Here is a 62899-nt window from a genome sequence, read left to right as displayed (position 1 = left end):
TTCAAACGTCGCATACTCGCATTCGGCAAATCCAACATGGCCACCTGAGCTAACGTAGAGAAAAGGAAAGACCCTCCCACCAGTACGTGATGACGTCATGACGCTACTTCAGGGATCTTAAAATTTTTGAGTGCTAGATACAAATAAGCTTTAAAATATTTAGCACTGTTAAGTTAAATTTGAAAAAATCTTGATAGAGCTTAATACTTTATAGTTGAATCAACTACAAAATGACATTTAAGTTGTGTAACCTTAATAGTTATGAGTCAGTACAAGTGATAGGGTTTAGAGTGTGTTCAAAATGGGAGGTGGCGGCCTCTCGTCCAATCAGAGCACGAGAAATCATCTGCCTTCCGTTTCATGCAAAGTGCCTTCCTTTTCATTCAAAGTGCCTTCCTTTTCATGCAAAGTCACTTCCGTTTCATGCATACTCCTCTCTCACACACACATATAAACTCTTCCTCACACGTTCATATATACTTGTCTTTCACATACATACATTCTTTTTTAAGAGTGACAATGAGAGTGAGAATGTATGTATGTGTAAAGTAATATATATGCATGCGAGAGAGAGAATATATGAATGTGCAAGTGAGAATATATGTATGCGAAAGAGAGTATATATGACTGTGAGAGCAAGAATGTATGAATGTGAGAGAGAGAATATATGGATGCGTAAGAGAATATATGTATGCGAAAGAGAGTATATATGACTGTGAGAGCAAGAATGTATGAATGTGAATGGTTCAGAATAAATAATGTCTTATACGGCCCCTCATACATACTGGGTGATTTGTATGTAAATATGTGTATGCTAGCCTAACCCAGTGTAATGTACATTTTCGTTGAACTCTAGGTATTATATACATTTAAATTGTCTTTAAAAAAGGCCCCAAAAGTCTAATGTTCAATCCTGTAGACACCCTGATGACGGGTAACGAACAAGCCACACAAATCAAATGCGTTCCAAACCAAACAGCACTGCTCTGAATAAGTCTAACTTTACCAGTGTAGTTGTGGAACAAAAAGACATTTTAGTGCAAACCACAAAGCACAACTTAATTCCAACTGATAACAACAGGGCAGAACATAATGCTGTTGTTCAGGGACTGTAGCTTTTGAAAAATGAGTTTTCAAAGCCTCCACTTCCTCTTTTGCATTATTTGTTGGTTAAAATATCCTCAGTGCACTGGTAGTAGTTACTTTTGAATATTTAGTCAATTACATTTTGTCATGATTTACACAAGTGGCCATCTTGGTTTCTATTAACATAAAGTGTAGATGGAGATTGAGAGCAGGAGAGGCCGCAGCAATTCAACAAACCAATCTCTGGTAGTGTATTCATGTTTGTGGCAGATTTGCACGTTGTGGCTTGTGGTTGGCAAATGAGTTTGATCTCAGCTGACAGCTCCGGAGAATTCCTCATGCTTGGGTCTCACGCATTTAACTCTGGGCAATCCCTGGCAGACACAGGAAGTATTTGTGATTCATGCTCTAATCTCTCCCATCACAGATGTCACATAGAAAACAGAATTGGAGTCAAGCATTTATTTGGGCAGCCACGGACGCTGCTATTTTGGAAGCTCCCACCCAGCTCTGCTTTTATCACATGGAAATATTTTCAAATGAGATATTCAGCATCCAAGCAAAACAAATGATGCAGATGGCCATCTGTGCTCCATTGACTATCTTTGCAGTTTCCACATGCTTTTAAACTAGTTTCTCAAAAAAATCAAAAATATTTATTTTGTGTACTCATAATTACCTAACAATTAATCAGAACGTTAATTATCCTTCTTAAGAGTAAAGGTTTATGGGAAATAATTTGTCAGAGTAGGCCTTGGTTTTGAAAAGGGAAATTTGTCAGTGTAGGCCTAGGTTTTGAAAAGGGAAGTATGCAAGTCATAAATTCATGTAAGGTTCTTTCTGTTCCATGAGATTCAATCGTAAAACAGAGATCCCTGAATTTTGACCTACTGACAGCAAAGGGCAAAACTTGGGAAACCCATCCATGCCTCTGAAAACACTTTTCCGATGTGCTTCTCTTATATTCAGTCAGATCTGCTGTCACACATTATTGCTGATTAATTGATGTTTTGCCTATTGACTGTGTATGAGAACTGGACTGAGCTCCCCCTCCCCCCTTGCGTTCCAAACAGGAAGTACCTGCTGGTTCCAGGGAGCCAAAATCCCATTGACGTCTTTTGAAAAATAAACAGCTATTACTCTGTCTTTATCTTTGTCAGAATAGCCATTCACGCTCTGATACCTTTTTTATCATGTTCTTGATAATCCTACTTTTTTTTCTTGATACTTTGTTGGAATTGCAAGTTATTCAAATTACATTTAGCTTGCTCTGCTAACCTGTTTAACATGTTCTTGATCATCCCTTTCTTAATGATATTATTTCTTCATTGCAAGGTTTTCAAGCAGTAACCCTTGTGCTATCCTAGGTACTTTAACATTGGGAGTTGGGTTATCTAGACCCACTAGAAAGTGTGCTGAACCTTTTTTTCTTCGATGATTTGTGATTTTCACTGGTGTCCATGGATTACATGAAATCTTTCCACCTTTGTCCACCTTTGTCATGGTAGGGAGAACACGTAAGGGTGGGGTCATCTAAGACAGCACAAGGGATAAACAGACCAATCAGAGGATGTGATCTGATTGTTTGAAGCATTTTCTCCCGTAGGGGTGTGGACTTCCAACAAGCTCACTCCCGATTGGTGAGAGTGATTGGTATAGAAATGCTTTAACTTGTCCTCTCCAGCAGCTGAGCAAACAGACAAGAGCTAAAGGCCTCCTGCATTGGACATGCTTTGCTGTTACAACATATCCTCAGAAACACGAGGGGTATCTTTGTAGAAACCCCTTTTGGATTTGAAGCTGAAATACATTTATATAATTTATATTTGCATAAATTTCTTGTCTGACCGGATATTGAAAAGAATGTGGATGTCAGAGATGAGGAATAAGGATTCAAACGAAAGGGGAGAAAAAAGGGGTTGAGGAAGATGAAGGATAAATTAGAAGTAGGAAGGGGTAGAATGACTAGATGAGGCAACAAGTTGCTGGAGATTTATCATTATTATTGTTAGGCCTGCACAATAAATCGTACATTTTTCGTCATCACGATATCAAGCTGTGCAATATGCATATCACAAAAGACTGCAAAAATCGCAATAAATGGTTACTTTAAATGTGCTAAAACAATGTTATGGCAGATGTCTATGAAGACTCTCGTTCATCCAGGTAGATTCCATCATAGTTGCAGGTTTAAAGGTCTTCATCTGGACTTGGATTTTAAAGTTAAAATTAAAGGCTTTGTTAAAACTAAAGGCTTTGTCAATTTTGAAATAGCTGGTAAAAGAGGTGGTTTATATGTGCTCATGGGGGAGAAGTCAGACCTGAAACTGGATAGTATTGTCTACATTAGACTACATGGTTTCGGGTCGTTAGGAGATGTTATGGCAGCTTGAAGTTTTTAACGCATCAAATAAATCCATTTATGCATTTTACCAACCGGATGTAGCCCTTTCATGTTAGATGCTCGCCTTCCACGTAGACTAGTTTCATTTGGACTATAATTTAAGAAATGTTGGCTCTTATTTAAATTAAACTGCAGTGAAATGGAAATTATGTTTTTGGTTGTTTTGCTATTCGTTCACACTGCAAAAATGAAGTTTCTAACATAGAATTATAATCTTAAATTTAGTCCAATAATCATTTAAAACTTGTTTTAAGAATAATTTACTATGCAAGAGAAGAATTCATTAGATTATTAATCTTGTTACAAGATTATTAGTCTTTTATTTCTTACTTAGTTTTATAAAGGCTAAAATTAGTCATTTTACATGTACAACAAGATAAATTACTCGCAGAGGCTTGAATTTTTATTTTGTGACCATTTTTAGCTGTAAAGACTTGTTTCAAGACCTAGTAACATGTGGACTTGAACACTGCAACAGCAACAAAGCTGTTAAGAAAAGTAATATTGCTATACCTGTTCTGTAACCCTTGTGCTATCCTATGCACTTTAACATTAGGAGTTGGGTCATCTAGACCCACTAGACAGTGCTCTGAACCTTTTTTCTTCAATGATTTTTGATCTTCACTGGTGTCCATGGATTACATGAAATCTTTCCACCTTTGTCATGGTAGGGAGAACATGTCAATGGAAGGGGGGGGGGGGGGGTCATCTAAGATAGATAGAAAAAGGGATAACCCTTGTGCATATCAGTAACAGAACACAACTGTCACAAAACCTTCCAATCTTTCCTGTAATGTGTTCCAAATTAATTATTTCTGAGACAAGGCCCAACTCCTTCTCATGTAAAAATATATGGGATGCTCTGTGCTGATATCATTTTGACAGCATTCAAAAAGCTGATTATGGTTGACAAGTGATTAACAGACATTTCTGAAGTTTAGTTTAGATGACCATTGTTTAAAAAATGTGCTTTGACTCAAACATAATACACATATGTCTAAACAACCAAGATAAATAATTTTAACAGGGAGATGCAAAGGCAGTGTTGCTTAGGAATTACAGTTTTCTAAGGAAACAATGGCTTAAATCGTTTCAGATGCTGTTCAATCAGATTTGTAAGTCTTAATACGCTCTGCATTGGTAAAACGGGTGCAAAAACAATCTGGACTATCTCAAAGTCTGAAATAACATGAACATACGGTACTCCTTTTCCTCCTGCGGTCAATACCAGCTAAGAAGGGAATGGGGGGACGGGAGGGTTTCATAAATAACACAAAATTTATTTTCCCTAGTATTACCATACAACAATAATAGAGGTGAGTTTTAAAGTAGTGTGTATAATATCTTCTAATTACATCATACAACTTTGTGGACAAAGGTACATGTTTTGCGGTAACCCTCTCACCCCCACCCCCCTCATGTCATTTGGTTGCGCCTGTCCTGACGGTTGGAAAGAGAGGGAAAAGCAGCAGCCACTTTGAACCAGACCCTTCTGATAGCCTGTTCGGTAAGTTTTTCTGAGACTATTTTTATTTTATTAAATATTATTACTTCACTCAATGTGAACAAATATTGTTCCCCGAAGCCTAATGACAGCTAGGTATCCAAGCTAGTCGACAAGTGTGACGAGGCAGCCAGTAGCAGAGCGGCATTCCGTCTCTTCTAGGCATGTTCGTATGACCTAGCTTAGCCACCAGAATTTCTTCCATTTAGAGGAACGCGAGGCTGCAGTGTTTTCTCCGTTTTATGAATGAGCGTCACTAGATCGGTGCGTACTATACATGCAGGCTAATATTTTTTGTTGTAGTTATCTTCACCTCCCGGAAATTTAATCAGTAATCAAAAGCGAGCAGGTGCTGTTCCCCCCGTTTGCAAGGCTCCGTCCAAGAAGTGAATGCTGGGACATGAGGTCATGTGACAGGTTTTGAGTAAACTGATAGGCTGCAACCAATGTCTACAAACATAAAGGAGCAAACGTAGCTTAATGAAATACTATTGGATTGTGGTATAAAATAATAAATAAATAAAACAGCAGTTTTATTATTGTTTTATTTATTTATAAAAATCAATAATGACTTTTGAAAGTACTTCAAAGTATTTTTACACATAGAGCCATATGATAGTTCAAACCCAGGAAACGAGTCTGGAATCTCTCTTATTTATTAACTTGAAAAGTTAAAATGTAAAAGGAAAATAGTGTAAATAGGATATCTGTTTCCAAAGGTTTTTTTGGTCAGCTAAAAATGGATCATTTTATAAACATTATATATGCCATGAAGAAGATTTCAGTGTTTACTCTGCCTCACAGCATCTGTTTAGCTTAATTGAACTGTACAATCTTTTCGGTTATATTCGTAATTACTTATTATTTGTTGATAATGAAGTAAAAATGGATTTGATATCAACCTTAATTCATGTAGTTCTCTGACTAGCTTTGCAATGATACCTCCCTTACTTGGATTAGACAAGTTATGAGAAGGTTATGACACTAAGAACTCGTATCTTTGATTCAGATCGCAAATATGTTGTTGTTTTGCTGTTTCCTTCAGGAATAAAATTATGCCCTCTATGTGATCACTTAAAATGCTTTACCTTTTCTTATTTTTTTGACCTACCTTAATTATCCTTATACCATTGGATATTGATATTGTTGATATTGAGACATTACAGCTATTGTTGTTTACATTTACATTGTAAACAAGCTTTTATATACAGCAGTGTAAGATGCTTTCTCATTTATGTTGCTCTAATAAATAATGGAAGTATAACAGTTCATGTCGGCTAAAACCCATTGTATAATTCAGAATATGTCTGATATCTTCACTGATTTTTATTTTTCATTTTGGCAGAAACGGATAGCCTCGATAGATGTATAGAGAACCAAAACCAAACCAAGATGCTGTCTGCCAGATCCTTGACCTCGGATTTCAGTCAAGAAAAGCCTTCATTGAAAGTGATGTCCTAAAAGAAGATGATAGACCTACAAAGATTCTGGAGGCATATCCATGTTTCAAGGAGCTTCATCATGTAAGCAATTTACTTGTGTTTTTGATTGGTTGTTCCCCCCACCGCCCATCTTTACTAAGGAGGCATTTTTGTATGTTACTTGTGTTTTAGGTGATGGAGGAGCTGCGGTGGATCCAGGATATGGGAAACGGCAAATTCAGATGTCAAGTACAGGACAGATGGGAAGACTTCTGCTCACTAGTGCAGTTTTACAGAGTTTGGAAAAAAGTGTTGAAGCCTCCCATGAACTTAAGTGGAGGTAACTCATTTTACTGTCTTTTTTTGCATAATGTTTTCAGAGGTGTTGGTCAGAATTGCGTTGTTATTATGCAAACTGATATTCAATTTAATGTAAACTCAACATTAAGCTGAAAATGAAGTTAATAACTGAGTTATTCTATTATATTGTTCTATTTTAGTTGAACACAACGTTGCACTCTTCAGAGCACTCCCAACGCTTTTCCCATCTCCAACTTCACCCCTTAAGAAACTGGCACATGCTAGTGAAGCATTGCTGCATGTTCTAGAGGTGAGTTTTTGTTCCCATTTGAAACTTTGATTTTGTGCTTGATTTTTGTTTGTCTCTGATGGTCTGTAATAACTGTGGGTAGAGACTGGAAGGAATAATGTGAGGATCCCAGCATTTATTTCTGTTTTTTTTTCTGCCACTAGATATGCAAAATGGTGTTAATGACACCTAAAAAGCCTAAATACAAGCATCTACAAAAATTATATTAATTTTCAAAATGGCAAATACGACCCTAGTGATGTTTCATTATTACTAACAAAACGTTTTTAGTAAAAGTTACAACATAAACTGTTTTACCCTAATTATTTTTATCTTTAGCCAACAGATGATCCTGCCAAATACCTGGAGAAGAGATCTTTCTCCAGCCCGGTGTTGCTCTTTGATGGGTCCTGCTGTCTCGTGGCAAGTGGAGAAACTCCCATCACCACCTTTGCCAAAGAAGATCTTGGCCATAGGTTGTTTTATCTGTTGGCTTACCACTACACCTTCCATCTTACCCATCCCAAGTTTGTGGCAACCCTACTTTGTCAGTCAGACAGAAATATTGAAGGACAATATTCACGAGCGGGACACCACAAGTTCATAAAAAAAGTATCGGCAGAGTGAAACGTTTTTACTGAGTGGTAGAGCTCTCACGGTGAGAAATGAATGCCTTGTTTGGTGATGTTAACCAGAGACACTCTTTTTCTTATTTCTCTTAACCTCAGATTATTTACTAGTATGGCCTGCATCAGCGTTCATTAAGATTTAGCTGTAAACCTATGTTAAATTTTATGTTGAAATGCTTCAAGCAGTTCTTTGTATTTGTAGAAGCAGAAGTATTCTATGTTAACAGTGTATTCAAAGCAATTTTGAAAAAAGCAATATAAATAAATATTGTTAAGTATACTAATCCTGTATGCTTGTATTTTTCTTGTCTTGGTTTGAGCTACAAAAGCTAGTAATTACACAATACTAGCTTTAATTCAGCTAGCAATAAGTCTTAATTCTACTATAATAACTCTTGAATTAAAAGCATATCTTCTTACGGTTATCTAGTTTTAGGGTCTTTTTACTCAAAGTGAGTAATAAACAACTGTCAAAGAAGAATTTATAAACTAGTTTTGAGACTTTTTTACCTAAAAAATAGTGCTTGAAATGAGTATTTTACTACTAATTTTGAGTTGTTTCTCTCTTTCTAAAAGCCAAGATATTTTTTCTTATTTTAAGATATCTTATCAAGTGAAATTATCTTACCCCACTGGCAGATAATTTCACTTGTTTTAAGACAATATAATCTAAAAATAAGTCTAAATTTCTTGTATTTAGACAGTCAATTTTTGCAGTGCATGTAGCGCAAGTTATATCGTCATCGCAATATTGATCACTAATATTGCATATCGCAGGTTTTTCTCATATCGTGCACCCCTAATTATTGTGAAATATAGATGTTAGTCAAAATGGCAGGGGATGTCCACAGACACATTTATCCTCACACTCAAACACTACAAACATACCTGTTGGCTACAAAAAACCTTCACACATGTGTCAACACACACACGATGCAAATGTAGGTCATACTCACGCAGATACTCATGCATAATAACAAACATGTGTCAAGCTTACATCCCTCCCGGAAGAATACAATTGGTACAAAGGTGAGCGTCTGTGTTCTGTGTTACCATAGAAACATGGGAGTGCCACAGATATGTTGACTAAAAGCGACTCAGACCAATAACTGCTTACTGATGATTTCTGGTTCCCTTATGGCAACGTCTGTATCACAAAAAAATGGCAAGTGAATTGATTTCATTTGGTTAGAACTGGAATTAAGTCATTTTCTATGATTGACATAACACTCCCAACAGTCCAGTCCTAACATACACTCAATAATTCTGACTAATGTTTGCTTCTATGTCCTCTGCTAACCTTTAGTTCTTTAAGAAGGACAAACACTTCTGACAGCTGGGGGCTTCTGTTCCTTGAGCCACAGAGAAAACGAGCACCTTCAACTCTTTGCCTGCAGTGACCAGTCAGGAAAGACTTCAAGTTGGGAATGAAACGCTAGCTTACTATCCCAGGGTTGAGCTCACATGTGGGGGTAGAACAGAGATTGACAGGCAGATTGGGCAGCGTCTGCAGGGATATGAGAGCTGAGACAAAGCTGTCGATTTACCAATCAATATTCTTTTTACTCTGCAACCATGGCCAAGAGCTGTGGCTGTGAGAAGTGATGGAAAGAATGAGCTAACCAATACATTCAGCTCCAGGGAACTTCCTTGGGGTGTAAGGGTACAACTTTGGGGTCAAGGAGATGATAAAATCTGGGGAAAGAGCTTAAGAAGTCTGGGGATCTTGGCTGGCTCAGTTTCTCTGGTTTGAACCTGGGCACAGGGATAACTATTTAAGCTTTCCATCTTAAAAATTTGTACTTTTTAGTCCTTTCTCTTTTTTCAAATCAAATTTCTTGTTCAGACTGTCATAAATAGAAACATAATCCTACTCATTCCCGAATGCTATTATCCCCCATCTTTATGAAGATTTCCCAATTAGACCTGTGGAGTTTTATGATTAAGAGGTGATATGATATCTAATACTGTGAATCTGCTAGATGAAACTTCCTTTGTTTTTCTAATAATGCGACTGCATCAAGTCTTTCCCTTTCATGTACTCCTTCCATAATAACAACATAAAAAAAGAACCATTAACTCTGAGTGCGTAGCTGTTGTTTTTTCTGTTCATATCAGGTGGCTAAACCAGACCAAAGACATCATCCATGCTCACTTCAAAGAGCTATGTGACCTTTAACTCACTCTTATTTAGGCTTTATTGCCCATCATCAATCAATTCACAACGTGGCACCATCATCATACAGCTGTTAAGCAGACATTGGAGTGTTTCTGTAACTCAACGTTTCAGTGTCTCTAATGCCTTAGTCACAAACACCCGTGGACACCAGTTGTCCAGGTCTGTAGAGGGTTGTAGAGAGGAGGGGCCACATCTTAACAGGAGTGCAGGTGTGTCTTCCTGTTCCCTAGAGGCTTGAGCAGCCACCTTAAGGGACCTCATGAAAATGGAATGTACTATTGCGCAGTGTGTGGTAGGTGTATCCTGAAGTATTTGTCAGGATAAAATTAGTTGTGCGCATCAAAGACGTGCGGGTGATGGTGTCACACGCTGCCCTTGTGCCCCACTCGAGTCATTAGTACTATCTCCTTATTTTCAACAGTTAGGGGGTAAACAGGGGATGCACAAGGGACGTGCAAGGGGGCAACACCTTTCCTTGAGTAGCACTGATGGGCTCCCTGCACAGGTGGTTGAAAATATTAACTGATGTACTGATCTGTACAACATGCCTGCCTCTCACCTACTTCATCCATATTTATCCTAACGTGTGGCTTAAGTGTTCACTACAACCTTTCACCCGCAGCATGCTTATTGAAAAAAATGTGCTTGAACATTTGCACCTCACAAGCACACAGAGTGGTCGACAATCTTAAAATTTTGTGGGGTCAACCTTCGTGGCCCAAAAAGATTTGCTCATTCTCACCCGCAGAAAGCCTGTATCCACCTCTAAAGGTAGTTGTGACTAAGGCGTGAACTTGTTGGTCTCAATAGCAGGGAGTTTTTTTAATTTTCTTTTCGTTCCATATTAAGAGAAATCAACTGGAGGTAGAACACAAGCATGACTGTCCTCAAATCTAAAAGAACATGAAAAGTTGGAGTCTAGCCACAGCAAAATCAGCTCTGGTTCTGTAAACCTTCTGTATGAGACTGAGCCTGTCATCAGCCAGAGGCTTCTTAACATACCTGTAGCAAATACTGGCCATAATTAATCTCTACATTGACTTTAATGATTCGGCTGATTGACACAGCCTACAGCAATTCAATTTTCACATCATAAAATTAATAAAGTATTTTTTAATTAGATTTTTAAATGAAATTATTTAGCATTTCCTTCCCTTCAGTCACAACCACATTCTGAATAGAGTTAAACATAGGTATAATGTCTGTGATTTGTTTTTTGAGCTAAAGTAAATCCCCAACATAAAGTTTGTTCTCTAAGAGACTAATAAGCATAATTGAGAGGGTAATAAAAATATGGGATTTCTGATTAAATCATTAATTTACAAATAAATGATCGTATTGCAAAGTGTTTTCTATTAACAAATGTACAGGACTTGTTGTTAAAAATGGCTTTTGTGAGCCTTTAATTTGTTTATCTGCTGGATAGTGTGTCAAAATCCTTTTTTTTTTTTTCATATTGCTGTCATGGTGCCTCTGTCAGCTCCTCCCCCTCCCCTCTCTGCTTGGCCACTGATTCATCCCAGCTGCGTCCACTCTACTCATCACCCTGCCAGATGTACTTAAGGAGCTCCAGGATCATCATTCATCGCCAGTTCGTTGCCCCTGATGGTACTGGTCTGGTCCTCTCAGAGTTTTTGCTATGTACCTCATGCTCTTGCCTTACATACGTTTGCCTTGTCTCCAGGAACCTCATTCTCACGAGTGGACGTCCGAATCTGTGACTACCCAAGCAGAACTTCACCCAAAGTTACCTACCTCTTCTCGGAGTTTCATCCAGCTGAAGAACGCTTCACGAGCCTTGCTGAATCTCCAGCCACGTCACGAGCCGTTGCCGAACCTCCAGTCACGCCACGAGCCATCGCCGAACCTCCAGCCTCGCCGCTCTCCTGCCGCAACATCAAACCAACGTCATTGGAGCAATAAAACATCATACTTACCTTTACTCACCTCCTGTCTTCCTTCCGGGTTTCAGCATCTGCATCTGTCTAGCCTGGCTAGCCATGACAATTGCCTTCTTTCCAATGCACCAGTCAATGCACGCATTGATGGGTAAAGGACAAACTCATCAGTAAATACATATTTGAGATAGATTTATAAAAAAAAGGAGGAACGCCTTGAAAACAAGATGTGGCATCTCAAGGAGCGAATCCACCCATTTCTTATCAAATGTTTAAATACATAAATACATATTGAGATTTAAAAGGACATATGACAATGCAATTCTGGCAAGAAAACTAGAAGACATCATTTCTAAATTTGGTTAGAGTAAAAATAATCTTATAAATTTAAAGTCTATTTCATTTTTCTTTCCCTTTAGCACTTTCAAATTTTTGTAAATGGTTTATACTTTCCCTTTTGAACAGTTTTTTTGTTTTTTGTCATAAAAATATGATCAGCTCTCTGATTGGTAGGACTTCCACTCGTGTTGTAATGTGAACAATTAAAGAGCTGTTTGCACTTGAGGAGCTGTTTTCCTTATGGCACTGTCCTTGACAAATCCGCGCTTTAATAAGTATTGCTATTCATTTATTTCAGTGGTTGCCATCATTTGTTTCAGAGTAGTTAAAATTCCTCTGCATTATCTTTAGCATCTGTGCTTAAGTGTTTGAACACTTTTTATTTTACTTTCAAATGAAAATTTGTAGGGCTGTACGGTGGCGCAGTGGTTGGCGCTCTTGCTTCACAGCAAGAAGGCCTCCGGTTCAACCTGAAACAGAACCTTGCATGTGTGAACTTTGCATGTTGTCCCCGTATGCATGGGTTTTCTCCAGGGACTCCGGCTTCTTCCCACCGTCCAAAAACATGCTTCATAGGTCAATTGGCAACTCTAAATTGTCCCCAGGTGTGAGTGTGAATGGGTGTGTGATTGTGGCCCTGTGACAGACTGGCGAAATGTCCCCTGCCTTCGCCCACAAGTGGCCGGAGACCCTTTTGGGGTCACGGGGCAGAAGATGAATGAATGACATTTTGTAAAGAAAAAAGGTAATCCTTTAAATTGGCTGTTTTATATTCCAACTACATTCATTTAGCTAACAAAGCAGCCTCAAAATATTAATACATTTTTTACTGTAATTTCTGTACTAAAATGCATGCAATCAGGTTTTGTTTTTGTTTTTTGTTTTTTCAAAACATGACAATAACTTGATGTCAGAGCAATTTTGAGAGGTACACAGAGCTCTGTCAAAATCTAGTAAATCTCGCTGCAGGATTTTTCTTCTTTACGAGTGCCATTCCCATGCATGAAAGACTTTGGCTACGTTCACACCACAGGCTAAAACGACCCAATTCCGATTTTTTGCCCCTATGTGACCTGTATCTGATCTTCACATGAGAGTCTGAACGGCACAGATCAGATCTTTTCAAATGCGACACAGGCCACTTGGGTATGTGGTCCTGAATCCGATACGTATCCGATCTTTTCAAATGCGACCGCCGTCTGATCGGCCAGGCAACATGAATCCGACCTGTACGTCATCGATACGCTACAAACTTCATAATTCTGCGTTGAAGTAGGCGGGAACGAGAACATAAACATCAACGTCAAGCGAGGTCACTGATTTGATTAATTTTTGGGGTGACAGCTCTATTCAGGCCAAACTCCAGGGCTCTCATGACAACCGGGCTGTTTTTTGAAAATATTTCCAGCTAAATGGCCGAGCGTGGTGTTGAACAAACAATTATGGAATTACTGTGAATGCAGTTAATAAAGTTTAAATGACTGAAGGACTAATCTCTGACTATTTTGTCTTACTTAAGGTACCTTATAGTTAGACCATCTTCTTTATGGTGGTTATAACTTTGAAAATAGACTGTTCATTGATGGTGGGCATTACAATGCAGAAAATACAGTAATTTCAAACAACTAAAAATAGGCTTTCAACCTTCTCTTTGGCATTTTCTCCTATCTTGTTTTTTTTTGTTTTGTTGCCAATACATTAGTACAGTAGATCTTGTGTCATGTGTCATATGAATGACAGTCTGTACTGCAAGTGCAAGGTTGCAAAACAAATTGGCCTTTTCTCTGCTTCGGCCTGTGGCCTCACTCACAGAATGAGAACTTTCAGAAACTAATTACTGAGAAGCCATCTTCATCACATTGCCATTATGGGGGGGACAGGCTCCCTGAATTTCTGAGCTCCTGCGGAGAGCAAGGCTCAGATACACTTAGCCACAGCCCTTCTTTAATTGTGCAGAAAATGTGATTTGTGCCCCAGCTTCACTTTCCAGTGGAAAGTGGTGTTCACAGTTGGGGGTGTTCCAGTCTTATGAACAGCTCTGCTATTCAACCACCCAGGGACCTTTGCATGTGTGTGTGCACATGTGCGCTGGCATGGTAGTTTTTTTAGGTGGGGGCTGTGTTTTTGAGTGTGTTTGTCCATGTGGTGCTGTGACCGTGTAACAACTCACTGAAAGGAACACAAAAAAAGAAAGAAAAGATAAAAGTCATTCAATTACTAAAATTGCTGGCTGCCATGTTTCTTTTGTTCCTGTTGTTAATGTTTTATACGGCAGCAGAAAGTGAAATAACACTCCCCAAAATACAGTAAATACACACAGTTTGGAATAAAATGGTTTATTAAAAAAAGATGAAAAAAGGGGAGACGGATAGACTGACAGGAGCAACGTTACCTTTGAAGCTTCTTTAGGAAAGCAGAAACAGAATTGTAAAACGCGAGGAGGAGGAGAGACGAGAAGAGACGTATTGGCAGGGAAAAACTAAGAGGTGTGGGGGGGGGGGGTTGGGGTGCGAAAAAGCAGTGTTGAAGTGAAAGATACTGATAGCGGAGAGGAAAAAAATCCTTAACATACACACCTCACCTGGATACTGTGCTCCGCTAAAAAAAAACTGCTGATGTGACACGAAGAGCGGGAGCTAGCTTTTCTGTGCTGAGAAAAGTGCTTACTGGCTCCTCTTGTAAGAGAAAAAGGCTTGAGGTACACGCCTCACATATCCTCTTTGTTTGGAGACTTTGCAGTGGCCAGCACTTTCTATCTCCCCTGTATCTCTTCTCCATTTTTTTTCTTCCATTTTCTTATTCATTCCGTTTGTTCTTCTTGTTCTTCTTCTCCTCAACACTTTCCTGGGACACCGTTGCAAGCCTGGCAGGCTGCTTTTGGATTGATTTGTTCCAGAATAATGTGTGGCAGTGTAGTTTTGGCTGAAGTTTTTTACTGTTGCACTATGTGCTAACAGTGTTTCTTCGCTGGAGTGTGGATTCGTTTTTTTTCTACAATAGGATATTTCATTTGCCGCTAAAAGGCATCGCAGATGGGCTTGATTTATTAGCTACACTGATGTCCCAACTTAATTTGTTTCAGAGATGCAGAATCCAATTTTATACAAAAGATTTTGTTTTATATATAGAAAATCATTATCTCTGCACAGTTAAACCTATTAGTTTTCACAAAAAATCTAGATTTGAAAGCATGAAAATGTAATTGCATGTATAAACATCCGGTTCCGGGTTACGGGCAGGGCGCGTGGCGTGCCTCTCTGCGAATACAACTATCTTCGAATTACTTAAAAGATTGATTTTCCCCAAAAAAGAGAGCTGACCATGCCCCCGAAGAAACCCCAGGAATACGAAGACCTCAAAAAGACTCTTGACATTATTCAAGTAACGCTGAAAAGTTTTATGGAACAAGTGTCGGCTAAGCTAACGCCACTTTGGGAAATGATGGAAGAGTTCCGAAGATTTCGGGCTCAAAACGAGCAGCGAGAAAACCGGGTCGAGATTCTGGAGAAAAGACTGGACGATGTGGAACAGCAAGTAAGGATGAATACTGTCATTCTCACTGGAGTACCGATCATCAAGCCTCAAGCGAAACTGAATGCAGGAGCAAGCACTGCTGATGCTAGCGCTAGCGTAGCTAGCAGTGCTAATACGGAGATCGGTGCAGAGTCTCTTGAGCAGCAAATACATTCATTTCTCACATCTAAAGGGATTTCCCTGGATCTCAATACCATCGAGACCTGCCACCTGCTCCCCAGGAGAAAGGAGACGGATAAACCAGCGATCCTCATCAGGTTTGTGAATCACAAACACAAGCTAGCTTTGATGAATCAAAGGAAGAATCTGAAGGGATCTGCTGCTTATCTGAACGACCATCTGACCAGAAGGAATGCTGAAATTTCAAAACATGCACGGCTTCTCAGGAAGCGTAAGCAGATTGAGAACACTTGGGTTAAAGGCTGCAGGATTTACGTCAAACCGCTCGGTCCAGAGGACCGATCCAAGGTTCTGGTTGTGAACACCATGAAGGACTTTGAGAAGTGTTTGGTCACGGTCGTCTGAAACAACATGGAGTAATAAACCAAAGAGCCAAATAATTTCAAGAAATATGACACGTGGATTCCTCACTTTCTCTGTATGTCTGACGTAACCTGAATAACAGCAGAGAGTTCTGACCTGCAGACAACTTGACCTCAACTTTCACCGTCGCTGATATCAGCTGAAGAAGGATTATGGACCTGAATCTAATGTCTGCAGACATAACATCGAAGAGAACTATTAACTCTGTTTAAACCCAGAAGTACGGCTGTTATCAGTAAAAGAAGAAATACCAACCTTGGAAAATCGACAGTTATGGACCCTTTTTACTTTCCCCCTACATTATTACTTTATTATAAAAAAAAATAAAAAAAATACAAAAAAATATATATAAAAAAAAGTAAAACAAATGATTAATCACTTATTGAAAATTGTTAAATTGATTGACTTTTAATGATATTACTTCACTTTCTCCAAAAATTGATGAATTGATTCAAAAATCTTTCCTAATGTAGCATAATTTTGCACATGTTTTTAACTATTGATACTTGATGAAATTTTGCTATGAAAATTCCTGAAACAGTGTTGTGTCTACTTTACTGATATAGTATTATGTTTTATTCATATGAATGGCTTTTATAAGTAACATAATCTGCATATATTTCAGATGACTGATCTGCATTTGCCATGTTGATTTCTAAAATAGTTATTTTTGACGTAATACTTAAGTAATTCATCTTTGTCATGTGCTTTATCGATATCTTATGATTTTTAATTCTGTCTGATAAAAACTGGGAACCGGATATTGATAAATCATGTAATAAAATGGTTACAGTATAACGGGGTGGGATTATATAAATTGGCTTCCTTCCACTCCCTTTCAAGCAATATTTATTAATATGTATAATTATCCTAAGTTTGATTAGTTACTGTATGAATGTATAACTGATGATTATATTGCTGTTGTGTATTATTTGTACTTAATTGCTTGAAATAAACCATTTCAAATAAAAAAAAAAAATAAACAGGGAATTATCACTTTCAAAGAATGTTCTGAATTAATAGTAAAAAATGTTGATGGATAGAATCCAGATATTTATACTTTAACTTTAATTAATTCATAGTATTGTCATTATATAACATAGATTTTATTTAGTTAAAGGTTTGTTTATCATTACTTTTTAAAACAATGTTATAGTTTGACATTACAACCATCAAATCCTAAAGGTACAGTACCTACACACCAGCTGTGTCGACTCGAATTCAAGCGGACACTTCCAATGAAAAGTCTATGCAAACACAATGGAAGTTCCACCAGTTGAACCTTTAGGCTATAAAATTGCGACAATGTGACCAATGAGAGACTCAGATTTGGTAGTGATGTGTCTATGGTAAGATGTGGGCAGCGTCCTTTTCAAAACACAGAAGTGCTAACCATTGTAAACTTGATCATGGAGGAGAAATGAATAGTTGTAGTTTGTGCCCGACTGGAACTATATTACACCAAGTATTTCATATATTGTAACATAGCTGTGAAAGAAAAAGCCTGGAGCAAGATTTGAGGGATTAGCACCGCTTTAACTTTGGGCACCTAGCCTCTATCAACTGTAGGTGGCGGACAATCACTAGTAAAAATTAAAAAACTAAAGGATAAGAAGCTCCTTCCTGCCTGTCTGCTGTTTGAACACCACTGGCTGAATGTGCGTTCATACCATGTGTAGGGCATTCCTAAATGCACCACATGCAGCCAGTGTGTAGGTACCTTCACATGAAGAAAGTGTTTTCTTACCAGTAACAGTAAGCACTGAACATGAACTACAATATAAAACAGTTATGCGGACTGTTTTTCTTTTAGGATTTGATGTAGAGAACCATTTTTAAGTATATGAGGACTCAATTACCAACAACAAACAATTGGGCAGGACAAGCAAAAGGAAAAGTAATGTTGATTCGACCCATGGGTTCACTCTGCTGCCAATTAAAACAAACAAACACACAAATAATGCACACATTCTCTAACAAAATGTAATTAAATGATTGACGATGGCTTGAATTGGAAATGAAAAGTGGAAGATTGGTTGTGTTATGTTTTTTTAAAAGATAAAGTAACATGATTCACTTAATGATCACTTTTGGACACAGTAACACTGCAGTTTTTTTTTTTTATAGTTATCCTGTTCAACTGACAAGAGGGTCTTACCAGCCAATCACATGACACAGATGCAAATTAGGTAAAATTGTGTTGTTGTTGCAACCACAGTACACAAAATAACTGTCATGGCTACAGAACACTTTCAGACCCAGATGCTGGAACCCGGAGGAAACACAGCGGGAGACGAGCGTGGCAGGTAAGTGATTTAATGGGAGTTTCTGGAGACAGAGTGAGAGTTGGACTAATGGTAGGTCCCTGGCGAGAGGCAGATGCTGGTGGCGTCACTGGTGGGTTCCTCCACAGGAAAGAGCAGCCGTCTGAAGCGGAGGTCCAAAGAACAGAGGCAACGGCAGAGGCTCGAGGTGTGACCGCAGGAGAAGTCAGAGTGGGGGATCCGGGCTGAGGCTGATTCTGGCGACCACTCGTGGTACTGGATTCCTGGAGGTGAGTAGAGAGAGACAGTTTTTAGTCATAGACTTGACGCAACGAAACAGACAATAGCTTGACTTGAGGACCACCTATGCACCATCAGGGGCAACGGACTGGCGAAGACTGATGATCCTGGAGCTCCTTATGAAGGCGGATGAGGTGATGAGGTAAGTGGTCGCAGCTGGGGAGAATCAGCAGCCAAGTGGAGAGGAGAGGGGGAGGAGTCTGACAGAGGCACCATATCAATAACACTTCTAAACACATCCAACCCTTAACGGAAATTGGCAACAACATTTGAAAACCACGTTGATTGGATTACTATGACTGGATGGATTACGATAGATTAAGAACAGGAAACAAAAAATGGATTTTTGTGTTGTTGAAAAAGGAATTTAACAACAGAAGATTCCAACACTGACTGATCTAATGAATTATAATTTTAGTTGCAACATTGAGAATAACAATAGAATATAGCATTTTAACCTGTTACTAAAGTAGCAAGATCTTGTATGGTGTAAACTGTTCTATTGGTGGTGGTAGTATAATGGTATCGAAGATCATTTCTGGGGACACAGTTTAGGTGCTGCTACATTATTGCTAATTTTGTTCAAACTGTTTGGCCATTGACTACACATCTATGGCTGCTCCCGAAAGCTTAAATATTCTTAAGCTAATTTCCTAACAAGTTCACTGTGTTCAAATGACCTCTGAACTCTAGATCTTAGAGATTTGGGAATGGAGAAACAAGAGATTTTCAACATCTTCTTAATTGATATCTTAAAAAAACCTTAAGGCATCAATGACTAGGTATCCAATTCACAACTAGCAAGATGTTTTTAATAAAGTGGTTGTATATCAGTGTTAAGACTATTAAACAAAAAGCCCCAAATCTGTGGGCCTAAGAAAGGCTGTCTATTCAGGCGTGCTGGTGCTAATAAGGCTTCCTCGCTCTGGTGAAAATTTTCTGCGTTGTCTTGATAGGCACGCTGATAAAACAATCTTCTTCAAGTCATTTCTGTGCCTCAGTCCACCTCTTCTGACAAAGGTAGATGTGGAGATTTAATCCAATTTAAAAGCTTCTAGTGACTGTTGGTTATGGCTGGTGGCTCAATAATTGCCACAGCCTACTAAAGAAGTAAAGTACAAGGGATTTTTTTTTTTTTTATCTTACGGTTTGTCTTTCCATTTCTAAATCCCTTTGGTTTTGTAATCTGTCCTTCTAAACCATTTTAATCTCTTAATTCACTTGTATGGCTAACTCATTCTTTCCACTAGCAGCACTTTGTAACATTTAATCCTCTAAACTAAAGGAGATTTCCTGACCAGCTCCAACCTCAGCACACATTAAAAGACATAACTGAAAACCATGTGCTCACAAGAGAGTCCAATCATTCTCAATGGAGAGAACATTAAACTGGCTTTTTGTGTTCTGGTCAGCAAATATGATACTGTGATTCAGAGAGTCATCCAATTATTTATATAACTCTGACTGTCTTGGTGGAAGTAATTGGAGATAATTTGTATTTACAGCAGCATCGGTGCACTTTACAAACTAAGGAGAACCTACAGTTTTCTTCCAGTCTTTAATGCGGGAATGTGAATAAAAGAAAGAAGTGTTGATTGTTAAGCAGTCTGATCTTGCATTTTGATACAACATGGATATAAATGTTCCATTTTTTACTTTTGCATATTTTGAAATTAGGCCCAAAGAAACAGTATAAATTATCCTCCATCAGGGTTGGAGTGAAGGAAATAAATTAGCATGAGTAAAGCTGAAAAAATTGCAGCTTCACATTGTTCTAATGTGGGGAATTTCTAACTTCTTTTTAATCAATTCTCTTTGACCGGGTAAAAGGTCTAACATAGAAAAAAAAAATAATAATAACAATAATAGGTTAATGAGAATAAAGCTGTAAAATTAAAGGCAAAAAGTCGTAAAATGTAAGACAAAAAGTCGCAATTGTGCGAGAATAAAGTTGTAAAACGGAGTAAAATGTTGTAATTCTATGAGAATACAGTCATAAAATTTTGAGAAAAATGCCAAAATTGGGAATGTAGGGAGTTTTTTTACTTCCATTTAGTCAATTATCTACGACGGGGTATTAGGACCACCATATAATTAAAAAGAAATATATTTACGAGGATAAATTCATAAAATTGAAGACATAAAGTCACAATTGTGCAAGAATAAAGTCATAAAATTATGAGAAAAAGTTGTAATTTTACGAGAATACAGCTGTTAAACTTTTAAAAAAACCCTCTTAATTCTACGTAATTAAAATCGTAAAATTATGAAAAAAAAGTTGTAACTCTACTAAAATAAAGTCCAAAAATTATAAGTAAATTATATGTAATTTTACAAAATTAAAGTCATAAAATTATGAGAAAAATTGTAATTTTACGAGAATACAGCTGTAAAACTTTGGGGGAAAAAACTCTTAATCTACATAAATAAAATCGTAAAATTATTTAAAAAAAAGTTGTAATTCTACTTAAATAAAGTCCAAAAATTATAAGAAAAAAATGTATAATTTGACTAAATTAAAGTCATGAAATTCTGAGAAAAAAAGGCAAAACTTTATTAGAATAAATTTTAAAAAAATCTATTTTTTACTACACTAAAGTCATAAAAATTCTAAGTAAAAAAGTCAATACTTTACAAAAATAAAGTTGTAAGTTATAAAATAAATATTGATGAGGCAACAGTCTGTTTTGTAATAAATATATAAACAACAACAAAATAAAAGAACTAATATTATATTTCAGGATGAGCAATGTAGAGCGCTGTGGTTTCACAAATAAGAAAAGACTTCTCAACATTGACTTAATGTGATTATAAGAGCTTTGAAGAGAATTTGCAGAAAGCTGGGCCTCTTTAGACGAAGATTCTTGACCCACAAGGAGTGGCTTCCTGGCGGGAGGGGGGATTTATGCCATCGGCAGCATAGTTGCAGAGGTCCAAATGCATTAGGGTACATGGATTCCTATGATAAGTTAAATCCATTGTAGTGTGGATGGAGGCTTATACCACCAACATTTATGGCTTTCTCCTTGTAAAAATTATGATTTTTTTCTCATAATTTTAAGTTTATTTTTGTAAAATTATTGACCTTTTCTTCCACATACTTTCACGACTTTGTTCTTGATGCCCTAATACTACTAAAACTCCTACTTACCAATTCTCAGTTCTTTGAGTAAAAAATCAAATCAACAAATACCATTTAAAATATATATTCAAAATTGAAACATTTTTATTAAGTGTCCATGAAAGACAGCTTTTACGCATTATTTAAAATATCAGTCACTGTCCTCTTCTTTTTTTCTGACTGATGAGTAAACAGCTAATGATGCTTCGCTTTTGCAGGACGCCTTCCTTTTTCAAATAGCATCTTTCTTTTATCTAATGGAAAGGGGGAAAAAGAGAGAATGTTTCAATACATCTGTCTGACAGACAAAATAAATTGCACTTACAAGATCCAAATTACATTGTTTAACCTCAAAATGATTGGCCCGGGCCCCTCTCCCAAGGCCTGATCAGTTAGGTGATGTATGGCTTTGGTTTACTGCAGCTCTGCAAACCCAGCACTGCATGCCTCTTGGGCAGAGCTTGGAGGAGTGTGATGTGCTTGGTCTGAAGAAGCCAGAGGATGTTTAATGTTTAATAAGCGCTTTTTTTTGGCACTCAACTTTAATTTGGAAATATGGAGGTGCACGTGTTGAAAGAGGGGATTATTAGCTGCTGCTAATCTTTCTTTCTCTTTCTGCCCTTGTTTACCGCAGCCCTCATCCTCCAACCCAAATAGCATAAAAGAAAATGGCAGGGAGGGGGCTGAAGCAAGAAGGAGAGAAACAGAAACAAGTAAAATTGGTCTTCTTGTTTGTTGTGCCTCTTTGTGTTGTGAGCATGTAATAAGGCTCAAAATGTCACTGGTCCAAACAGTCGCCCCCAGGCACCGTGGGATTGTGGGATTTAAGTATTGGAGTGTGTGTGCATTAGATTTCCATATTTTTTGTAAACACAAAAAGTAAGCATTTAACATGGATGATATGTTTTATTTGAGGACTTTCATTAAAACTGATAAAAACCGCTTAAGTGTTGAATGTTTCCTTTTTATCAGAACTTTGACAAATAATTGACATATTGATTAAATCAACAGCTTTAACCCTTTGTATTATAAAGCCAAGCTGCAGTATAATAAAATGATATGTAAAATACATACACATAAAGAATCAATTATGATACGTTCGGTGATTTGGTCAGTAACAATGTTAGTTTAAGATGCAAAAATAGTGACACGACTTTTCAGGAAAGAAAAACCTACCAATGTCTCACAATTGATGCACAAATTTTCAGTATGGTGTAATTGTATTACAAAGAATTAAAACTTGCATTCTTTCAATACAGCATGTGCTTATTCAAAACGATGAATGAAAATAGATGCGTTTTTTTTTACCATAGTTTTCAAATTAGCTCAACTTTTCCCGCCCAAGGTGTTTTGGGGATTTTATGGAAGCCGCAATTTTGGAATTAGCAGGAAAAGTCCTTCTATTGCCTCTAGTAAAAGGATAATCCACTACAGGAAAGAAAACATGGACAAAGTTATATCTGATGGGATTTTAAGGAAAGTTTTAATCATGGGAATGACCTCTACACTCAGTGAATATGATACAATTGATTACGTAGGGATAGTCGCCCACTTTCTCACTGGTGTCAGAATGTCTTGGTTGGTTTCCTATGTGTCATATTTCACATTTTGTTAATAAAGTGTTTTACTGATCTTCCGGCTTTTGGGTCATTGGTGGTCCCATCACAAATTTTTGCTGTCGCTCAACCTATTAGCCTTACCACTAGCATACAAGCTACAGGAAGTGTTCTAAGAAAGGTTAAAAGTAAGGAGGATGTTCCCATAAAATAGGAAAAGCAATATGAAAAATCAAACATTCAACAAAAACTAAATTAGGAATGAGCATTGTGGCAGGAATGAGCAATAACTGTTGAAATTTTCCTTTAATTGTAGCTACAAAACAAAAAATATCTAGAGGCGAAATGAGAGCAGTGTTTCCAAAGCTTGACTACTATTGATATAATTCCAAACCATCTTGAAAGCTTTAAAATTATTTTGTGGTCAATAAAATCTGCTAACATTTTTGCATATTTACACTACCGTATTTTCCAGAGTAAAAGTTGCACTGGAGTATAAGTCGCAGGAGTCAATACATACATAATAAAGATGAAAAAAACGTTCAGGTTGCTCCAGAAACTAAGTCACAGATTTAGGAAAAAAGTGCAATGCTTCTGAACAAATCCGCCAAGCCCAATGTAATCACCAAAGGTAATTCAAATTTACTGTTTCAGTGCATCAGTTTTGCATCCACTGCCTCTTTTGGTCACGCGTCACATTTAACGCTTGTCCAAAAATGTGCTCATAAATGGGGCTTCTTCTACTATGTTGCTGTCAGTAGCAAATATTGATACACACACCTATAGTACCTTCTAGTGGGGAAGCAATCGCTAAAAGTGAACCAGTTGTTATTGGATACATTGATAAATATATGAGTCTATTTATGTTTTAAAATATCTCATATAAGTTGCTTCTGAATATATGCTGTACCTTTAGACGAACTATGAAAAAATACACAACCTATACTCTGAAAAGTATGGTAATGATTTTTAACATGTTCATCCTGTGTTAAGGTTAAATGGGCCTACATTTGCGTTGCCAGAGGCAGTTAGCATAAGTAAATATTTGTTAGAGTAAAATAATGTGTTTTCAAACAAAATCTGTTATATTGACATATGTATTTAAACTTTGACAATCATTACAGATTAAAGGGAATATACATTAAAAATGAGAAAACCTGTAGAGCAAAATGTTGGTCAGGTCATTTTTATTCCGGACTAAAAGTTAAACAGATGAAAAAAACTTTTTTTTTTTTAGCAGAAAAGGTAAAATACAAATATTCATCATGTCAAAAACAGTCACCAAATTGAGATTAAAATATACCCCAACAGCTACTATAATCATCATGTCTAGGTTATGAAATAATAAATGCATTAGAGTATAAACTAATAATAACAGCTGTTTGGCCTTCTATGCTTGTCATTTGAAAAAAAAAACAACAAATATTTCCTCTCTTTGTCTTCCCCTTAAATTGTCCTTCCCTCCAATAAAAAGCCCCTCCCTGTCTGCAGGCCCAGTGGTGATATCTTTTTGCATTGTAGGAGGCGCCATCTGGAAGAGAAAAATATTAATGACAAACCCAAATCCCAGCATGTCTTGCTGTTCTAATCAGCCAGCTTTCAGTTCCACACTGTTCTGTGTTTCTGGGGAAAAGCATGAGTGGGTGGAGGGTGGCATGTGTGAAGAGAAAAAAAAAAGGGGGGGGGGGTTAGTGGGCAGCTTGTGTGCTAAAGCACTATTGATGCTTTGTGTAGCGACTGAATACAAATGAAAGATTTGTCAAACTGCAATATTTGGGTCCCAATAGATTAGCATACGGCACCGGGGTAATTATGCACACAGTTGATTGAATGGAGTCAAAACGGGGGGAATATGTAAACTTGTGGCTGCTGCCGCATTTGATTTCCATAGAAATGGAGTAGGTGACACAAACGTAGACGCATGCAGCCGCACGGACAAATGCGTAATTACAAACAAACCGCTGTGTACTCACACGCACAGGTTAACATCAGCATGAAAACAGAATGGCAGGCGCGTGTTCAACTAGGATGCACATTTTGCAACTTAAAGCCCAAAGGAGTAGTGGGAAATAACACCACAATAACAATATACGTCTGCAGCATTTTAAAATCTTGTTCATGACAAACATTCACTCACTAGATGACCTAAAACCGGTAAGTGAAAAATTATTAAAAAACTCACTCTGAGGAAAATATCCTTTTTTTGGGGTGTTTTAAACAACATGTCCCTGTGACGTTCATCTTATGATGGAGGACCTATTTAGAGAAAATTAACTTAAAATTGCATTTCCACATTTTTCTTTGTTCAAATCATTGTGAATCAGGAGCAGATGTTTTCCAAAATACTGTTGGAAAAAGCTTGAGTGATGCATAATCTACTACTGCACAAGCTCCCTGCTCTGCTCCATTCTGTTGCATCCACTTGTAGACAATAGATCCATGTACGTCTTTGTTTTTCTCATCTGAGCTGGTATTTGGCTCAAAACTGTACTGCTGGATGGCTCCAATATTGCTCACCATTTTTGTTGCACTGCTAATGATGTTAGATGGGGGGTATGAAGCACTGTAAGCTAGAGGGAGAGAGTGTAAAAAAGGGATGATGGGAAATGGGGAGAGGCTTACTTTGCACTAACAGTCCCACCCACAACTTATAGGCTCTATCCCAGAAAACACCACTTTTTTTTTTTTGTCCTATGGCTAAAAACTGCATAATCATAATAAAAAAAACCATTGTGACACATTTACAATACATCAAAAACAATCCACTGGAACTTTTAAACTTTAATATACTTTAATTTGTTACATAAACGTAAGCAATTTACATGTTTTTTTCTTACAAAAAACTGAAATGGAAAAAAAACAGGCCTTTAGGAGCTTGTGTCTGTTAATGGAGATTGCATCATAAATGATCAAAAACTCAAGTCAAGAAGAGCACGTCTATTGATGTAGGTAGAATCTAGTGGGCGTCCTGGATGTCATATGTTATTGCAGATAGGAGGGTGATTTTCTTCTGCCGACCCCTGTTAGGGCTCAATCATTCCCAGCAGGAGAGCAATAGCCCATTCCGTCAAGCTCTTTATTGTGCTCACACACTTTCTGATTGTTTCCTTTTATCATTATTCCTACAGAATTAAACACAGCATGAAATAAATGCTATTGGCAATTGTGTTATGCATTATTGTCACATTGCGGCGGCTCTTACTCGCTGCAATCATCATAAAGAACTGTGTTGTGTTTCAGTTCTTTCATTATCCTTATCCTTCCATGTGTCTTTTTTTTTTTTCAGAGATTGAGTTCATCAGCACAAAGAGCTATGGCTTCATTTCAACCCAATGTGTATTCTGTGGAAACCATAAAGCTGATCTTGGAAAAAAGGCACGGATTTCCCCCTGATTCATTTTATATCATGTAAATTTCACTGACATTTATTCTTTTTTGCATGTTTGTTCGCCCAAGAACCTTCCCGATATATGTTGCCCTTTAACAGCAAATGCAATCATTTCAGGCTTCACTGATACACAAAGTTAGTACTGAACATTTGAAAGTGTGAAAAAGATTATAAATATAAAAAAAAAGCTGGGCACTTTTGGCTTCCATGTATTCAAACTTTGTGATAATTCCCAAACTGCACTCAATTCGCTTCCCATTCAAAAGCCATATAAAGGCTGATATTTTCCCTCAGAATGGCATCTCTCTTCTGCTCATTCCTATTCCTCCCTGACAGATTCCTATTATGCCCTTTTCACAAACTCAGTTTTCAGCCAGGGCCATTTAAATGTGTGAGATACTGAAAAATGGTCTTAGACATTATATGACAGCGTCAAAAGGCAATCCTGTTTGGGGCTGCAGAAGTCAAACCACTGCTGTCTCCTTAAGTGCATCAAATAGACTTTTATTTGCAAAAATGATCTACTAACTTGTAAGTATCCTCAATGTTGTTTTATTCTCTTAAATAAAAAAAGAGTATGTGACAACAGATACAAAGCTGGGGTTTCAAGCAAAAGAAAAATGTTTTTTTTAGGATCTATCTTTGAGGTCAGGTGCACCAAAAAGCTCCTGTGTTCACCTCGGCATCTGGAAAGGTTGGTGCTGTCAGACAGAGTCTCTGTCTCTCTGTGTCCTTGCTTTACAAAGGTTACCCTGTAGAATCAGATAGGATGGTGGCAGTAAAAGAATCACTTTTGTGGCTGCTGAATCAACCTGGAGCGCACGGTGCCACCTGTCCCCTGTGGATAATGCCTGTGCGTATTGTGATTGTGTGCAACTCTAACATGCGCCTGTGCCGCTGCAGAAATATGTCTGCGCATGTGAATGAATACCTCAACATACTAGTGAATATATTACATGCAAGTGTGCGTGTGTGTGTGTTTATGTGAGTGCACGCAAAGGGAGCAGGTGGCACTCCTGGTATGTAATGTCTAGACCAATCAACAGACAACCCCCTCAACCTTGGGATTCGGGTTCCCACCCAAGCCTCAGTCACATCGTGCACAAAGTGAAAGAGACACTCAGACGCTGTTATCCAGCCTTATTTACTCTTCCAGTGAGCAACTCCCTCAACCCTTGCACCCTCTTTCCACAAGAAGAAAATAAAGAAGAGCCTAAAAGAGAAAATCTATTTAATTTGTTCTGACAAAAAAAATGCATTCTTTTTGAATGTAAGTAATAAAAAAAGTTTAAAGGAAGGTCTATAGTGTTACAACTGTTTTATTACGTATTTCAGTCTCTTATATGGTGGTCCTTAAGTGCTAATTACAACAACAAATCACCAAAACCATATAAACAATCACAACGACAAAATAAAAATGAAAGTAATTTCTAGAAATCAAAATGAAATGTTAAGAAATGAAACAAAAGAAGAAACCAGAAAAGGTTGGTACTATGGGACATTGCACTTTGCAACCGAAAGTTATTTGGCATGAAGCAATACTGGATAGGTGCAGAACTAACCATAAAACTTTCATTAGTATGCGAACATTGAAGACACATTTGAAAAAAACTTCTTTTTGAGTCTAGTTTTTTTTACTTTCATTTTGATTTTTGGAAATTGTGTTTTTCTGTTTTTGAAATGTTTAATTTATTTGGAATTGTGTTTAAGATTCTGGAATTTTGTTTGGATTTTTTATTTTTATTTTTTATATTTGCTTTTCTTTTTTAATTGTCGTTGTGATCTTTGATTTGTTTTTGTGTTGAGTGATTTATTTATGTGATTTGGACTTCAGGGCCAGCATACTAATAATTTGAAAATATGTGATTTTTTTTTGGTTTATGTTTTTTATGTAGAAATTGTTTATCCTGAAAAAGTTCAAGAGAAAAATATTGAATTTCTTCCAGTTTTGAATTGACTTGCACAACAATGAAAGGCAAACTTGGTGTTGGAAATGTCCCTCTGATTTGTGAGAAGTAGTTGTGCTGAGCTCTCATCTGGAGATTTTGTTTTGTTTTTTACAACTCCTGGCTAAAGTAATACCCAAAAGAGGTGATAAGAAGGAGGTGTTATTAGGCTCCAATGAGAGGAAGAGCAGTGACAAATAGAGACAGTAAAACAGGGAATAAAATGCTTTATTGTTGACTGCTTTTGTGCACTTTGCATTTGTTTGTGGGCAGCCTTTCATTTTAGATTTAGTTGCTGGCTCAGATATAATTCATTGTCTCTGTCACAAGCTGAACTACACCTATCAACACTGATGCAGGCTCAAACTGTGAGATGTGTGAAGGTGTAAATTTCACTGGTTAACAGTGACATCAGCTATTAAAAAGCGATACATTTGCAACTCACTTCCTCTTTATCCTATTAATCTACAACCAACTGAAAAGACAGGCGCTCTAAATACTCTGTTTTGAAAGTACACAGAAGTAAAATCTATAGTCCGTTTCTTCTTAACTTTGTGCTTTTGATTTTATGCTCAGCTTCTGGCTATTCTTGGCAATTATTTTGTTTGTTTGTTTTCTTCCACCATTGACCTAACCCTTTAAAAGGCCTATATCATGCTTTTCTTAAGCCTTTCAGATTAAACTATATCCATATATATATATCCATATATATATATATATATATATATATATATATATATATATATATATATATATATATATATATATATATATATATATATATATATATATATATGGATATAGTTTAATCTGAAAGGCTTAAGAAAAGCATGATATAGGCCTTTTAAAGGGTTAAGTCTATATATATATTATATATATATATATATATATTATATATATATATATATATATATATATATATATATATATATATATATATATATATATATATATATATATATATATATATATATATATATATATATATATATATATATATAATCATAGAACTTATACTGTATGAACATAAAGAACTTTTTTTAAATGAATTATTTATTTTACCAGGTCATTTTCCTATCCATTAGTAAAATGAGTCAATCTCTGAGGAACCGCCTTTTGCTCCTTGTGGGTGCTGTCCATTTCATGATGTAAACCGAAAATCGGCCTTGGCAGCGTATTTGCGTTTCACCCACGAAAACAAACAACATCTGAACCTCTGCAAAGATGGATCCGCATATTGTGCATAAAAACATGATAGCAGTTTGCCGGTTACCCCTAGCTCCACTGAGAAACTGGGTGTGTGTGTTAGCATGGGGGCGGTACTGGTACTGTTACTCATTTATTTCTGTCACAATGTCAGAAATCACTCGTTTGCGTCGATTGTGAGGGGCTGGTGCTCAGTGTGCAGGATCTTAGAGGAATGCTCAGAAATCAAATCAGAGCTCAAAATACAGCTTTGAGGTTTTTTTTGTGAGGAATGAACATTATTATAGACTTAAAAGCTCAAAAGGTCCAGTTTGCATTATATGGGCCCTTCAACACTGGTAAAGCCTAGATAACATACAATCTTTGACCTAGCGTAACTCTTCGACCGTTTACGCGATTAACATGAATCAGCTGGTCCCTTCTCCCAGACAAAATCAGCAGATTTACATTGATTGTGTAAGCACTTAACTGTACACTGTACACTGTACAGTCCTGCACATCAGAGCAAAGGTGCTTGTCTCTGCTTTAAGATACAGTGGTCGAAAGAATGTAAACACTGAAGCTAAAGCTCTAATGCTTAAGGGTTAAACTTGAAGTTTAGATCATGATAGATTGGTTTGGTCTGTTTTTCTTTCACGTTTCAGTTTTACCTTACCAACATTACTCATGTTTCACCATAGTAACTTGATAGGTCTCAGCACCTCCTGACTTCAGTCAAAAAGACATTTTCACTCTTTTTTCTTGAAACACTTCAGTAATAACTGCAAATGTCTGGCAAACTGTCCAGAGTGTATCCCACCTTTTCCTAATAGTAGCTTGGATAGCCTCCAGCAATTCAAGACCCTGACAGGGACTATGCGGGTTTAGGAAACGGATAGATGTATTTTAGTAATAATTTAATTGGAACCAATAAGTCAGAGCACAAAGTTGCATGTGCTGTTTGTTTTTTCATTAACATAATTAACATAATTCCAGTGGACCTGAAGCAGAGAAAAGCGGCCCTACACTCATATGTAAAGTCTGATTTTCACTGGTCCGTCTATGGTGGATTTCCGTAAAAAAAAAATACAACGTTCATTAATCAGTCAGAATGTTCGTCATGTTCTGCGTCTGACGTCCATCCCTTCGCAACGCAAGTTTACGTGGAAGTTATGAAAATTTTTTTAAGTTGATATCACGGCAAAAAGCAGGAGAAACGCAAAACTATTCTGGGTTTTCAAAATAAAAACTTCTATTGTACTTTCAACATAACATTTTATATTATATTTTAGGTAACATGCTCACATAATAACACACATTAACACCACGGATAACACCGTTGTCTATTTCCACCATCGACAACAAAAGCTTACTTTTGTAAGTACAAAGACATGATATCATTCATGACACAAAACGTGAATTTTACAAGGACTCAGTGAGGAAGGTACGACGGAGTCTTAGGGCCAGTTTACAAAAAAACTTTTTTTTTATTACAACTTTTAAGTCGTAAATTTACAAGAAAGAAAGACATAACTGTTAAATTGAGAGATTTTAAGCCATAAATTTACGAGAAAAAAACTCGTAAATTTACGACTTAAAATCTTGAAAATTTACGAGAAAAAAAGTCATAGATTAACGAGGAAAAAGCACCAAAGTTTGCCGTTGATCGGGCGCTAGCTTGAAGATGAAATATGTGGAGCCTTTTGTGAAGATTTATTTCCGGATAGGTTTAACCCTTGTGCTATCTTAGATAACCCCGACCTTACATTGACGTGTTCTCCCTACCATGACAAAGGTGGATAAAGGTGGAAAGATTTCATGTAATCCATGGACACCAGTGAAGATCACAAATCATTGAAGAAAAAAGGTTCAGCGCACTGTCTAGTGGGTCTAGATGACCCAACTCCCAACGTTAAAGTGCCTATGATAGCACAACGGTTACAAAAAAAAGAGACTCAGAACCTTCTGGTGACTCAAAATCCGATTAGTTTCAGTGGAGCCGGCTTTCCGGGGTTCGGTATCAGTAAAGCGGAGCTCAGAGACATGTTTGGGTGTAGAGGAATGCTGCAGCCTTTTATTTTCCTTTTCATTCACGCACCCTGAACTTCATTTGTCACCTTACGTCACGCGGAAGTAAACAGTGTTACATACGCCCCCTCCTCAAGATAAAACGTCCCGTTTCAACATAAAACAATAAAAAGAAATAAACATAGTCTGTTATATTAGCATTAGAAGATTGTAAATGACAAAAAGTCATCCGCCTCAGACGGAAGCATCACACAAACGTAGAGATCTTTTCTTTGGTGGAGGAAGAAAGGATTGAAGTGGACAGCTGCAGGGACACCGATGTCAGCATCGGCTGCAGAGATCCTGCAAGCCAACCATCAATTAATGAAACATTAATAAATGATAAATCAAACAAATGAGCTTCTAAACATTTGTAATGTTATCAATAAACACTCAGCTTACCTGTTCAATTGAGTTTAGTCGGTCTGCTCTGCTGCTGAAAAGCGTTCACTTGCTGCATGTATGCTCACTTCCACTTTGATCTCGTAAATTTATGAGAAAAAAAACTCGTAATTGTACTTTTTTTTTTTTGGTGGCCCTAAAACTCCGTCGTAGGAAGGAGAGGGCATGCGGCCTGATTACCAAAGTTTTCGTTGTTGAAGACAAGGGAATGGCAGTGTTAAAAAAAGATTTGGGTTTGAGTGCATGTTTTAGTTTTGTTCCCTTACAAACACACCAAGCTTTTTCATCTTTACTGTTGCAGTTGGAAGAATATGAAGTCATCGGTTCTCAGGAATCAGCCAAATGCTTTTTTTAACCAAACAGGAAATTCAAAATGTCAAAGAAAACAGAATGATGAACTCTTGAAACATATGAGATGAGAAGTCTGAAGATGTTGTGATGGTCGAGCAAGAACAGGAGAGAAGCTAGATGATTAGACCGTTGGGGAGATTAAAATCATGGAATCTGACAGATCAGCTGTACTACTGCATGGATGGACATCTTCCCAGACTAAATGGAATCAACTGTGGTAAAAAGAAAGGTAGCAGGGACAAAGAAAAAGACATGAATAACCTACAGTACAAAAACTGTAAATCTAACTAAGAAATTTAGCCGTAAGAAATGCAAAAAGAAAAGTGTAGCAAAAAAAAAAGATTAGATCAATTTTTCAGTGAAATGGTAAATCGGCCAACATTGATCAAGAATGCCTAGAACTGTCGGTGGCTTCAGAAGTATCACAATAGGTTTAAAGCTGTCCCTAGCAGCTGTTTATTCCTTATTTTGACAAATCTGAAGCTTTTATTTGTCTCCTGTGATTTAGGAAGTTAGAGTCTGCTTTAGTTTCACAGGCTGAGTCTTCCTTTCAGCTGTTTATTTTGTTTTGATCCGTTTGGCTTTTCTACTTAAGATGTTCATCAGATTCTTGCAGATAGGCACCTGTCAGCTCTACTCGGTTTCTTGTGTATCACTCAGGCCCGACTCAGAAAGAAAATGTACATTCATAAATTCATAAGCCCTTTATGTTTTGTTGGTTTGGCAAATCAAAAAGTTTAGGAGTAAAAATGTTCTGGAGTAGATGAGCCTACGAGCCAAGAGGCTTTCCACGTTGAATTTCAATTACGCTTCTTTTTTTCCCCTTCATCTTTGTTTCTTTAATGGAGGTTCACGATTAATTTCAGAAAGGTTCTCTCCCATTTTTCTCTCTACTTTCTAATTTCCATTTAATGTCCCTGTTGGAGCTCCGCTCACTGTGCTTTTCATTTGCCAGATAGGCAAAAGACAGCAGATACCTTTGGCCCTGAGTTTTTATTGCAACCCGTGTCTTTGAGATGCAATGTAAATTAGCAGGTCAGAGGTCGGCAGAACATATTAATTCAACAATGTGAATGAAACCATGGGAGAAGCTTAGCCTTCCAGGCTTTGTTTCAGTGCCCTCTGCTCATCACATGCAGCATTATACAGTGTAAAACAGAACAAAGACCTTTGAATTACTGAAGACATGAAATAATCTCAATGGTAATAGCTGACGTCTGCATTACTTATTTGTTCTCTGCAAACTCTGACCTGCATTTCAAGACATTTTTCTAAGGGATTAAAAAACAGGGATATTTATGTGAACCAAATTTATATTGTGAGATATCTTAAAGTACCACTCCAAACATCTTTTAATCTATTGTAAAATTGCTCCAAGTGGTCTTTTAAATATAATTATAGAGTTTTTTGGCCAAAGTTTTAAAAAAGCTGTTGTTTTCTAGGTCATAGTTTCTGCACAGCGGCAGGAGTTCATCAGAAATTAGCCTCTGAATTGTAGCTGAAACTGTTGGAGGGAAGTAAACCAGCCCCCCTTACCCATCATCCATCTGTGTAAACGCTCTCTCACGAGCTTACAGCCTCTCAACACCGCAAGTTAACATTAGTGGTGCAACAAAAATGGTGAGCAATATTGGAGCTATCTAGCTGTACAGTTTGGAGGCAGATTCCAGCTCAGACAAGGAAAACAAAGATGTACATGGATCAATTGGTCTGTAAGTGGATGCACAGAATGGAGCGGAGCAGGGACCTTATGACCTGCCAATTGTAGTTGAAAAACAACTAAAAGCTTTTTCCAAGTGCATCTTTTTGATTCATCACAATTTGCAATTTTAAGCTTAATTGTCTTTATATATGTCCTCCATCATGATAATTGTAAAACAAAAACATGGAAAAACTAAAAAAAAATTTTTTATTTTTTATTTGTTATTGTAGTGGATCTTTAAGTAATGTGGCAAACACAGAGGCACAAACACAACAGCATGCTTAGAAACATTTTAAGATATTGGAGATGACTCTTTTTTTTGGAGCCTTAAAACTATCAAAAAGAAGATCCATTGTGTTTCTATTTAAAAATCCTCTCAGGTAAAAAGTGCATCCCTGCTGATGTCAAAACATGAATGATTTGAGAGAAAAATCTGAACGAACCAAATGAAAAAGACAGGAAAAAAAAAGAAGGTGGTAATCGGGAATAATTTTAAGTTCAGTGCAATAGTTACGCCAAAAGTTCATTTCATTCCAGCAAGCAGGAGCACAAAAATGCATCGGCTGTCATCTGTAACAACAGGTATCTACTGAGTAGACCAATAAACTTCATACATGAACGTGACTTTTAAACATGCAAGCAAACATGAAGGGCAGATATACATCTTTAAATTTGCTCTTACAGGGCACCTTATTAAAACGAACAAATCTTACAGTGCAGAGATCTCGGCTAACGGAAAATGTTGAATGGTATGAGTCATATGAGTGCCTGGAGCCCTCGAGGTCTTTTAAAATGCCCCAGACTACAAAATGTGTTGTAATTATAATGACTGCAACCATATTTCTAACAGTAATGCTCAAAATAATGAATTAGGAATATTTGGTAACCACAGGAAACAGACATTAGAACTGATGAAGCATCACAGAAAAGCTCAAAGGAATGTGAGTGAAGCTTTTTGGAGACCTGTGGGGTTTAATTGAGCTTATTTGAAGGCAAGTTCCCAACTGAGACTTTGAGACAAAACAGGGGAGGTCGGGCCGTCTTTCTGTGAGTCAGTCCACAGTCTTTGTATTTGCTTTCTTCTTTACTTTGTTCTAAATGGGTTCATTTTTGGCTTCTTTTCAAGGATTTTCAATTTGAACACTCTCTGTGTACAGAGTTGAAAGACAAATCAAAGTTTTTGTGCAAATTTTCGTCAGAAATCATTCTTGCTCTCCATGAAAATTATTCCATTTCAATTTCTGAAGGACCAGAATATATGACTTGGAAAACGAATTTACCCAAATCTGAGGTAAGGCTGAATTTAAATTGCTTCCCTACCTCTCTGGCTCCTCCCTATCGGTCAAATTTTAAGGGTATTTTAAGCTGTAGTGGCGTCCAAAAGTGTTTTCTTTTTAAGGAAGAGCCATGATAGCTTAGGGCTGGGTATCTCTCTGCCCGTAGGGTGAACCGCATCGCGCTGTGGCATGGAGGAGAAATGCATTTCTTCACATCGGTGTGCTTTAAGCACAGTAGTTTACGTTTAGATGTAAGTATTGAGTTTTTGTTCTTGCATGAGTCTTTACAATCTAAAACCGATGTTGTTATGAATTTTCCCATTGCTAGCAGCTGCATGCTAACGTAAATGCGGTAGTAACGTCCAAATTTGAAGACAAAATTTTTTTCATATCTTTCTGCTTGGAGGGATAAATGTAGGAAAAGTGAGAAGCTGAAGGGGTTTAGGAGAGAATTTGGATTCAGCCTAAGGCTACAAAACTTATAGGAATCTTAACCAGCACTGTTAAACACAAAGCAAGGTCAAACGATGGACAAAGAAGAACAAAAAAACAGAGCACAAATTACAAATGTAGACACTGGGATTAAGAAGGAACAAATGCAAACCACCTGACAAGCAGTGAGATGAGCACACTGGCTGAATACACAAAAAGGGAAGCGTAAAAAAAATACTGGCAAGACTGCTGCGGTGCAGTTACAGGCAAAAAGACAAACCGAAACAGAAAACAATATTTTATCCAACAACTTTGTTTTCTTCTTTTACAGTGTCAAACTCCTCTTCTTATTTTTTAAATTCTTAAGATTTTCATTTATATAAAAAATGCAAAAAACAAAAACCACACCGTAAATTGCTTTGCAGAACCCAGCCAAGGTTAAAAGGCAGCATATAAAAGCAGGTCGTTTACTTTTGTGAACCATAGCACAATATTTGGCCTTGGCCCAAGAAGCCATACTTGTTTCAATGTGCAGCAAGCTGTAAAAATAAAACTCAGATTGCCCAAGGTCGGGATGAGCCTCATTGTTGGTGTTTTGTTTTTTTCTGCAATAAAAGACAATGTTTATAGAGTCCATTCACTGTAGTTCTCAATATTGCTGAACCACTTTGTCTAACTTAACCCTTGTGTACTCACTCTGATACAAATTTAAATCGGAGACTTAACAGAAACGACAGATGTCTCCCTCTGACAATTTATCCGATTATAACAGTAAAAGTGAACATTTAACATTTTTAAATAGATGAAGAAGCATCTTGATGGAAGATTTTGGAAAAGTACAGTTTGACAGGAGAAGCTAAACAACAGAGAAGTTTGATATTTGACTTAAAGGCAAAAATGGAATCAGTGTTTCTGATTTCAGATGACAGTTGGTGGTTCAGCGGACTGGGGGCACAGTAAGGTGGATGGAGGACGAGGACCTGAGACGGCAGGTGGGGGTGGTGATATGGAGGATGTCAGACAAATATGGAGGGGAGGGATGGATGAAGGAGGGTCTGAGGGCAGGGATGCCCAGTTTTGTTTACCGGTAGTCTGTTTAGTTTAGCCGTTACCTATTGATCTCTTTGACTTTATGTTCTTTATGATTTGTGTTTATTACACAATGTAATGATTCGTGTTTATACCGTTTGAAGCCCATTGAGATGACTATTGTTGTAATAATGGGTTTTATAAAAACATTTTTAAATTGAATTGAATTGAAAGGAAAACAGTTTTTGATAAGTCAACAATCTTTAATTGATTTTTGTATCAATTATCCAAAGCGCAATTCCCTCACAATGAGGCTGAAACACTCCATACAGCACATCATACTTTCATTTGAGGATGCATCTGCAAGAACACTGCACAAAGAAAAGAAAAAAAAGGCTTTAAGTGTTTTGCTTGTTGCATGACTAGACAGTAAAAATATCAGAATAAGATGTCACACTGACAGGTGCGCTCAGGTGTACGCCTGCATGGAGCTTGAAGCACAGGTTGCTGTGTGTATCGGTGTGCGTGCGGACAGCTCGGGTCCGTGTGCTATAGTCACAGCCAGCACGCCTGCCGTTAAGGTGAGTCCAGAGCCATCTCAGCAGGCGCCCCCTTAAGGCTGCCTCCATCAACACCAAACTTTTTCCCTAAGAGAGCCCTTTAATTAATAATCAAGTTAATTAGATTGCGGCTCCCTGTTGTGCCGCGCATGTGTGTGAACACAGTATGTAGAGCACGTCTGGCAGCACCAGACAGCATCTGAAAAGTGTTTTGTTTTTTTTAAAGAGTGTCTGTTTGATTGGGAGAGGCAGCTACTCTTTATTTTCTGCTCTCCTTGTGCCAGCTAAAGCTGATAGTAAAACTTGATGGTGCTCAAGAGGCAGCTCCCATTTTATAGAAACGTCTTCCTTATAGGTTATAAAACATGTACCTTTCTCTAGCCTCCACACTCCAAGGGTACTATAAAGAGGTAAAGTAGCACACTTATTGCAAATATACCTTGGGAAAAGCAGCATTTTATCAAAAAGGTTTATATTATTTTTCCAAGGTTCACATTGGGCTTTCGAAACAAAGTTAAAGAAAATGAGAAAACTATGAAGAAAGTACCAAAAACAGTAGTTTAAATAGTTTAACCTCTGTAATCTACATTTGTGGACATCACATTTTGGGTTACATTTCCACAGAATTTACTTCTACTTATGTAGGGTTCTTTGACTACGTGTGCAAAGGGTTATCTCAGATATCATAAACAGTCATTTCACAGAAATGTAAATAGACACCACTTTTTTGGTGGCTAGGAGATCGGTACGGACGAGAAATAAGATTTTTTTTTAAAAACATCTTTTCCTTTGTCAGTAATGTTTATTTTTATAATAAACGCCTATGGTGTTCAGACTGGACGAGCAGGGAGGGGCTTCTAGTTCATTTTCTTTAATTTTGCATCACATTTTCCTCTCTGTTCTTATTCTGATATATAAATGACCTGATGACATTTAATTCCAGCCGGGCAATAACCCCAATTAATCTTTTCACCATGATCAATTTTTAAACTATTGGCACTTCTGTAAATTAAAAAGGGACACCATTTATACGTCACTACTAAATCCGAGTCCCTGATTGGTCAAAGTTTGACCTGGTTTAACTTGCAACATGCATTTAGTGGATGCGTTTTACACGTAGAGCCTAAAATTTGTCCTAAAAATGTGCATAGCTATGACTTAATGTGAGAGTTTTGAACATGGAAGCCCAAATTAAGCGTTTATGTGTGTTTACATAGACTTTTTATTGGAAGTGACATCTTATTGAATACGCATTACAGAGGACGTTGTGAACTTATCATCAGCCTTAAGATGGTCATTAGGAAGTTGTCACCTGGTCGTTGCCTTACCTTCCCGTATGAAACCATTCATTTTGTACCTAAAGCCTGAAATCTGCAAAAACTTGCGAACCTTTGTATGAGTGCAAGAGTTTTGAACGCATAAGCACGTTCATGTGCATTTACATAGGACTACTAGACCCAAGTAAAGGTGCATCAGAGGTTGAACAAAGTCTTTTAAGGTGTTGAACCCCACACCACATTTGGTTTTTGAACTCCACAAATATAAAGGAAACCAAAAAAAAACAAGCACACACACTTCATGCTGCACCTCATCTTTCCTTCATTTATCTAGGAGGGGAGGGTAGTGTGAGCTGTAGGCCAGTTCTCTATATTAGATGTCAGGCCTCAGATAGAGACTCAGGCCTGTGGGTAAACACTTTGACACTTTCTACAGAGGATATTTTGTCTGTGAAATGGGGTCTGCATTACTTCAGGTGAAGAAACATGGGGGAAAAGACAGGTAGGCAGAGAAGTAGTCTTACTATTTCATCCTAGTTTTTTTTTTTTTTTTTTTTTTTTTTTTTTTCAAAGGACTGGATTTTTTTCTTTTTTGGGGATGCTGGAAAAAACAACAACATGGTAATGTATTTGGATGTGTTTTTATTGGCTTTGATTGTACAATAACAGTGCAACTTCAACCATTTTCCTCAAATTCCCATAGTAAATTATAGAATTTCTTTGGCGTAATTATGTTCCATTAAGATGGTTAGCTGGTATTTAAGTTCCACAACAATTGTAATCTTTGTTTATATTAATAAATCTTAAACTGTCTAAACTACTCAAACTGCTTTAAATCACAAGTGGTCAAACGCCTGCATGAATTACTGCCGTAAATATCCCAACAGTGAAAGTGAAACTAATATATAAGGATTTTATACCACCACCTCCCTTTACAACAGTATTAAAAATCATGAGCTTGTGCTTGTATATGTCTGCGCATATGTGTGTGACACAGGGGGGAGGGTATATAGGAAAATTTCTTGGATGCATGGGCTTCGGTGTGGCAAATTAAATTTGAATGCAAATGCAGCGGTATTTCTTGACAGTCGGTGATAAAAACCCTATTATGTTTAATGATATGCTTTGTGAATGTGCATGAGTGGAGAGTGGCCTGCAACTCAGGGGGCCATCTTCAAACGTCTGCCTGCTCTCTTTACTGTGGCTTTGATCAGCAGAGCTGCACATACGCATGTACACACTTTCATATGTGCATGTTATCAGACTGATGAAGTTTGCAATGCAGCAACTCTTTCAATGGAGTTGAGCCACAAGGCAAATGATTTTTTTTTTTTTTTCAAAAAATGTTCTATTTACCTAAGGTCATCCAAACCCCTGGAAGATTTCATGAAGGTTTTGAAATACAGCCTTTTCTCTGAGAATCACTTGACTGAGTTTGTAATTTTTTCAGTATTTTCTCATTTGTGAGAGTCTCTAAACTTTTTTTTTAATCAATACATGCAGCCAAAAAACATAGACCACTTTCTGTATTTGCTTGATTATTTGACATCGAGGTCAAGGCAGGGTTCCAGTCTGTCACAGGGCCACACACACAATCAAAACTTTTAAGTCATCTATCAACGTGTTAAGCAAGTTGTCATGGTGTCTGACTTCTCATGTATAGAACAGTCACTGTAAATCTACGAACACGCCGAGCATGGAACACTTGCACAAGAACACCCTGAACACTTGTTCTTGAACGCACGTTTAGCTTATGGTGTTCACACTGGACAAGCAGAAAGAGCCTTCTTCTTCTGTCTAATGTTTACTAGCTCATGTCCGCCACCTACAGTTGGAAGAGGGTTGATGCAAAATGTCAAAGTGGTGCGAATCCTTGTTTAACTCTCAACGCATTTAAGACGCGTGCAATGGCCACGCGTTTTGTACATAAAGCCATAGAAACTTGTATAGGTATAGGTGAATGCGAGAGTTTTTAAGCTTGACACTTGCAATTACGCTTTTATAAAACTTTTCATTTGAAGTAGCCATTTGAACGTGCATTGCCAACGGTGGTGTGAACGTTGCGTAAGTCTATCGTCTGCTTTTACTTCTTTATCAAACTAAAGACAGGGCAAGCTGAGAGGATTTGTTTTTCTCTCTTCTTACATGTGTGATTGCTGAATCTCAGTGTACTTTAAAAACAGAAGCCCGTTGTCTTATCAAAGAAATGGAAATCTTGCTATCCATTCATTCAAATTTTATTGATGTGGTTTGATGTCTCTGTAAACAGTCAAATGGATTTTGAAGCTGCATAGCAAGCAGGATTATAACAGCCAACAAAAACGTCCTTGCACATGTTTCATGATGTTTCTGGCAGGAACATTTTTGTTGTCTCTGGTGTTATTAAGTTTTACACCATAAGATGTACATTACTCATTGTTTGTTACTGGTTTATTGAGACAAAAAAAAAACTCTCTACCTCTTTATAGTACCCTTTGATGGTGCATTACAGCTTACAATGACTCAAAGAAACAAACTATTTAATCAAACTCAAGTAGTACTGCAGGAAACATTTTGCAGATGGTAGAATATGAGCACAAACACAACATGTAACAGGCTCACAGGTTGAGGTTGTGAGTTTAACCCTTGTGCTATCCTAGGCACTTTAACATTGGGAGTTGGGTCATCTAGGCCCACTAGACAGTGTGCTGAACCTTTTTTCTTCAAAGATTTGTGATCTTCACTGGTGTCCATGGATTACATGAAATCTTTCCACCTTTATCCACCTTTGTCGTGGTAGGGAGAACACGTCAATGTAAGGGTGGGGTCATCTAAGATAGCACAAGGGTTACAACCCCTGACAAATCAACTGACATGACACTTAAGTATGAAAAAATTGTTGAATAATTTTTTTTAGGGAATAAAAAGTGACACTTCAGATTACCTGAAAACCAGACATTTATAATCTTTATAATATAAATTAAAACAGCTGTGAAGGATTAAAATCTTAGTCAAGGGCATTTTTTCTAGAAAAAGAGCATATTGTCGTGCGTGTGGTAAGTGTATTGTGAAGTAAGAGTAGGGACAATGTTAGTTGTACGCAATTATGATGTACAGTGATGCTGTTGTATGGTGCCCCTCACGCCATACTCTAGTTGTTAATAAAGCGTACTGTCCCCTTACTGAAACACACAACAGGCCCCTTGCACAATCCGTACATTACGCCTGCGTCTCACCTATACTTCCCCCCTAGTTACCTTTGCATGCTGTGTATATGTCCGCTACAACCTGACATCCCCAGCACGCCTGTAGAAAAACAAAAATGTGCAGCCCCTCACGTTGAATATTATGGATAAACATGTGGAACTTAGAAGCATAGACTAACTTCGTAGCTCTCAGGAGATTGGACTGTAACTCCACAAATATGTGAAATTGGTTTCTTAAAAACAATGTATTCAAAGAAAAAACATATCGCATTTAAATGAGATAATAGTTTCCAGAGGAATCTCTACCTCCTGTGCAAAATGCAAAAGATGTTTAATCTTTTATTGTGTTGGGGTAGTTTTTATGTCTAATTGGTTCCAACTGTCTGTCAGTATAACCTACTGTAAAACTCCTAGAATAGCCTTGTTTTATATGTTTACTAAAACACAAACAAAGCCACTAAATCAAAAATCATTTTTTAAACAATCCTCTGTTTTCCTCTTGTAAATATTATAGATCCAAAAATATAAGGTCCTTCAATGTGTGCACCAGGATGTTGTGGCCAGCTCTGTTCTTTTCTGTGGTCTGTTGGGGTCACTGCCAGTGACACAAAGAGACTGAACAAACGGATTAGAAAGGCTGGCTCTGTAATGGGGTGCAAAATGGACACCATCAAAGCTGTGATGGAGAGGAGGAGGACTTTGAATAAACGCGTATCCATCATGGATAATCCTGAGCACCCTCTCCATCCTATACTTGACGGACAGCGGAGCGCCTTTTCCAAGAGGCTAAGGCAGCTTCGCTGTCACACCAACCGCTACAGAAGATTATTCCTACCTCACTCCATTGGACTATAGAACTCATCATCCATTTGCCATAGATAACCACATTTAATTTTTGTATTTTATAAACTGTTTTCTGACTGATTGCTCCCCTGATTTTGTCACCCATTGTTTGTTTGGTATTGAGCCTGTACACGGTCGCCGCAACAACCGAATTTCCCAAGATGGGATCAATAAAGTATCTGATCTTATCTTATCTTAAATTTTCTTATCTTATCTTATAACACAACCCCTATTTAAAATGTTCCAAGAAGAATGCAGGGCTTGTCATTCGCTTGAAAGCTTTCATTTGGCTTATAAAGTTCATACAAAAGACTTTTTTTTTCTATGGCAGGATGTTTGCCGCTTGCATGGCACTGGCTTTTTCATGTGGTGAGGCTCCGAGGTTGGCTCCAGCCAGGTGGAATGAGAAAAATCAAATTGTCGGAAGTAATCACATCTCCGAGAATGTGTACGTGTGAATCCACCAACATAGCTGTCCATCAGTAACCCAGTCAGTGATCGTCGTCTGCACCTCACTCTACACTCCCTTCCGGGCAATATCACAGAAAGGTTGGCACTGACGATGAACATCTTGTCTTATTCTGAAGAAGAGGAAAAAATAAGAATTTTTTCATAACTTTTATTTAATCTTGCTTAAATCCACCCAGAAAGTAGCACCATGGGGAAATGAAGCTTTACAATAGTCAAGCTTTCATCCACTAGCATTGGTGGACCTATCGGTTTGGGGGCCCCGAGCGAAAAAAACATGGGGCCCTCTGCAGCGGTTGTACTATTATTTTTTTCTTTGTTCCTAATTTTTTGACATATCCTCATCTAGGGTAAAACGCCCATCGAATAAATTCTTCATTGGTCGACTTTTAGACAGCATCCGTGTCATGAATCCAAATGTTAAGGTTAATAAGCATCTAAAATGCACATTTAAATGTAAAATCCCCTAGTTTTTTAGTGGGAAAAATCACTGAATTAATCAAATGTGCCAATTAGTTAACCACTGACTTCATAGGAACAAATGGCGGTCTTCTGTCTTTTTTATTTGTCAGGTTTTACTAAAGACAGCAAAAGAAACACAAATCCTTGAATGATGGAACAGAACAGTTCCCTATGTAGTGGCATCAATAACATTAAATAAAGAATTATTAAATAAAGAATTATCATTTTCTGCCCCTCCCTTTGCCTTTCCTTTCCTCTGTCCCTTCTCTCATGAAGTGACTTACGTTATCTTCATTCTGAGTTACTTTGATTCTGTTGTTCTTTTTCTTGTTCTGTCTACCTGCACTTTTGGGAGTGCGGCAACACATTTCTTGCTTTCTCCTAGCCTTTTACTTTTTTCATGGCTGGCACTCAATCAACTACTCTTCATCCTACTGTGTTTTTTACTTTTTTACTTTTTTTCAAATCTCTTTGCTAGCTAACTTGCTGCTGACGGAATAATCCATTGCTGCAGTGCGACGTGGGAGGACGATGCACTTTCACATGAAAAGTCTTAATGCCATTTCAGTGATTTTGGTTTTGTTATGCCAAAGTTAGATAATAATGGCGTGGAAGTTACATTAGAACTATTTGAAGTGTTCAGTGTTGGGGGCCCTGTCTACAAATAAAATGAGTCAAGTTATCACAAAACAATTGACAAACACTTAATGCTTTTTGTTTTGTCTTAATTACAATTTTCTGAACATTTTATTGTGTTGTTTTGTGCCTCAAACATTCCATTTATTTCCCATACAAGTGCTTCAATTGAATGTAACTATTGGGATTTAAAGAAAAGCAGTAAAGAAAATATGTTTTCCAGCTTTAGCCCAGGGGAATATCTCTCCTTCGAAACCTGTTTCCCAGAAAAAAAGAAAATGTATACACTCTTTCTAGTTTTAATCCTCTTTTTTTTGAATGACAGGATTACTTTTTTGTGCCGAGAAAACATTTGCGATAAGTATTACTATCTTCTCCTCCATCTCTCCAACTGCAGGTTATTGAATGTCCCAGTGGAGGGGAAAACTAATTACGAAACATGTCTGGTTAAGAGAGTTATCTGTGAGATAGCCCGCAGTCCAGCTATGTGCTGCTCTTTTGTTTGTTTTTGTTTTTTATTTGCTGTGCAAACTAATTAGTTTTTCTCTGTTTTAATGTAAAAATGCTCAGCTTCTCCTCAAACTAGTAATGACCTTCCATCGGAATTATGACACCAGCAGATGTAAAGCTTTTGATTAAGCACATTTCCACAGAGCCTACACTAGCTGAGGCGTTCAGCTCTGATGCTCAGGATTATAACTCCCATTTTGTTTTGCCGTAGGTGGACTGCGTTTCCAAATGACTTCCATTATGAATGTTAAATCTCTCTGTAAACTTTGATGAAACCTTGAGATGATAGATTTTATTAAGCTAGCGTTTGTCAGAGCAGTTTTACAAAACTTTTGCCACAAACCTATCAGTTTCACATGCTCATGTGACAGTTATTAGTATGACCTACTTCAGAGCTAAGCTCTTAATTTAAAAAAATGAAATTGACTTGGCTAATGTAGTGGAGATGCACTGATGTAGTTCAGTATTTTGCTCCTTAAGGTTGGGATAAAACAACACAATTAGACGCTCTGGTGGATGAATGCTCAAATCCATGAATTGTCTCACAGTATTAGACGATGCATCAGCGCAAGTCAAAAAGTCATGTTGACCATATTAACACACAAAGATTACCGTACTTGCTACATGCTCACTCGGCCTATAAACAGGAACCCTTTGCATACAAAGCGCAAAGCTATTAGGCAATGAAGTGGAAAAAAAACACCAAATGCAATGATGATAAATGAACAAATCACAGCAAAAATGCATTTACAGTTTTTACTGCAGGCTCTGTGTTGTGCAGCATTCAAACAAGATGCGTTAATTCACATGTAACAAAAACATTTTAACACTTTGGAAAACATTTCAGTTTGCTTTGCTGCTATGCAGATTTACTCAGAACAAATGTTACACGTTTTAATATAAAGCAGGCATGTCCAAAGTCCAGCTTGTGGGCGAAATGCAGCCCAAGTTCAAATTTCCGTTCAAGGTTCCTTTCAAAAAATCAATATTATATATTGATATATACCCCCAGTACTTTCTAAAAACTTCCTTGATTGTGGTTGGCTAAATTGCATTTTTCTATTTACAAGAGCCATTGCAGATGAGACATGATGTCAAAGACAAGCTAACTGGGAATGAAAGGTGTGGAAAATTGACAAATTGACTAGTGGCCAGATCCAACAAGAATAATCTTGTTGGGCATTTTTTCATCTGCTCCAGATTCACAATGATATGAATACTCAGAAATGCAATCTTAATCTTTATTGTTTTATACATGTCCTCCATCATGAGATAAATGCCACAAGAGAAAACAAAAACTGGAGTGGTTCTTTAAATATTTTTAAATATACGTTTTTTTTTTTGTTTTTTTAAGACAATATTGCATTCAGAAAATGACATATTTTGTTAGTTTTCACAAAAGTCAATACACCAATGGAAAGCACATACCTTTTAACTGGCAGCAGTAAGTGATCAGCCCCTCCCACATCCCAAAGTGCTCACAGAAGACTGATGAAGCCGCTCATCTTCTTCAGCTGCACCTCCTGCTCAGGAAAGAGAGAATTTAATTTTTTGTATTCCTCTGCATTATCGTATGTTACCTCAAATCCGACACCGGTTATAGCTCTGAAATTGGTATCACCCTCCATGTGTGTTACAAGCCTCTAATGAATTTGCTGCAGCACATTCAGGGAGGAACTATAAATTTCCATTCACATCAATTGGGGCATGAAAAGGAGTACAGAAACAGATGTGTGAAACCAAAACGAACAGCAAGTGGATTAGAAAGAGCTTTCCCCTTGGTGTTCCAAGGAAGTTGTGCTGAAGACATATCTCATGTGTTTGGGTTGCCTATCCGTTAATGGCTGACATTACATTTTTTTGCTCCGGTTGTTTGCCTCAGCTTCTGTCACAGGTGTCATTACCATGAAAGCTTAACACTGCAAGGAAACAAAGTAGCTTCCCACTATAGATTAATCTTCTGACGCCGAAAGAAAGCCCTGACAGTGTATCCACAGTTTTAATATGACCTTGTTGAGAAAATTTAAGAAAGTTTATGAAGCTACTTAAAGCAGAACATGACTGCAAAAACGGAGCTTTGAAGATGTGTTGATACTTTTTACTTTTTACTTAGATAAAAAAAAAACATCATGCACTTAGAAGTTTATAAAAAGAAAGGATATTGATCTTATTAACAAGTTGAACTCTGTACATTTTTTATAGCCACTTTCTAGAAATGAATTACAAAAACCAAACGTTCCAACACAATATTTACATCTCAAAAGCCCCTGGGACTTCTTAATGTCTGAAGTTATTTGGCTATTTTTAAGATCCAGGGGGTTTATGTTCACATACAACTCTTCCGAGACAGCTGTCAGGCATCAGCTCCGTCAGGATGCCTCTCGGGGCTCCATAGAAAAAAAACAGAAGACGTACTGTTGACTCTAAGCTCAATTTTTAATGTTCTGCTAAAAAGGAATTTCAATCATGCAAGTTTTAAGAAATCTGCTGCTATGAACGTTGTTGGTTTAATTATTTTTTTGTGCACAAATGAGAAAAGTGTCTTCTTTCTGTGACAGGCATTCAATGAAACTTTTTTATAAAACTGGAACTTTAAAAACTGTTAGAAACATTTAGGGTGTATTCAGACTGGAAAAATTTGATCCACTTCAAGTGAACCAGAGTTCGTTTTCCAAGATTGTCCAGAACAAATTTTCAGTCTGAATACACCCAAGCGGACCCTGGTCCGGCACCAGGAACTGCTTTTGAACACGTCTTTGGACGTTTCCGTCTCGGTTTGTTTCCAATCAGAATGAGCTTTGGTTCGCTCTGAGATTCCTTAGTCTGAATACAATCTGTTCTCAGAGCGGAACATCTGAACCAAAACAGCCACCGTAGCGGACATAAACGGAGTAGGAATGAAGCAACTGATGAGCCGCGGACAAATGTAAAGGAACAATAGTCCTGTTATCAAACAGAAAAGAGTCCAGCTGTTTATTTTTTAGAACATTTATTTTAACACTTCTGTGACATCATCCCATAAGTTACCCTGTAGTGTCCTTAACAGAGTTCTCTAAAAAACAATGCCATTAAACCACAATGATGAGATACAGCAACTCATTAAAATGTGATTGGATTAATGCAGACTCAATAAAACAACTTTTAACGTGACACACATTGCTTATATGACATATTAAATATGTCCTCCATCATTTCATTTAAGCTTAAAATTGCTTTTTATAAGTATTTGTTTATTCAAATAATTATGAATCAGGAGCAGACAAAAAAATGCCTTCTGAAAAAGATTGTATTTGCTATGTAAAAACTGCCATGGGCAAGCCACACTGTGTCATTCCATTCTGATGCATCTACTTGCAGACAAATAGATTCATGTACGTCTTTGTTTTCCTCGTCTGAGCTGACATCTGGTTCAAAACTGTACGGCTGCACAGCTCCAATATCTCTCGCTATTTTTTTTGCACTGCTAATGTTAGGTTGGGGTTGTGAGGGGCTGTAATCTCACGGGAAAGCGTGTAAACAGATGGATGATAGGAAGTAGAGGCAGGAATACTCTGCCTCAGTAGTATCCCCCAAAAATCAGAGGTAAATTTCTTTAGAACCATTGCTGCTCTGCAGAAACTATTTTCTAGAAAACACCACTATTTTTTAAATTTAGGCTAAAAACGTCATAAAAACACCACTGAGAGTGCTTTGAAAATCTGAAAATCTTTGGTTTTAAATGGATGAGTCTAACCCAAGTTGTTTGTAGCAGCGCTCTTTGTATCTGCCTACTGTTCATTGGAGCGCTACAATAACAATTCAGAGACAGAATGTTTGAAGTACCCAACAAGTGGCTTGATATATTTTCCAAATCTTTGGTAAAGTAATTAAGTTCACAATACAAAATTTGCTATTTTTTTTCTCTTGTGTTGTCATGTGATTCCTGAGGCTGATCTGTAAAACACCTATGTATTCATAGCTGTCCAAAGATACGATCTTATTGAAGTAAATATACTTGGCTTTTGCAAAATCCTATATTTCTGAATACAATTTCATTTAAAAAGTTCCTAAAAATGTTATTTTATTTGTAGCGTTCCCTTCTTATAATCAGGAACCCACCGGGATGTGAGTCAGAGGCATCATAGTGGGATGTCTGTGATGGAACAGCAGTGTAGAAGAGAAAGCACAACCATTACAATTCACGCAACATAAATGTGAACAATCTGCTTTTGTGGAAATTATGAGGTTGCGCCACGGCTCCATAAACACGATGTGAGCAGAGAACCCCCCCTAAAAAACTCAAACATCCATATGTTGATCTAAAATCCGATTAAACATGAAGGTCTGACTTAAAACTGAAAGGTATATTAAAATCACATTTCTGTTGGGTGTAGGGGACTCGAAAAACTCATATATAAAAAATGTATTATAATATTTCTGAGAATATTCCACCCTTTCTGCAATGTTTACAGTTAAATCATGATTAGAATTTAATCTGTATGACAAATTATGCACCAAGTTAAAAATCACTGTTTTTTTACCACATTATTCCCAAATCCATATTCCCCAGTGAAATGAAAACAAGCAAAAGTCCTCAGCCAATGCTTCCCAAGTCCTCTAAAAATGTATGCAGGTAGATTAGTTGCAAAGACTTTTATTTGCCTATTAATGGTGAAGTACCCCAGGTACAAAGGCATAACCATCAAACAGAGAAGAGAACCGAGGTGGGGTGTGAAAAGTGGGTCACTTTATGAAAGAATTCCATATTTGTGCAAGAAATCCAGTTTCAAGTGTGCCAATCCCATTTCAAACATTCCCTGCTTTCTGGCATGTGATGGCAACTTCAAGTGTCATGTCTGAATGAAGTCCTGCTGCTTCTGTGTAACGCTTTGTGAACAGAATCTGACCAAACCGGATTGAGAATCATTGATTCATCACTTTTTAACACGGACGTCTGGAACTGTAGCAGTAACAGCCGCTGTAAGAAAGAGGGGTGAGTTTTTTCTCATTCTGATTACAAAAGTGTGTCACAGTTTAGTTTAGTTTAGTTGGTGCTGTATAACAGCAACTTTAAATCTAAGACATCACGTCAAAATAAAAGTGTGATTCGCACACTGCAATTCTAAATGTCTGTTTTGTGTCATAGTGGCATCTCACATGTAAATGCAGGATTGTGGCAGTTATGACTTAATGTTAGAAAACTCATCAAATTGTTGTATTTTTCCATATTAATGTCATAATTTCAATTATCAATATAAAGTGGACATCTCACAACCCACTGCCTCCCTTTTTAGTCAACATTACATGTGGTGACAGCAACATCCTGCAAAAATGTGGCTTTCAATTTCTGACCATTTAAAAAAATATTTCAACCCTCAACTAGTATTTTAAAGAATTAGCATGTTTTTTTCATAGTAGGAAATCTACAATTTTATTCTCTTAACAAAAAATTCTTAATAAATCACAATGGGCACCTCTTGACGCTGTTACAGCATGAACATCCATAAGGTTTTCTCTAAATAATTTTCATCCAAAGATTAAGGACTCGATGATCAACTTACTTTAAGCATATTTTACCAAAATCCTCAACTTCACGTGAGGCACCACATACAAAATATGGAAGAAAATTGAGTTTTGTTCCATATTTCACAGTTTAAGTATGTTGGTAGAATACCTAAGGCTTACTAGTAAAAGCATAGGTAAAACTAAGGCGGATCTATAAAATATTAAAGTATATTACTCCTGTATTTTTAAACATAACAATGTCTCTTTAAACTGAATTACTAAATACCATATGGCCCCAGGATATCTCTTCATTCACTGGATCTAGCAAGGAAATGTGGGTCATAGTGTCTACTATTACTGTACTTTTGAGATTTGGAAAAGGTGAAACAGGTTTGTTGTGTATGGTGCTTAAAATGGTGAAATCAAGTTGCGAATGAAATGACAAAGTTAAAACTGAGCCTCTGTCCTGAGACTCAGCCTCTTCTGACACCTGTCATAACTCACTCTTGTGCAGAAACATAGTTTCTTTCTCTGGACCCAGACAGAGAATAGTATTGAATAAACCCCTCGGTCAAACCATTTTTTTTTTTTAAACTTCAGGCGCCGAGATAAAATATGTGTACCCTTTGGATCAATAATGTCTGTTTTTTTCTTTTCCAAGTCTCAGTTTGGATAGATTTGTCAAGTGTTTTGCTGGAGAGAACTTTAACCAGTGCACTGGAATAACACTTGATATAATAATGATCATAGTAAAAATGTTTTTTATATTGTTTTCTCATTAGGAGTTATCAAAAAATGTAGAAATTCATAAAAAAAATTAAGGTATTATTCTTTAAATAATCCTTTTCACACCTAACATCTGAAATACTGTTTTGTAGGAAGCTGTTCACGGAAGAATCCTGCGTCGTCACTATATTTTCTTGCACTTCTTTTGTGTCCATTATGTTGCCATGTAGATCCTCATGTTACGCACACAGACTCCAAAAAATATGACATCTTGTCATTTGCTTTTACATGGGCTCCACTCTAATGGTCCAAGTTCTGGCATGCTAATGGTTGGGAGTCTTAATTAAAATGTCAAGGTGGCGTGATGTCCCATTAAGGCTCCCCTCCCCTCACATGCCTTTTCTGCCTCTGATCCTCCCCAGGGACCTATTAAGCTCAGGCCAAAATGATTGAAGTTCAAAGAGGTGATCCTGAAGGTTGGATGCTCATTGCTTCGCGCTTCGCCGTCGTCCCAGCATCCTCCAACCCTGACCTTTAGCAAGACAGCCTTCCCCGCTAATGTGCTCGCATATCTAATGAGAGGACGCTTTAGACTCAGCCATCCCTGTCAGCTATCTAGGCGGATAATGCCACAAACCGATACCATAACCAGGCTCTCTTTGCTTCTCCAGCTGTCTTTTTCTTTACCTGTTTTGTCTGTCCCTGTCTTCCTCCCTCCAAGGAAAGGTTATTGGAAAGGACAGGCCACTGCCTGCTTTTCATAACAGCCTGCGTGGCTGTCAGTGCATTGGCAGGGCCAATCTAATGAGCCACTATCACATAAAGACTTAATTGTAATTCAACCACATAAATCATATCGCCAGTCAGTACCAATAATGTTTATGTTATCGAAGTGATTGTAATGTCTATTTTTTTATAATGTCTATTTTTTTCAAAGACTTTTGGTAAAGAGGGGGGCGATGCACACAGAGTCCAAGGTGTCAGGCGCACAGCTGTTTAGCCTGATAACATATTGTAATGTGGTTGAACTTGATTCTTCCAACACATTGGTCTCTGCTCTTTCTGATAAAAGCCCCCACCCATCTTTAGGCATCACAGGGTGATAACTGGTGAAAAGAGCGTTTGTGTAAATGATTGTACATTACGTAAGATTGCCCACACACAGTTTGTTCTCGGGTTGATTGAATCCTTTCTTGTACTTCCATCGGATCTCACCACAATAACCCCACCTCAACTTTCCCTCTTGACCTCCCCAGAGGCAATTACCCCTTCCTGACAGCCCCACACACCCATCAAGTTCTTAATAGCTGTGGCTAGGAGAGGGTCAAGGTAATCACTGGGCCATGCATATTTGTACCCACTCACTTCATCAGTGTGAGATTACCAACAGGGAAATCAATGAGCAGTGCCCTAATAAAGGATCTGCACTTATGCCCAATGGACCTGTTAGTTTTTATCTTTTCTCCTAATATGGTATCAATGAGGTCCCCAGATAGGGTGGCTCATGTATCATAGAGTATGCGCCTCTTAGATTTCACAGCACAGTCATGTGGTGATAAAAGCAGCTGCTGATTCGTCAAACAGAGAAGAAAGTGAAAACTTTCGGCATAGTTATTGCACTCACCACACACCAATCAGCGGGGTGGCTTCATTAGCAATCAAGCTGAACGGGTGTCAACAAGCTGTGGGGACTACATCAAATTTATGCAATACGATGACTATGTGCGGTGTTCTGTGGGTGGAAAAGCACAGCACTACCATAGTTCCTATGGTATAAATGGACTCCAAAGTAAGAGGGATTTGGCTAACAAGTAATAAACAATTTCATATAGTAGCACATTATAGTCACTAAAGTCTGTGTTAGTCTTCCAATTTTTTTATTTTTTATTTGATTGGATAAGTTTGGTCTACTGACTCAATGTGAGAACTGGAGTGAGTGACACCACCATCCTTGCGTTCCAAACAGGAAGTACCCGCTCGCTCCAAGAAGCCTTAATACCGCTGACTTCTGTAGAGAAATTAACAGCTATTGCTAAGTCTTTCTATTATTCAGAATAACCATTCTTGCTATGATACCTTTTTCAACATCTTCTTCATTTAAAAAAAAAAAATTCTCCATTACAAATTCTAAACTAACCAATCAGATACCTCAATAAAAGCATTTGGTGCCTACTGGCCCCCACAATGAAGGTTCGAAACGTTTGACAGATTTCCCCAAACCTGCTTTTGGTGGAAGGGGTGTAGACTTCCATCAGGCTCACTCCTGATTAGTGAGAGTGACTGTCACAATAGCATTGAGTCTGACCAACTCAAACCAATCACTTACTTACTGTTGTCATCTGGCAACGGCCATATTTTTTTTTTTTTTGCTTAAACCAAAAAACTCCAATTGTTGCAGTTCCTCAAAAGTCCACAGAGGGATGGTTGCAAAGGGGAACAATTCCATTAACTCAATGTTAAAGTTACACACCAAAACATTTTTTAACAGCCTATTTTCAAATACCTTTTTTTACAACATTATTTTTTATTTACTGCAACCATGACGGAGTGCTATTGGGTTTTTTTTTTTATTCCAGACATTTTAGCGTCAATGGAGCACAAATGAGAGTATGTTTATTTGATTGGGAGGTGGGTGGACCTATGGAGGGATTCAACAAAACTCTCACTTTACTTTGTCCCACTCAGTTGGCCAGTTTCAGCAGTTTGTTGTGGTGGACAGAGGTAACTCCAGGTACTTCTGGAGTCATTTTTAGCTGATTGGGGTCAGCTGTTTCACACCAGACGTGATCAGAAGTGATCTGTATAAACGACTATGTATTAAAAACAAATGTTCTCATATTGACATTGAACAGTGGTCTCTCAAATCCCCAGTACACGATGCAAGATACTCAGAATCCTCGGTTGACATTTTTAGGTCACTCAATTTGCATTGAAAAGCAGATAGAGTTGGGAGATGTTCAAACCACATAAAGATGCAGTATGTTAGTCTCTGAAAAAATTTGTTTTATGCTGACTAATATTGTTCTGACTACTGCAGTCGCTTAGTCATCGCAGATAAGAGAAAGAATGAGCAACTGTGCCCAAAGAAAAGAAAATGCTAATAGACTAGGAGACGATAATTTAGGGGTAGAAAGGATTTCAAGCTACTGTCACACCGCCCTTGGAAAAGCATGTTTAAGCAGCCAATGAAACGTCTACATAAGTGCATGTAAACGCTTGTTTTGGGTTTCCGTGTTCAAAACTATCACGTTTACTCATAGCTACGCAAGTTTTCAAAAATGTTTTTGGGTTCTACTTACAAAACTCGTGACCCTTGAATGTGTGTCAAACCAGGTCAAACTTTGATTAAGTCAAAACCAATCAGGGTCTCAAATGTGGTAGTAACGAATGGATGAAGTCCTCTATAATTCACAAATTGCCATCCTTCATGAAAAAAATGCTTAAAATACTCTGATCATGGGGAAGAAATTAATAATTGAGGTTTGTGCTCAGCTGGAATTATATGACACCAAGTCTTTCATCTATCAGAATAGACCTGTGAAGGAAAAAACCTGGACCGAGGCTCACAAGATTTGCACCGCTTTGACATCCCGCACCAAACTTCTTGAAACTGTAGGTGTGGATCATGGACTAGTAAACTATAGAAAAAAAGAAGAAGAAGCCCTCCCTGCTTCTCAGGTATGAACACCATTGGCATGTTCAAAAACCCATGTTTAGCACGTTCTTAAATGCACGTCAAATTCCAGGTTTATGCTAAGACATTAAGATAGAGGACAGTTGAGATTCTAGGTGTTTCCTTTAAAAACAACCTGGACCTGTTTCATATCTGATGTCTGTGTAGTTTTTTTGGGAGTTTTTCCTTACCGCGAAGGGGGGTCTAAGGGCAGGGATGCCAGTATAGCTTAGTCAGTTTGTTAGTTCATTTTAGTATTTTTCTATTGAACTCTTTGTATTCGTGATCCTTTTGAGTTCATGTTTTACTTCGAAGCCCATCGAGACGACTGTTGTTGTGATTTTGGGCTATACAAATAAAATTGAATTGAATTGAAATTGAATAGTAAGGGCCAAAGTCATCCTCACCTTTTGAAGTTCTTTGGATTGAGTGGGCTTCAGAGATTTACCCACTTTGTGAAGCCTCAGACATCCACTTTATTGTAGTCTGCTGGTGTACAGGCTGCACTGACTAGGATTGAAAGAGACCGGATGAGCTGGTTAGAAAGGTTAGTTCTGTCCTGGACTGCCCATTGCTCTCTGTGAAGGAGGCAGATGAGAGTCAACATAAGATGTTTCTTCTTTAGTTAGAAAAAATATCAAAAATCCATTCCATTTTCATCTGTACATTTCAAGATGCCTCATAAAAACTCAGCACACAAGCAACCAAGTGCCGAAACACATGTACACAATTAAAACACACTTATCGAAGGAAACACACTTTCGCCCACACACACACACATTACAACACATCTGCAAACACACAACTGCCTGGCCCTCGGTCTGCCGCGCTCCAGCAACCCTATCTTATTAAAGCCTGTCAGCATAGCTAGCACTATCATAAGCTTTTTATTATTGACTTGGAAAATATGATAATTTGGAAATCACAGGCCGCCTCCTAAAGACTCTACCGTCACTTTCAATTTTAGCTGCTCTCCCGTCTTTTAATGGGACTGATGAGATAGCAGAAACTTCACAAGCTTCATGAGTTACATTCCTTCTCCACTCTCCCCCAGTTTGGGAGACTATTATTTTTGGGGTTATTATTTTTGTCTTTTAATTAGTACATTATATTTGAGGTATGTCAGCACCTGCACCTTCAGAGAAAGCTAAACACATTTAATAAAAAGCAGAATCTCCTCACAAGGAAAAATCTACTCACCATATTTTTCAGAGTGTAAGTCGCAGGAGCCAAAAATGCATAATAAAGAAGATATAAAAACATATCTATATATATTGTCAGGTGGTACATCCCATGCAGGGGCTTGTCGCTCTGGGAGAAAAGTGAAACGCTTCTGAACAAATCAGCATAATGCTGCATTCACACAAACCCAAATTGTCAAATTTGGTCATGAGCTCAACAAGTCTTTTTTTTTTTTTACCTTCTACTGCAGGAGCTGCATCTGAATGGTGGCTTTTTCAGCGGTACTTCTGTCTCTCTGTAACCCACTTTGATGACTTTTTGTCCCACATTAGTCAGAGGAAGGAACAAATAAAAACAACAATAATGATGTCTTAATGCAAATAAGAAAAATACCATAAAGTTCAAGAGGAGAACAATGAGATTCTCCTTCATGTTTGTTTTGTAGGGCACTTCTTCTTCTGCGTTGCTCTCAGTAGCAAATACTGACACAGTGCACTCTAGCGGTTGTTAGTTGGAAACAACAGCAAAAGGGTCACTGGTTAGTGAGAAAATAAGGAATATTTGAGCCAAGGTTTCTTTATGAATAAACAAATATTTGCAAAAACTGTGACTTATACTGGGAAAATAATGGTACATGATCATACGGGAGATGGTGATTGGAAAAGGTTTATTTACAAAGTCCCATTTATTTTATGTATAATATTTACCTGAAAAGATTTGACAGTGTTGTTCATCCCTGACATTTGGTGCTCCAACTGTTTTAGTAAAGACGCTGATTGCATTTGGTTCGTATGTAAACGAATCATTTATGAGCAGCAGAGCACAAAAAGCTTTTCGGGTTGTAAATTTGAGAATTTTCTTTTTGGTTATATAAAACAAAGATTGCCTCACAGTCAGTGAAAGACAAACAAGTTGCCTTTTGTTTATTGTTTCTTTTTAGTTCTCCTATCAGCTCTAGTCCCTCAGCTTTCTGGGATTACCTCCCTATCTATTCTTTGCATTCCCACAGGCTCAGCGTGTGATCCATAATTCAACAGTTTTACCTATTTCTCAACGAACTAGAATTTGAACTGGCCCATAATCTCCATCTGGCACTCGGTGGCTTAATCGGAGTAAACACTGTTGCTTCAATATTTTATTGACCTTCTATCTTGATAAGACATAAATGACATTTCTAATCTGAAGTGAAGAAATCTCAGAGCAGGGCCACAATGCAGCAGGGCTGCATCGCATGTGGTCATTCCGAGTATGGCTGGCCAGCGGAAAAAAGGAGAATAGAGGTAAACTAACAACATGTGGTGGGAAAAATGTATTAACGGAAGTAATGCTCCATCTTGCCAAGGTTCAGCAGCAAGTTTAGGGCTTTCAAACACATATTATTGTTACTATTGTTTTAACAAAGCTTTACTGAAAGAAAGCTGGACATTTTCCCTCTAAGACTTAACAAAGTAAATTGTTTTACTAGAGCTGATTAAAAAAAAAGACTTAGTTGAAATTTTCATAATGCCTGACATTCTCTCTACATCACATGCGTCAAACTCAAGGCCCGCGGGCCAAATGTGGCCCATCATGTCATTTTATGTGGCCCGCAAGAGCATAAAGGTTTTTAATTTCTTAGAATAAAAAATAAAAATGGTGAAATTGTGGCAAGCTACCTTTGAAATCGCATCACTGACTGAGCAAGTGTAGCAGCTTTTAAGGTGCTGATGATAATAACTTTTTTAAAAGTTTTTGTTTTTATATGGATTAACTTTGGTTGCATCTACTGATGTCAAAGTGATTTTTAGACGTACACAGCACTATGTCAAAAGGTCAGTATATTTCTATTTTAAGCTGCAAACAAGGTCAGATATTATTGTAAATACTCTATCATAGCTAATATGTAGCTGTGTCTGACTGTGTTTTTTTTACTAACAAGGTTGCGAGTTAACGTAGTCAAGTTTTTAGTGGTATCAGTCTGTTTGCAAACAAGGTTTGGAGTTACAGGTATTGTGAATGCGCTAACGTGGCTACTGCACAAAATTAAAAATTGTTAAAAACTGAATTAAAAACATTAAAAAAGAGGTATTTAGGCCTGCTATGGGACATCAGTGATGTCCATTGAAGTCCCATTATACCTATCTTTTCTGGTTTCATTTCATTTTGATCTTTGAAAATAATTTGGCTTTTTTATTTTGTTTCATTTTGTTTGTTTGTAATTTTAATATGATTTCAAATTTGTAATGTTTTTTTTTTCTTTTACTAATTGTTTTGCTGTTTTAATTGTGATCTTTACAATGATTTTACATTGAGATTTGTTGAGATTGAACTTCAGGGCCACCACACCTCTACAAATCCTTTTTGTCAAAATGAAAAACACATTTTGGAGAACCCAAAGGCAAAAGACTTTGGGGTTGAATGGTGGAAACTTCTATTTTTTTGTTTCTTTTGTTTTTAATTCACAATATATCTTTCATAATGTTTCTGATCGTTCTCATCCACAAAAGTGTGACATTTTTAGCCTCTTAAAGTTCGAGAGCAAAAAAAAAATCCCAGCATCAAAGCTACATTGGAGAGAAGGCCTAACAGCAGCACAGAGAATCTATACCTTAATAAAAGTCAGAAACTTCATTCACAAAATTAGCTCCAGACTGCAGGATAAGAAACTGTCCTCCACTCACAAGCATCATATTACCACACATACCTGATAGGCAGACACTTACACCAGAGCTGCTGCAAGAAAGAACTGAGGTTCCAGAGAGTGGCGGTTCGTTGTTTTGAGTCTCAGGAGAATGATGTGTTCAAATGCAAATACAGAAGTTGGTTGGGACATATGTAGTTAATCAGTACTTGGCATATGTTCTAATAATTGATTTGATTTGATGCTCACAGAAAGCAGACAATGTTTTTGCAAAGAGGGATCAGATTGTAAACATCACATCTTGTCTGTATTTGCAGAAATTGGAAAAAAATAAAACGTTTGAAGTTAAGAGAAATCAATTCATTTGTCATTGTCGTGATTATATATTTATGGCATTTCACTATACGTGACACGATGATGACATAAGGAGATGCTTTTGATCACTGTAAAACCCACTGTAAAACAACTAACTGGGATCTTTACCATCTACTACAGGAGATGGTAAAGGTCCAGTGGGTTTAGAGTCAACAATTCACAGGTTCCACTCCAGAGATGACCACACGCTTTGTCACAGCATATGTATTCACTGTGGTTATCCCTAAAACCATGACAGGTGGCTAAAACATATTTTTTAAAACATGGTATCAAAGTAACTAACAATCAATCTCTGGGTAACAGATATTTTATAAATTCTTTTTTTTTTTTGCTTTATTGTATTTTCCACACTATAAGGTGCACCGTCAACGACTTGTGTCATACATATGACGCTTTGAACTATAAGGCGCTTTAAGCGATACAAAAGAATCCGAGATAAGTCTCTCAGTCAACACACTTTATTGGCTCCGTTCACAGTAATTCTAGAACATGTTTATTACATGCTACACAGTAGCCACGTTAGCGCATTCACAATACCTGTAACTCCAAACCTTGTTTGCAAACAGACTGATACCACTAAAAACTTGACTACGTTAACTCGCAACCTTGTTAGTAAAAAAAACACAGTCAGACACAGCTACATATTAGCTATGATAGAGTATTTACAATAATATCTGACCTTGTTTGCAGCTTAAAATAAAAATATACTGACCTTTTGACATAGTGCTGTGTACGTCTAAAAATCACTTTGACATCAGTAGATGCAACCAAAATTAATCCATATAAAAACAAAAACTTTTAAAAAAGTTATTATCATCAGCACCTTAAAAGCTGCTACACTTGCTCAGTCAGTGATGCGATTTCAAAGGTAGCTTGCCACAATTTCACCCTCTTCTCCCCATTTTCCCTTTGATCCTGCCTGTTATTGTCACCTTACAGTACCAGAGTTCAGGAAATGACTTCTCGGCCGTTTTGCCCATCTGTCAGGCTTTTTATTTTTTGCAGGGGCAATTTCTAAAACTCCTCAATTTGCCCTAAAACTTTTAATTCCGGTCAAAAAGTGTGAACACTGCTAACAATCCTTACACCTGCATACAATTTCACACCGACTTAAGCAACACAATGCTTCAGGAGGGAGAAAAAGCATCCAACGGTTATGTATTTGTGCACATTTCACACTGAAAATAGATTCCATTTGGACCAAAGGTATTTATTCCTCGCGCAGATCTTGGGAAAGTGTGGAAGATGAAAAATTGGACAAGGCAAGCAGCTCAGAGCTAATGGATCAAAATTACCCCTGTCACAAAGTTTGGACCAAAGCTGACAAAATTGCTTTTTTTCCGCTAACCCCTTTTCTCTCCCTTTTCTCTCAAACACTCTGCATCTCAATATGAAACGCAGACAGAAAAATCCATCTGTAACGCAGGCATTGTCAGCGGCTCGCAATTTACACCCATCCTTCTCTGCAGCTGTTCCTGTGCTTGATGGCGTGATAAATTAATCTTTTTCCGTGCCACTGCTTCAATTCTTTTAAAAGAATACATTAAGACACGTTAAGAGATATTTTTTTTCCTGAAGTAAATTTTTTTTTTTCCAATCTCCTCTCTCAGTCACCATGACAAATCATGTTCTCAGATGAAGACAGGAAGCACGGAGAAGAAAGGGAAGGCAGAGAAATGAGAAGAGGGAATGACAGCGATGAGAGAAGGGAAATTTGAAGCAGCTGAAGTGCATAGCAGCAACTTAAGTCATAGAGTGTGATTTAAGTGTTTGTCAACAATTCTTCAGCATGAATATTGTGGTCATAGCTGATCAAGCACGGTGTCTGACATTCATTTCCGTTGAAATGAGAGACTGAGTAGTTCCCACAGAGATTCCTGATGTGATCCAGCTCCCAATAATATGCTGACAAGTGTCATTTCCTGTTTGTTTCTTAAAACAAATGACAAAATAAGGGGCACATCCAAAACTCCCAACTTTTGGAGTAAAATGTCACAGTTTCGGGTAAGATTTACTTAAATGGCTCCTCAACTGTAGACTGTACGGCAAGGTAAGGCAACGTTCATGTGACACCTTCCTACTGGCCATTTTCAGGCTTATACTATGTTAAAATCGCTCTCTGCAATGAAAAGTCTATGCAAACACACGTATACGTGCATTTTGGGCTTCTGTATTTAAAAATCTCACATTTCTAAGACAGTTCTTGAGCTCTACGTACCAAACCAGGTCCATTGAATGCATATTGAAAGTTAAACCAAGTCAAGCTTTGACCCACAGGGACTCAGGTTTGGTAGTGACGTCACTTTTCATTCACAGAAGTGCCAACTGCTTGAAACTTGATCATGGAGGGGAAATTAATTATTGTAGTGTGTGCCCGGCTGGAATTTTATGACACCAAGTCATTCATATGTTGGAATAAAGCTGTGAAAGAAAAAGCCTAGCAAGATTTGAACCGCTTTGGCATTTCACACCAAACATCTTCCAACATGTGAGTACATGCACTACTATCCAGTAGTGACAGTCCAGTTTGAACATAGTATGCTAAAAGTGTTTTCAGAAACCCATGTTCAGAGCGTGCAAGAACACTCATCACATGCTCGGTGTGCACATAGAATTAGAATTTCTCAAATGGCAACTCAACTGTAGACTGTATGGCAAGGTAAGGCAGGGGAGACCTTTCTAGTGGCCACCTTGGAGCTACAGACACAATGGGCATGTGATGTGGGTTCAAAAACACGCGTTTAATGTACTCACAAATGCGTGTCACATGCCCGAAAGAGGCTGGGTTTTAAATGTCAAAGCGGGGCAAATTTGTGAATCTTGTTCCAGGTTTTTCACTTTCACAGCTCTATTCCAATATATAAAAGACTTGATGTCATATAATTCTAGCCGAGGACAAACTGCAATTATCAATTTTTCCTCTGTGATCAATTTTCAACTGGTTGGCACTTTCGTGACTTAAAAGTGACATCATCCATGTGTGACTACCAAATCCAAGTCCCTGACTGGTCAAAGTTTGACCTAGTTTAACTTTTAATGCGCCTTCAATGGCTGCAAGTTTTTTACATAGAAAACGGTCTTAAAAATGTGCGCAGCTACACGTGAACACGAGAGCTTAGAAGATGGAAGTCTGAAACACACATTTAGAGCGTTAATTGGAACTTTTATTTGGAACTGGCTGCTTGAACGTACGTTGCTGAGGGCAATAAGAACGTTGCTCAAGGGCTGAGAGGGAGCAAAGACCAGAGACTCCTTGCTTGGCTCTCACCGTGAAGAGTTAGATTGAAAAATTTCCTGAGCACAGCTGTGACTACATCTTACAGCTCCTTCAGGAGAGCTGTAAGAACGAAGAGAACAAAGGTGTGTGATACCATCCCTTCTCTATCCCACTTGGAGTCATGGGAGTTGCTGCAGCATATCCCAGCTGACTGCGGGTAAAGGAAGGGTACGCTGGACAGGTCATCAGTCAGCCACATCAAAATAACCTCAAATTCACACATGTACCCCTAAGGAACAATTAGAAACCTTCCAAATAAAATCCAAAACACTTTTGGAAGGAGGCCAAATTGCTGAGAGAAAACCGACGGAGGCACCGACAAAACATAAAAACACCACACACAGCTGGGATTCAAACTAGGACATTCTTGCAATGAGGTGCCAGTGCTAACTAGGAAGGCGTCCAGGTGGCGTTCTCACCAGATGTCTAAACCACATTGATTGGCTCTTCTCAATGTGACCATTGCAGCTCCTTT

At 37.7% G+C, this 62899-nt stretch overlaps 3 long non-coding RNA genes across 3 annotated transcripts in view; 1 reads left to right on the top strand and 2 right to left on the bottom strand.

Annotated features, from left to right (window-relative positions):
• Positions 1 to 36, bottom strand: part of LOC144992185 (uncharacterized) — a 2569-nt gene extending 2533 nt beyond the window's left edge. Inside the window, exon 1 of the long non-coding RNA XR_013656055.1 lies at positions 1 to 36. This exon is cut by the window's left edge and continues 137 nt beyond it. This is a non-coding gene — a long non-coding RNA (uncharacterized LOC144992185).
• A 4852-nt stretch (positions 37 to 4888) lies between these two features.
• LOC111947452 (uncharacterized) lies at positions 4889 to 7917 on the top strand. The gene is made up of 5 exons (XR_013656054.1): positions 4889 to 4997; positions 6340 to 6517; positions 6608 to 6755; positions 6916 to 7025; positions 7344 to 7917. It is a non-coding gene; the product is annotated as an uncharacterized LOC111947452 (long non-coding RNA).
• A 16277-nt stretch (positions 7918 to 24194) lies between these two features.
• On the bottom strand, positions 24195 to 57720 carry LOC110015134 (uncharacterized). The gene is made up of 4 exons (XR_002873259.2): positions 56391 to 57720; positions 55378 to 55480; positions 46516 to 46610; positions 24195 to 24898 (listed from the first exon to the last, which is right to left on the bottom strand). It is a non-coding gene; the product is annotated as an uncharacterized LOC110015134 (long non-coding RNA).
• Between the last annotated feature and the right edge of the window lie 5179 nt (positions 57721 to 62899).

The sequence above is a fragment of the Oryzias latipes genome, chromosome 5, assembly GCF_053564925.1.
Source record: "Oryzias latipes strain Hd-rR chromosome 5, Olatipes_Hd-rR_3.1".
Classification (NCBI taxonomy): Eukaryota; Metazoa; Chordata; class Actinopteri; order Beloniformes; family Adrianichthyidae; genus Oryzias; species Oryzias latipes.
The sequence above is the reverse complement of the archived record's forward strand: the minus strand, read 5'-3'. Positions and strand labels throughout refer to the sequence as shown.